Source organism: Arvicanthis niloticus, chromosome 1 (genome assembly GCF_011762505.2).
Source record: "Arvicanthis niloticus isolate mArvNil1 chromosome 1, mArvNil1.pat.X, whole genome shotgun sequence".
NCBI lineage: Eukaryota > Metazoa > Chordata > Mammalia > Rodentia > Muridae > Arvicanthis > Arvicanthis niloticus.
This window is the reverse complement of record NC_047658.1, coordinates 78,850,953-78,923,041: the sequence shown is the minus strand read 5'-3', so window position 1 is coordinate 78,923,041 and position 72,089 is coordinate 78,850,953. Positions and strand designations below refer to the sequence as shown.

At 40.0% G+C, this 72,089-nt stretch overlaps 1 protein-coding gene and 1 non-coding gene across 3 annotated transcripts; both read left to right on the top strand.

Annotated features, from left to right (window-relative positions):
* Nucleotides 1-20,837: 20,837 nt before the first annotated feature.
* Eif4g2 (eukaryotic translation initiation factor 4 gamma 2) lies at nt 20,838-70,163 on the top strand. Of its 2 annotated transcripts, XM_034505400.2 has the most exons (25): nt 20,838-20,971; nt 21,820-21,939; nt 38,247-38,609; nt 58,584-59,319; nt 60,472-60,598; nt 60,993-61,058; nt 61,644-61,784; nt 62,536-62,638; nt 63,216-63,347; nt 63,437-63,503; nt 63,845-63,996; nt 64,306-64,416; nt 64,563-64,646; nt 64,731-64,829; nt 64,991-65,129; nt 65,209-65,369; nt 65,668-65,781; nt 66,341-66,466; nt 66,608-66,712; nt 66,805-67,020; nt 67,108-67,366; nt 67,502-67,706; nt 67,799-68,010; nt 68,101-68,222; nt 69,339-70,163. In XM_034505400.2, the coding sequence occupies exons 11-25, from the start codon at nt 63,913-63,915 to the stop codon at nt 69,402-69,404; spliced, it is 2,103 nt and encodes a 700-aa protein (XP_034361291.1). In that variant the 5' UTR covers nt 20,838-20,971; nt 21,820-21,939; nt 38,247-38,609; nt 58,584-59,319; nt 60,472-60,598; nt 60,993-61,058; nt 61,644-61,784; nt 62,536-62,638; nt 63,216-63,347; nt 63,437-63,503; nt 63,845-63,912; the 3' UTR covers nt 69,405-70,163. The 2 variants fall into 2 exon arrangements, with proteins under 2 accessions (XP_034361291.1, XP_034361302.1); XM_034505411.2 differs by lacking the exons at nt 20,838-20,971; nt 21,820-21,939; nt 38,247-38,609; nt 65,668-65,781 and having other exon boundaries at nt 59,098-59,319.
* Nucleotides 65,834-66,006, top strand: LOC117702006 (small nucleolar RNA SNORD97). Its single transcript, XR_004605924.1, has one exon. It is a non-coding gene; the product is annotated as a small nucleolar RNA SNORD97 (small nucleolar RNA).
* Nucleotides 70,164-72,089: the final 1,926 nt, after the last annotated feature.

Here is a 72,089-nt window from a genome sequence, read left to right as displayed (position 1 = left end):
ATCAGTGAAGGGTTTGGCTTTGGTTAGGGGGGCAGTGTAGTTTCTTTGAAAAACGCTAAAATAAATTCCTTTCCCTATCTCAATTCTGATGTGATTTGAAGTGTTCAAAAACATTCCCTGTGTAGTTATGGGCCTTTGGAGAAATGGAAAATAGCAAACAGTTCTAGTGGATAACATATCTCAGTTTCCTACATAATTGCCTCTGTTTTTTTTTTTGTTTTGGTTTGTTTTGGTTTGTTTTTTGGTTTGTTGTTGTTGTTTGTTTGTTTGGGGGGGGGTTGTTTTGTTCTGTAGTGGGTAGAGCACACTGGGTCCCAGATCTGCTATTTTCTTCAGTAAGCTTTCTTGTCCCCATTCTTATGCATACCTTCATGCCTAGCAGTCCACTAGTCACAGCACTAAAGATTTGCAAAGCAAACATCCACCCTTTCTCTAGCAACTCCCCTCTCCAGGAAAGCAAGAGCACACTAGTGTTTTTGAGAAGGAGCAGAAAGCTGTTGTTTAAAGGCGGCTGGAAGGTGGTATTGTGTCTGTTTCAATGCCAAAATATCTTCCCCCGCTATTTCTGACAGCAGAGGACAAGTACCACAGAGCTTGCCAAAGGCCCCAGTGCCTTCTCCACTGTCACATTTCCTAGAGTTTGGGGAAGAACTCCTCTAGGACTTCCTAGAAGGTGCAGGATGGAAATAGATGTGTGGGTCACATCTGAAATCTGCTTCCAAAATTCCCATTTCCTTAGTCTGCCCATACACCATCAGTGAGTTTTCTGGCATCAAACTCCTCTGAATGTAGGTCTTCCCTAAACTCAAATTTTAGTCTTCTAAGCAAGCCATAAAAGCCCTTACCAGCTTTAAAAGAGTAAAACCAGAATAACTGGTAGATATATTCATATCCTATGCTAATCCTGATATAAAATTATATCCTACTCTTTTTGGCCTACATCCTTAGAATCTATTTCCACACATACTTCTGAGTTTCTACTATATATGGTATCTACTATATATGAGTCATCAAATATTGTGCTTTTAAAGAAGAAGAGAAGAAGAAGAAGAAGAAGAAGAAGAAGAAGAAGAAGAAGAAGAAGAAGAAGAAGAGGAGGAGGAGAAGAAGAAGGGGAGGAGGAGGAGAAGAGGAAGAGGAAGAAGAGGAGGAGGAGAAGAAGAAGGGGAGGAGGAGGAGGAGAAGAGGAAGAGGAAGAAGAGGAGGAGGAGAAGAAGAAGGGGAGGAGGAGGAGGAGAAGAGGAAGAGGAAGAAGAGGAGGAGGAGAAGAAGAAGGGGAGGAGGAGGAGGAGAAGAGGAAGAGGAAGAAGAGGAGGAGGAGAAGAAGAAGGGGAGGAGAAGAGGAAGAGGAAGAACAGGAGGAGGAGAAGAAGAAGGGGAGGAGGAGGAGGAGGAGAAGAGGAAGAGGAAGAAGAGGAGGAGGAGAAGAAGAAGGGGAGGAGGAGGAGGAGGAGAAGAGGAAGAGGAAGAAGAGGAGGAGGAGGAGAAGGGGAGGAGGAGGAGAAGAGGAAGAGAAAGAAGAGGAGGAGGAGAAGAAGAAGGGGAGGAGGAGGAGAAGAAGAAGAAGAAGAGGAGGAGGAGAAGAAGAAGGGGAGGAGGAGGAGGAGAAGGAAGAAGAGGAGGAGGAGAAGAAGAAGGGGAGGAGGAGGAGGAGAAGGAAGAAGAGGAGGAGGAGAAGAAGAAGGGGAGGAGGAGGAGAGGGAGAAGGAGAAGAGGAAGAGGAAGAAGGGGAAGAGGAGAAGAAGAGGAAGAAGAAGAAGAAGAAGAAGAAGAAGAAGAAGAAGAAGAAGAAGAAGAAGAAGAAGAAGAAGAAGAGAAGGAGGAGGAAGAGGAGGAGGAGGAAAAGAAGAAGGGGAGGAGGAGGAGGAGGAGAAGAAGGGGAGGAGGAGAAGAAGAAGAAGGGGAGGAGGAAGGGGAAGGAGAAAGAGGAAGAGAAGGAAGAGGGGAGGAGGAAGGGGAAGGAGGAGAAGGAGAAGAAGAAAACCAAACACTTTCTCTCTAGATCAGAGTCTGCATTTGTCTTGTTGAACCTCCTCATATCTGCCTCTTATTGGGTCTAAACTAGGAAATACCAAACACCAGAAGCAGGTCTTAAGACTAAAGTGTCCCCTTGCAAGACAACTGCCACAATTCAGGTAGAAGGTGACAGGTACTTAAACCCAGCACTGGTTTGGTACAGACACAAAGGATCCCTGGGGCTTGCCAGTCAGCCAACTTAGCCTGCTTAGAAAGCCCCAGACCAGTAAAAGACCTTTTCTCAAAATACAAGGCAGGAATCACCTGAAAAATGACACCAGAGTTGAATTTGGTTCACAGATGCATACAAATGTAAACATACCCAAAAAAAGAGGGGAGAAAGAGACTTCACAAACATGCCAAATACAACAAAAACTCATGGACCAGTACAATGATTTGAAACAACTATTAAACTTTAAGGGAACTCTTAAAGTTTGTTGAGTCTGTTTAAGACAGGGTTCCACCATATAGCTCTGCTGCCTGGAAATTTGTTAATGTAGACCAGGTTGGCCATGAGCTAAAGGGCCAGCTCCTGCCTCCTGCAGTGAGGTGGTGGGAGGAATGAAGAATCACCACACCCAGCTTTAGGGGTATGTTTTCCTTTCAAATGGCTATTTAGAGTAATTGACTCCACAAGGATTGAAAACTTGAGAGCAAATTTTAGCAAAATGGAAGAAAAGAAAAAGTCAACATCTTAAAAGCCAAGAGAAATAGACTTAATACCACATTCAGATTCATATTATTTTAAGAGATTTTGCAAATAGAAAAAATGAAACTTCTGAACAGACAATGCACCATGATAAGCATTTTTAAAAAATCAACCTCATTAGTAACCAAGGGATTGCAAAAGTTAGAAAGACTGATAATATACATATTTTTTAAAAAGTTGGTTTAGATATGGAGGGTAGGTCCTTCTGTGCTAAGTCTAGAAGAGTAAACTGCTGTAGACTTTAAGGGTATAATATGAGCCATTGTTTAACTGAGCCAATGTTTAAGCCATTGGTGCCAGGTTAGGAATCTAACCAATAAAAGGACACACACAGATGCACAGATGATATTTATTGTAGTATTCATTCTAGCCAACCTCAAGGTCTTTCATAAGGGGACAATGAATTCAGTGGAAGATAATGCTTCGCTAGAGAGCTTCATATGCTAGAAATTTCTCACCATGTTAACAAAGTCAAAACGGTGCTGCCAAATCATGTTGTACTCTGGACACTCCCAGAGGACCCTGACTCTGGCTAAGTTCTCCCCAAAACCTACAATAAACCTTCTCCTCCACTATACCTAGGAGCAGTCATATTTCCTTCCCTCTTTCTTTCTTTCTTTTTTTTTTTTTCATTCACTTAAATCAGTTATGTGCATTGGTATATGCACTTATTCTTAGGTTTCAGACTTGGGACAAATGGCTGAAGTGCCTAGTAAACATGCCAAAGAGAACAACACCAGCTGTCACATTTTCCCTGCAACCCCTCAGTCCCTACCTGGCTGGCACACCCCCTACCCTGAACTCCCCAGCTCAGGGAACTGGGCAGCAACTCTCTATATAATCCAACCATTTTGGGTTACCCAATCTCTTTGTACCTTTGGGCCTCCTGGCTGCTGCACCTGATTCCCCTTTCTTCCCTCTCCCCACATGAAACAGTTCAGTGTGATCATGTGTACTCTGGACACTCCCAGAGGACCCTGACTCTGGCTAAGTTCTCCCCAAAACCTACAATAAACCTTCTCCTCCACTATACCTAGGAGCAGTCATATTTCCTTCCCTCTTTCTTTCTTTCTTTTTTTTTTCATTCACTTACATGAATATAAAAAAAAATCTATTGGCTGTGATGAGTGAAGGAGAATGTATTCAGACAGGATGGGATGAGAACGTATTTTTCTCAATCCTGTATTTTACAATTGCAGTAGTAATTATTCCTAGTAAAATGTTTGTGGTGATGGGTGTAGAGAGGATGTGTGTGCCCCTCACCCCCAGCCCAGCCACAGCTGGGTGGAAAGCTCTCAGAGCGCCCGTGCTGCAGCCATTCTGAGCTCTTGTATTATTATTATACTCCTATTGTCAGCACCCTTACCCTTCACAACTGTCAACACTGATATACCTCTCATCAGAGAAATTTAAGCAAGATTTACAACAGAAACACATTTATTCACACAGCATATCTTTGAGGAAAGGCTATAATTCCAAAATCTACAGACATAATAAATGACTTGCCCAGATTCTCAAACAAGTCAGGAAATGATCCAGAGACAGAATTCCACTCCTGTACAAATAAATATACACCCTGGCTCTCAAGACAGTGCTATAAATACTCCATCCCCTGGCATCTTGGTCTCTCTTCAAGTAATTGAGTGTTTAAATGACTTGCAAACCCTCATGTTGGCATCAAAAACTGCCTATGTCTGGGATTCTTTTTTAAAGTAATGGTTTTATAAAGTTTAACATCAACCTTCCCAAGAAAGTCAAGAGAATAAGATTTGTTTTCATCTTCTGTAAAACTCTAGAAGAAATAGTGTTTCCCCCGAATGACAGCTCTGATCATACCATTTCTCCTAAGATCAAAACTTTAGCAGAGGGACTCTGTAACTGCATTGCTCTAATTCTGAAAGCATTCTTAAGGAAGTATGAAGATAAATGAATCAGGAAAACTGATCGAGGAAAACTTGCCTCAATAACTTTATGTGCAACCATGTGCAACTCCATCAAATTCTATGATCCCAAATTCCTCATATATAAGATAATGCTTCCCTGATTAAATACATGGGCTGCCTCAAGTTTCAAATAAGAAAGACTGTGAAGTGTTAGATACCTACCATTATTATTGAATAAAAGATAAATAAAAATGAAAGACATAACTGCTCTTAGGTATAATGGAAGAGAAAGTTTACTGTAAATAAAAGGGTCAGCATAGCCAGAAGCAGAGACATCTGGGAGAGTCCAGAGTGGACATGACCCTGAGTCATGTAAAAGTGGGGGCTGGAAAGAGAAAGGGGAGAAGCAGCAGCCAAGAGGGCCAAAGGTAAAAGGGCTGATAACCAAAATGGCTGGATTATACAGGGAAGAGCCTCTGGGAGAAGAGCAACCCAGCCCCTGGGCTGGAGAGTTCAGAGGAAAGGACAGGGTATACCAGGCATGCCCTGTGACAGATAAGGACTGAAGGATACTGGGAGAACCTGAGGGCCAGGTCCACTTCGGTATGATAAATATGCACCTCAACCATTTGTCCCAGGGCTTGAGATTTAGCAATTATTAATGGAGTTCTTCATATAAGTGTATTTTCTACTCTGTCTTCAAAATACAAAATGTCTGATTTGCTAAGTTTAAGTCTCTCCACTGGTAGCCCAGAAATTGTTTTGTTTTGTTTAGTTCTAGACTGAATTCTCATCTTCAACATCTTGAAAAGGAGCATATAAAACTTGTTAGGTGTGTCAGGTTTAATCGAAGAGCATTGTGGAGAGCTTTGGGGACCATTTCTAGAAACTTGGCAGGAATTTGACATTGGGCCAGGACAAAGAAGTAGACTTCAAGCAGAAATTTGACATTGGGCCAAGACACAGAAGTGAGCTCAGGCAGGAATCTGATTTGGGGCTAGAACAAAGAAGTAGGCTTCAGGCAAGAATTTGACTTTGGACTAGGACAAGGAAGTGGGCTCAGATATGTTGGTCATCCTAATAAGACCCTAGAAACATTGATCACAGAACTTTGTTTATTGCCTTGCTTGTTCCTTGACTATTTGTGTTTATTGCCTTGATTGTTTCTTAACCTGGAACTGACCTTATTACTTGCATGTAATTAAAATGGTATAAAAGCAGACTGGGAAAAAATAAACCTGGTTCAGCCTCAGAACAGGCTGGGGTCCTGCTACAACATTGTCTAATTGCCTTTTTCTTTTTTAATCCTCACTCCCCCACTGGAGAACCCATTGATTGACTGAGCTGGCTTGGTCAGAGCATTATACGAGAGCTACTTCTCACTGCAGTATCTGTTACAGTCCTTTTCAGCACAAAATGCCCCTTTCTTCAGTTTCTGCTTTCATGATCCTACTTCCTAAACCAAAGCCAGAGCTGGATTAAAAGATGGGCATTTGGGCAGTTGCTCACATCACTTATCTATAAGGGGTACTGAAGCATCATTAGAATATGAAGTCACTACATAGGTAATTCAGGCATCCACAGGTAAACTCTTGAATGTTAGTTAGCAGGTGCTTCTCACTGACATGGGGCAGTGGACCATGCCACTAGACAGAAAAACTGGTAAGGTAGTGTCAAAGTTCAGAACCCCAAAAAGGTATTTAATTTCTGGTTTACTCTGAGTAAGTCCTATGAATCCTCATCTGAAGTGGAAACTTTAGGGTTCTTTGGAAAGTTGGTTCGATGATGTTAAGCTGGGCCAAACACGTGAAGGAACATTTTGTTAAAGTAGACACAAGTGTAAAAGGCTAAGGCAGACTCGTAAAGGAACATTTTCCTGAAGCAGACACAGGAGAGAGGATGTTAAAAGATTCTTTGCTAATGACACGCACCTATTGGTCTGCCTTACATTGCTTGGTTGAGCTGCATTTGTCAGGACACCATAGAGAGAAATGCACCAAAAAATTCTGGTGGTGTACTGCAGTTTGTTGCTGTTTCCAAGGACTCATGTTGATTGGATGCACGTGCTGAGGCAAGATGTGTTGAGGCAAGGCACATGGAGGACATGTGATGTTTGGAGGGTATAAATAGGACTCCATAGGGTGATGGAGAGAGAGCTTGGCTTGTCATGTATAAGAATTGCCTTGGTCATGGTGTCTCTTCACAATAGTAAAATCCTAACTAAGACAGACCCCAATCTTAGATTGTATTTTGCCTCCCCTGAGCAGCATATCTAGCACCCCAGCATCGAGGAAATGCAGCCTAGCACCCCTGAGTTTCGCCTCCCTGAGCAGCTTATCAGCCGCATTCTGACACCCCAGTGGTGAGGCAGAAACTCAGACCCACAACTGCTATGACAAATACCTGACAGAGCAACATAAGAGAAAGGCTGATAGGAAAGAATGGTGGATGAAGTGTGAGGCAGGTTGCACTGCTCATGTAGGCACAAAGAGGGAGAAGAGAGAGGTGAATACTGGGATTCAGTTGGCTTCTTCCTCCCCCTTTTCACTCAGATTGGGACTCCAGTTCACAGGATGCTGCTACCCATGTCCAAAGTAGTTTCTTCCTGGTCAGTTAGGCCTCGGGAAATACCCTCACAGACATATCCAGAGATATGTCTCCTAGATGATCTCAAACCCTAGCTGATTCAACAACGAGAACTAACCATCACATAGGGATGTCGATATATATTTGCCTCATTTGAAATACAACCCAAGCAAGTGGAAATAAAACATACTGCTAACTGAACACTTATTGTGTGCTTTTTACATACCAGGCCCTATGTCAAGAGCTTTACATATATTATTTACTTTAAACCCAGCAATTATATATGTGACTAAACCTATTTTCCTGATGAGGAAATTCAGATACCAAAGGCTGTTGCGCAGGTAGCATATGGCCGTGTTATTTGTATGCAATCTTCCTCCAGGAGCTATACTAACCATGCTGTCTAGTCCTTCCCATGTTATTATGTCTGTTATTATGTACAAAGGTAGCACATAGGTTCCTGTGTCTGAACAGTTGGTTCCCAGATGGTGGTTTTGTTTGGAGGAGACTGTGAATCTTTTAGGAAGTAGGGTCTAGCTGGTGGAAATGGATTGCTAAAGGGTGGGCCTTGAGGGCTATAGCCTGGCCCCACACTGGACAGATGGCTCTTCCTGCTTCATGATCTACTGAGATATAAAAGGCTCCTTGAGGAGCTGTGGACAGAATGCCGCTCTACACCTTCCCTGCCATAATGTATCCTATCCTTTTAAAGTATGAGCCAAAATAAATCCTTCCTCCCTTAACTTGTTAAGATAGAAAATTGGTACCAGGAATGTGGCTGCAGTTCTAATAAGCCTATGTAGTTTGTAGGCTTCAAAATTGCAAAAGGAATGAGAGAAGTTCAGAGCTGTCCTCTAGAGAAAGAAACCCCAGAGTGCTACAGGCTGCACTGGCTAAACCAATCTTCGAAGAGCTTGGAAGACCAGGATGCCAACACAGACAGACAGGGAAGGCTGAGCTTGTGAGATCTCAGAGACTACTAGCTTTACCAGGAGCTAGAGCCAAAGCTGCTGGCGTTACATTCTGGAAAAGCATCTTGACTATGTCCTGAAAACCTGAGTGAGGCTGAATTCAGGGCTCATTTTTTTGGTAGAGGAAGTGTCAAGCTAGCTTTGCTTTCAGGTTGCAGTATGATTACTGCTAACTGCTCTTAGCATGTTACTGAGAATAGAGAACAAAGAGTGATGTTATTTCTCCCCTGGTGAAATGAGCCAATTCAAGACAGATTCGATTATATTAGATGCAGGAAGCTGCTCTTGGAAGAGTTCACTGGTCCCAAGGACTGAAGTTAGGGAAGTTGCCAAGGGGAGAGAGAAGGGGGTGGGGGGTGCATGCAGATAGAGGGAGAGAGGGAGGGAGGGAGACAGACAGACAGAGAGGAGAGAAGAGAGAAACCAAAATGTCTGGATTATCTAGGGAAGAGCCTCTGGGGGGAAGGATAGCCCAACCTCTGGGAGAAGGATAGCCCAGCCTCTGGACTGGAACATTTAGGGTTGGGGACAAAGTATGCCAGGTAGGGACTGAGAGACGCTGGGAGTGTTGGACTCTAAGATCCAAACCAGGGGATGCACTCCTGCAGACACACACAGACACACAGACACACACACACGTGGGATTAGCTGCAATGAGGTTTAATGATAATAATAATAACCAGTGCACAGGGGTTCTCTCGCATGCAGACAAGAAGAACCCCTGAGTTGAAGTTAAAAGCTATACAGTTTAAGGGATGGACTAGAGAAACAGTGACTAGGCACAATATGATTGGTGGAGCAGTGTGGCTTTTAAAAACTGAGTTGTCTTTGGGGAATGAGATGGCAAGGACCTCCCTTGTCTGTAAGTGTCTAAGGTTGGTCATCTTGCGGAATGTGTCTCTGGGCCTTCCCTACCAGCAGGTGGGTTCCCTTCCCCGTGGTCTGAGGAATGTTAATCCCTTCTTCCTCTGAATGGTAATCCAGCATGGTAATCTGGCAGGGATCCTCGGAATGTGCTCCTCCCAAGATGTGTCCTGGGGCAGTTAATTTTTAAGTTTAACCGAATTCTTACAGGAGAACCTAGAGGCCAGGTCTGCTGTGGTATGTAAAATATGTGCCTCAGTCCCTTGTCCTGGGTCTGAAACCAAACATAAATTAGAGCAGAAAGACTTTTTTTTTAATATGCATTTTATCAAGGAAAGGGACTAATAATATATATTCAAAATTGCCAACAGGGCAGATAAGGCAGATGGACACAGGCCAAATGACCATTAAAAAGCTTGGTACCATGAAGAAGAAATATCAGACTGTGCACTGACACAATAGGGAAGGTGCTTTGAGAAAAAGACTCCAGTCATCACAGGCTTCAGGGTATAAAATGCATGTAAATATGGAATTATTTCATTTAAAACAAGAGTATCTGAGAAGTTACAGCCCCTAAGGCAACCTGCTGAAACAAGGCAGCCTACTAACATTATTTTCCATGTTCTGCCAGCTGTGCATTCCGGGCAGCTGCACCTATGGTTCAATGGAGCTGCACCTCAAGCTGGTGTAACCTGGCATTATACGTATGATGCTGGCTTTCCAGGCACACATAATGCAAGAGTTACAGCATCATGGAGATCTATGCCAAATGCCCCCAAAACCCAGTGGCCAGGCAACCAACGTGTGGCAGGATCAGATTCCTCCAAAGAGAGGCCTGAGAGACTATCCATGAAGCTTTGAAAGTGAAGCTGTATTGCAATAAAGACTACCGGATATTGAAGATGCTAAAAATGTGGGATGAGGAAAAGCTGCAAGCACTAAGTAGAGCCAGCCCAAGAGAGAATGCAGATGCACAGCAGAGAGTAAGCCTAGAGGAGTGGGTCTACCTAAGCCTATTGTTCAAAAGAGGTCACCTCAAGTTCCAGGTGCCAGACATGGAGCTGCAGGAATTATTTCACTGCTGGATTCTGCTCTTGTTTTGCTCTGGTCTTTCCTTGCTCTTCTCCAGCTCCTCCTTTTGGAATGGGAATGTTTGCTCTGTGCAATCGCACACAGCAAGTGTGTAAATAGTTTCCTTTTTAATTTTTCAGGAGTTTACAGTCAAGAAATTATGAGTGCCAGAAAAGACTTCGGACTATTTTTTTTTAAGTGTTGGAACTGTTACCCTATAGGGACTTAGGGAGGTGGATTTCATTTTGTGTTATGAGATAGCCAAGAGTCTATGAGAGCCAGGGCCAGAATGTTATGATTTGAATATGAAATTTCCCCAGTGGGCCCATGCACTTGAACACTTGGTCTCTAGCTGGTGGCACTATTTTGGGAAGCTGTGGATGTGAGATGTGAGAAGGCTAGGCTGATTCCACAACAGGCTTCAAACTGGCAGTTAAGGAGACTAGTCCTAAATCTGTTTCCAAGAACTGGGCAATTCCAGGCCTCAGAAGCTGCTCTGCCACCTGGCCTGAGGCAAGGCCAATGGGTCACCAGCAGTTTCTAGACTTCTTCAGCTACTTCCTCAGCAACAGTTTCCAGACCTCTCTAGCAAGTTTCCAGATCCCATGGCCCACCCAGTAATGGAATGTCTGTAGAGATGGATCCAACAGATTAAAACATAGAGGTCACCTACCCTGGAATTCCCTAATGTGCTTTAAATCGAGACTGCAAGATAGAGACTTGGTTGTCTATCTTGGTAATGGGAGACCCCAGCATGCTAGACTTCTGCAGAATAAAACACTCTTTACATTTACATACTATTTGAGTTTGGGGTGTCATTCAGTGAATCATGGATCCTTACAGATGGGGTCCAGCTAGCAGAAGTGGGTCTCTAGTGTTTGGGCTTTGAGGATTGTAGCCTGACCCTGCTTCTGGTCCCAGAGCTCTGCTTCCTAATCCATTGAGATATAACACGTTATACCACAAGTTTCCATTGCCATGTGCAGAGTCCCAGATCTATAATTTCCAGCACTGACAGACTATATCCTCTTGAACTGGGAACCAAATAAATTGTTCCTTGTTAAAATTGGTCTGTCAGGTTTTGGCCACCACAATAAAAGAAGTAACTAATCTATCTGCCAAACTTTTTTGTATCTTGCCTCATTATGTAGAAGGTTTTGGTGAAATTCATCAAGTAGACTAAAACTAAAACCACAGAATTATTCATGGCTCAGGCTGTTGACAAGGAACCAGTAACCTATTTAAAAACCTGTTAATATGTTTCAATAAATGTGTTCAGTTCAGAAAAACTGCCAAAGAGGGCACTACAGAAAAGGGTGAAATACATGCCAAATGTTTCAAAATACTTACACCATGTAGGGATGTGTGTAATTTAACTGGTAGAAAATTAGTTTTTCACTGCCTCCATAAAATACGTATTAAACATGTATTTAAAATTTTTTAAAGATGTACCAGGATTCAACGTCATGTAAAACAGATTTCACTCTACCTAGTTAAATATAAAGAGATTTACAAGAAGGAATTGGGTGGTTATAAAAGTAACAGAAGAGTTGAAACAACAGGGTTGAGGCTGGACTTTCAGAGACAACTTCCGGAACACCTTTTCAGAACTAGCCCAACCTGGGCCACCACACTTATGTGACACAGAATTGGGAGTCCGGATGTGAATCAGCAAAATGGGTACCCTTCTTCCTATCTCTCTTCACCCTTGAAATGTAGGAGCTCGATGCTGGGACATCAGCTTGAACTGTCTCAGGAAAAAAAAAACCAAACAAACAAACAGACATACAAAAACATTCCTTTCTAATGGGAGCTACAGATGTGGCAAAAGTGTAGTCTTCACTTGAACATCCACGTTCAACTCCCATACAGTCCTAAGGCACACCTGTTTTACAGGAACTAGGGTTCTAATCCAACCTGTAAGGTCTTCTGGCAAATGTAATCTCTGTGTTTCTAGCTTCAAACAGTAAGACCTGTTATTAGAATTAAATTCTTCAATCTATGATGTAATCAACAATCAGATGCCAAACTATTAATCAGACTAGTGTACCCACCCATCTTGCTCCAGGCCTGACGTAACCATTCTGGCAGGAGTGAAGAAAGACAGTGGTGCCCCTCCCTTTGGCTATCAGACAATTGAAATGATGCTCTCCAAAGAGTGTTGGGAAAAGAAGAGGGCTGAAGCCCGGCGCCAGTCTGAGGAAGAACGTGGTTCCCAGGAAAAGATATAACACAGTTCTGAGAACTTGTCAGACCACCTTGCTGGGCAGACAGGAGCCAGGACAATGATAGGTCATTCATTGATGGGCAGGACAACATCTTCACCAGAAACTTCATGGTTATGCACACAACTAGTGACCACTAGCTAAAGAGGACTCTAGACACGCTGTCCTTATTGTCTTACTTCCTGTCAATTCTGCTGCTATAAACTTGAAGAACATTAAAAATTATTTTGAGGAAGTTGGGCATAATGGTACGAATCTGTATTCCCAGTACTAGGAAGGTAAAGACAGGAGGATTGGGATTTCCTGGTCATCCTCAAGTCCATATTTTCTGAGACTAAGACCAACAAGCTATATGAGACCCAGTCTCAAAAAAAAAAAAAAAAAAAAAAAAAAAAAAAAAAAAAACCCACACACACAAAAATGTTAACACAAAAATTCATTATTATTTCTGAAAACCCTAAATGCTATGCCAAAAGGAGTTCATTACCCAACAACAGTGAATGAAAAAAAAAATGGCTATAATATCTGTATTTTACAGAAAGTCTATAATAATGTCTATATTAATTTTTCCATTGCTATGGTAAAATATCTGACCAAAGCAACTTCAGGAAAGAATTATTTTGGCTCACGGTTGAAGGGTACCATCCACCATGCTGGAGAGATTATAGTGGGAGGAGCTGAGGTACCCAGTCACATTGTATCCAGTAGGGACGCACAGAGGGATGAACACTGATCTTCTGTGTGCTTTCTTTTTATGAAGCACGGACCCTATGCCATGGCATAATGCCATTTAACTCAGGGTGCTTCTTCTCACCTCAATTAACCTAATCTAATAATACCTCATAGGCTTGACCAGAGGCTGTCTCCTAGATGATACTATGTCTTGTCAAGTTGACAATATTAACCATCATAGTACACACACACACACATACACACACATTTGAGATTGCCTAGGAGATAGACTAGAATTAAAATGGTGACAGTAGGGCTAGAGAAAAGGATGGACAGAGTGATCTATTAGTGGAGAGCTTCTTGCCTAGTAAAATGTGAGGAGCAAAAGTAAATTTAGTGTCTTTCACTGTTCGATACATTCCCTCTGAGACTGAAACACTCCAACAAGGAAGCTGACCAGTAAACAACTAAAAATAGCTTCAGGAAGTCCCTGAAACTGATTAGATTCATTAAGCCCCTCTCTGCCAGAAAAGCTGAGCAGTTCCCTCTCAAACAGAAGGAAACTGAACTGCCCAGAAAACTCTCAGACTCTGAGACCAGACAAGCAGCCTGGAAGAAACAGAAACCAACTGAGCTGCCTGGAAGAAGTTAAGGCCACCTGAGGTATCTGGAAAGAACATTCTCCAACCTGTCTAGTTTCCTGCAGGCTGTGCAGTGTGTTCCAGGCCCCTAGTTTTACGAGCTATCACCCATCCTGGGGTGGACTTTGGTCATTTCTCCTCGTATAAGTAACCCTCACCCCTATTCCAGTAACACCATCGGTAACACCAATAGAACTCACTGGTTCACCAAATTGGACTTTGCTGGTCTCCATACTTCTTCAGTCTGCCATGGGTTCCCTGTCTGGAGTAAACAGATGTGTATTTTGCATCTCCCCCAAAAATATTTTTTCACATAATACTCACTTTTTCTTTCCACGACTACTTCCTTTTAGTCACAGCTTCTCATCTATGGGATTTGAGGGTTGATGAGAACAAGTCTGCCCTCAAAACAGGAGAGGGACTTAGACAAGGGCTCAGCAGTTAACACTTGCTGCTCCTTCAGAAGATCCAATTGTGGTTCCTAGCACTCATGTCAGGCAGCTCACAATGAAGAGGCTGGGCAGCCAGCCTCCACACTCTCACCACTCACAAAGCTTCCCCTTGCCTCAGCACTCTCGCTCCAATAAGCTTCCCCTCAACACCCCCCCCCCGCCCCCTTTTCGCTGCCTGACCTTTCAGAGGAGGCACGGCCTGTTGCCGAAATATGGCATATGGTTATCCCCATTTCATAGTGGCACTCCTTAATGAAATCCCCCTCCCAGGATCAGCAAATGCCAACTTGAGAACAGATAAACAGCAACAACTCCCAGCGCCCCCTCCTCGCCCCCCATCACTGAGGCTGGTACCCTCTCTGATGGATGGCTAAGCTCTTCCCAGTGCAGGTGGCCGCTGTCCTAGGGAAAAGCACAAGACCAAACATCCTTGGAGAGATAAGTGCCATAGTTTGCGGCAATTAAGCTTTCTCAGACTGCTGTGGCCAGTTTGTAAAAACACTAGTCCCTGATAGCACCATAAAGACCAAAAGAGCTTCCCTCCCCAGTTGTGCGATCCCACCCTCCGCCTAAACAAATGGTATTGTGTTTGAGAGATGACTTCCCTTATCACCTCCCCTGTCATGGAACCCTGAAGCCCCAGAATCTGCTTGTATAAAAATTCTGAGCTCCTAGACTCATGGTTGTAATCCTGCCCTGCGAGGTGGGAACAAATTGCGATCTGAACCAGGTTCATAGAGTAAAGACTTTTGTCTCACTACATCGGGTTGGCAATTCTTTGAGCACTTCTGAGAATCCCGAGATCTGGGTATAACAACTGCCTCAAAAGTCCAGCTCCAGGGGTTCTGATGCCCATTTCTGGCCTCTGCAAGCACTTATGCACACCCCTCTTCCCCCACCCTAGAAGAAAGGGGAGAAGGGAAGGAGAGAATAGAAATGGATGAAAAAAATAAATCTTTAAGCACACACACGCGCACACACACACATACACACACACAGAGAGAGAGTTTTAAAATGGACATTACAACTGTTTAGTTCACAAACGTAACCTCAAATTAAAGTCATTTCTGGGAGCCTTCTTCTAATGCTGTTGGAAAGAATGTTCTTCTCTCTCCCCAGAAGTTTTGAGATGTCACAGATCGTCATACTATGAAGAGAGAGCTTATCATCAATAGACATAAACATAATATAGAGTCAAGCAGACTTTAAGCCCATACTGATGAACTTATGATGCTGGGTTTTGTTCAGACAGGGTCACAATACATAGCCTAAGAACTTGAGTTTGTCATCCTCCTGCTATAGCCTCTCCTGAGTGCTGGGATTACAGGCATGTGCACCACACCTGGTTTATGTAGTGCAAGGGACTAAACCTAGCACCTGGGAGTGCACTCCAGTATTCAGGCACACACACTGAATAAATGTAACTTTGAAAATTCTTCTTGACCCTGGTGTAGGAGACATGTAAGGTGACAGAAGGAAGAGGATGAGCACTAGGACCACTAATACAGGGCCGAAGACATGGCTCAGTGGTTAAAAGCATTGGCTACTCTTACAGAGGACCCAGGTTTGATTCTCAGTACCCACCTGGTTGTTTTCAACCAGCTATAAGTCCAGTTAGTGAATCCAATACTTTTGGCCTCTACAAGCACTAGGAATGAGAGTGGTACACAGACATACATGCAAGCAAAACACACACAAAATTAAAAACTAACAAAAACACTAATAAAAAGTAATCACTGTATTAAGAAGAGACTGGGCTGGAGAGATGGCTCAGAAGTTAAGAGCACTGATTATTCTTCCAGAAGTCCTGAGTTCAATTCCCAGCGACCACATGGTGGCTCACAACCACCTATAATGGGATCTAATGCCCTCTTCTGGTGTGTCTAAAGACAGTGACAGTATACTCATATAGATTAAATAAATATTTAAAGAAGGAGGAAGAGGAGAAGGAAGAGAAGGAAGAAGAAGAGGAGAAGGAGGAGAAGAAGAGACTACCAACATTCAAATCAAATCTTCTGGGAAGTATTTCCTGAGAACACAAAGAAGCTATGTTCCAGAGATAGACTTCAGTGCTGGCAGCCAGACTCAATAATATGTAAGAATCACACAATTGGTACTGGATTTGAAGGCATGAAGGGGTCATGGAGAGCAGTTGAGGGTTACACTATGAAAGACAGGAAAGGCCATTGGTGAAGGTATGTAGCCTCAGTTGCAGTTGATGGCTGAAGACTTAAGGGGTCATGCAGAGAAGTGGAGGCACCATGAAGAGAGCCTATGAAAAGCAATTGGTGAAGCCTAGTTACAGCAGAACATTGTAGTGTATTGGAGATGCCAGTGCCATGGGATGACCACCAAGAACAGCAACAGTAGTAGAGTGGAGGGAGTCAACCAGAGCCTAGAGTGCTACAGAGGGCAGAGCTAGAGAAGTGACTCAAGCCCGTTGGAGGAGCCCAGAAGATCACACATGATGTGTGGATCTCAGATACTGGAACAAGTAGTAGTAAAGTTGAAGTTGCCTTGGAAACTCTAAGATGTTAGAAATGCCAAAGCCATGGGATACCTACTGAGGAAAGTTGCTAACAAGGAGTGGAACCAGCCCAAGAGAAAGAATTGCGTTGCAGTCAACAAAGCCAAAAGGAGTCAGACATTGTCACAAAGATTCATTTTGGGGTTTGCCCAGCTGGTTTTTTGGTCTTGCTTTGGTCTAGTATTTCCTATCATGTTTTGGAATGGTCATGTATATATCCTGTGATGTTGAAAGTATGTGATCTCCTTTTTTATTTTGATTTTTATAGGGGATCACAGTTGAGAGACTGCATGACTCTCAGAATAGACTTTGAATCATGGTTGAAACTGTGATAGACTATGAGGACTTTGAAGTTGGACTGAATGCATTATGCTATGGTTAGGTATGGCCCCCATGGACTCATGTGTTTGAATAAGCCTGTGGAGATCAGGAAGTGGAATACGATGGTCTGCATATGCTTGGCCCATGGAAAGCAGCACTATTAGGAGGTATAGCCTTATTGGAGGAGGTGTAGCCTTGTTAGGAAAAATGTGTCACTGTGGAGGCAGGGCTTTGAGGTCTCATATATTTGCTCAGGTCTGGACAGTGTGACAGTCTCTTCTGGCTGCCTGCTGGAAGAGTTTTCTCCTGTTGGTCTTTGGATCAAGATGTAGAATTCTCGGCTAAGACAATGCCTATATCTGCAAGAGATGAAGACGAGTCAAGAAAAATTGATGACTCCAAGTTTAATAGTGTAGGGCTTTAAAAGAATATAAAATCCTAAAATATTTTTATTATCAACTTACTGTTTATGTATATGGGTGAATACACATAAATGAATATGAAAGAAATAGTGTAAGTTTCAGGGGTGAATATAAGCTATTTAAAAACCTGATAATTTGACATGATTTGCTTGGTTATTAGTATAATCAAAATGTATTAAATTATACAACAGTTACTTCCCAGATCTTTAAGCTTAATGAATATTATATGTTTTTAAATTTTATAATCATAAAATATGGACAATTCACTTTGCTATGATCTAACTCACAAGCTTAACTAAGTATTTCTTAAATATTTAATGTTACTTATATATTCAACTAATTAACTTTTCTTAGACACTTGAAACTATTATTACAAATGTAATAATATCTTAGGCAGTGAAACCTTTATGAACTTTACATAACTTTTGCAAATCTAATATCAATAAACTAATCTTATACATGAGGTCACTAAACAAGTGACCTTTACGTATAAGTTTCATAGACATCAAAAGCTGAGAGAACATACTATTAATGATAATGTTCACAGAAATAATGAAACTAACTATCATTGTTAAATGATAATTTCTAAAATAGTTTCTGAAAAAAATGGAGGTGCATCACTAGTCTTCCTTTAAGAAAGGATTTGCTAACTGGGCAGTGGTGGTGCATGCCTTTAATCCCAGCACTTGGGAGGCAGAGGCAGGCGGATTTCTGAGTTCGAGGCCAGCCTGGTCTACAGAGTGAGTTCCAGGATAGCCAATGCTATACAGAGAAACCCTGTCTTGAAAAACGAAAAAAAAAAAAAAAAAGAGTCCAAGAAAGGATTTGCTGCATTGTTTAGGAAAGATGGTCTCTAGGTATCAACTCTTTTAGGGTCTGGTGGCAATCATGCCCATCCAGAGCATCTACCAGCTGAGAAAGATAGGGTGGACTGTAAGTCCCAGAGCAGGACACTGATTCACAATACTAGGTTCAGAGCTTTTTGGCTCATCATCTTTTCTAGAGAATTGTGGTGTAATCTAGCCACAACCAAGGTCAACAGAATTGCCACCTCGTTCTTCCAAGTTACTGCTTCACTGATGGTTTTACTTGAGGCCCAGATCACAAATTTTTTTTGTTTGGTGTGTGTGTGTGTCTGCGAGCGACACAAGATGGGTGCTAGCAATCAATCATAGGTCCTCTGCAGGAACAACAAGTGTTCTTGACATCTGATCTATCTCTCCGGCCCTCCTGCCTTATTCTTATGACACTGAGTGAGATCTGGAGCTCTGAGATTACAAATGTGTCACCGTACCTTTCTTTTTACATTGGTGCTGGAGACTAAACTCAGGGCTTCATGCAAAGCAACCAGGTGGTGATGGGATATACCTTTAATTCCAGAACTCAAGGCAGAGGCAGGCGGATTTCTATGAGTTCAAGGCCAGCCTGGTCTAGAGAGCTAGTTCTAGGACAGCCAAGACTACACAAAGAAACCCTGTCTCAAAAATCAAACCAAAACAAATAGTATATAAAACAGCTCCTGGCTCCTACAGTGTACTCAATAATGCTATTATCATTATTTGCTGATTCCTACATTGCCTGTATTTTTCTCTGAACCAACACATATTATAATTATACATGTGTAATAAATTATAATAATTTGACACAGCAATTACAGAAAAAAAATCTGTATGTTTCAAGAACCTTATAGACTCTTCAGCTTAAGTTAAATCCTAGTCTTTAATTACACACTAATATGTTTAATTAATTATTCTTCCCATTGTCTTATTTATGAGTATTTTCCAATTTACAAAGACACAAATATATATAATCTCTGTGATGAGATTAGTGTTGTTATAAAGTCAGTGTATAGTGATACAGGCCTATAATTCAAATACTTCAAAACCAAGGAAGAACGATTGCCACGAGTTTCAGGCTAGACTGGATTACACAGTTGTCAACTTTTACTGACCTGTGCAGATCTGTGTCTGCAAGAATGGAGTAGGTAGTCATATATATATATATATATATATATATATATATATATATATATATATGATAAAAATAAAATCTCATTCCAAAATTATACAGAAGCTAGACAACTGCCATCAGTTCTGATAACTACTATTAAGCTTCACAGGGCATGGTGGTACATGCTTTTTAATCCCTACACACAGGACCTCAAATCTGGCCATGCCCTTTTGGACAAGAGGGAGAACAGAGATGGATGGCTTAAAACACCCAAATGTTACCAGCCCACCCAACAGAGATGAGTTGGTAACTCTGAGGTAAACCTCAGAAAAAGAAAAGAGTTCTAAGGATTTTCCCTTTCGTCCTGCTGGGCCACCCGGGAGGCCTAACTACATCAGGTTTGAACTTGGTAGGGCCTAAACCCCTGGCTGATTAAGGATTCTTATGCACGGTGAGGAAGGTGAGTTTTTTTCCTCCCCGCTTCCAAGCACTGAGTGACCGGGCCACGGGGTAGAGCCTTGGAGAAGAAAAGTCGCTAAGACCCATCAGCCTAGGCTCGCGAGCTCTGGATCCACAGCTGTCTTGCAGGGCGCCAGGGCTGAGGGAAATGCCGACTCGGCCTCCACCTGTCGGACAGCATTAGCCACTGGAATTGGAGGAGCCCCGGAATCCGCTCTCTAAACCAGCGCCTGGCCCACGACAGACTGGGAAACTAAGAGAACAAGCGCTTCGCTCGCCAGCTCCCTATTCCGCAGCCGCTCCCAGGCCACACCGCGTCTCAACCAAACCTGGGCCCTTAGTCCCGCCTCAGCTCAGCGCGGATTGGTGGTAGGAATAAGCTCTGTCGCTGATTGGACAGCGGCGATATCGCTCCTGCAGACCATAGCGTCTGGCGGCAGCGGAGGGCTAAGTGCGCGTTCAGACCCAAAGCCGCGCCTTCCGAGAGTCTGAGCCCTTTGAGGTGGCTTAGGCGGTATCCCTGAGCTGACAGCATCACCCCGTCCCGCACCTTCCTCCCCTCTGTTTTGTTTTCCATCTCTCTCTTCTCCCTCCAGTCCGCGACGACTGGCTCTAGGCCCTCGCTGAAGGTGAGGAGCTGAGCCGCCGGCGAGTGGGCCGCTCCGAAATGGCCGCTGCCTTGAGCTGTCTAAAATGGCGGTCTCGTGCTCGGCTGGGGACCGCGACGCTGCTCTGCAGCCCAGCCGCGGCCGAGACGGTAGGCCAATGGACATGGAGTGGAAAGGTGTCGGGTGTTGACACGACTTTATGTCGACAGCACTGGCGACATCCCGAGGCGAGAGGAATCCGGAGGCAAGGGTAGGCTACGACAGGAAGCGAGCCTCCGGGGGCGTGGTGCTCTGCGGGCAGTACACACCTGTCCCTGAGGGATAGCTGTCTCAGGCCGCAGGGCCAAGTGACCGCGTTGAAATACTTATAGGTCCCAGTGGAGCTGCCCGGCCCCTCCTGCTTCCTATCCTTTATGATGGGCCAGCGCTCCGGTCCGCAAGGGTATTGTCTACACCTAGCACCGCCTAGCAGCAAAAGGCCCCTAAGGGGAGACCCTAGTGTTCCATTTCAGGGAGTTAACTGGAAACTTAGGAGAACAAGATTCTTTGTCCTCTAGAGCTGGTGGGAAGTACCTCTGAAGAGAAAGGAATAAGGTGCCCTTTTAAGAAAACGAGGCTGTGTGTGTGTGTGTGTGTGTGTGTGTGTGTGTGTCTGCCCACTTGACAGCATGGTGAACCAGTGGATCCATGAAGCTCTGTTTTGTTAAATTCAAATCGAGGTTGGAAGGAATACACACACACACACACACACACCAACTTCTAGTACCAGATGCTTGCAGTGCTTGATGAAAGAGAAAACTCACAATTAATGTCTAGGCACGTGGACTGCACAGTCAAACTTTCGGGAGCTCTGTTCTTTATTCTTCACTAACAAATGTGTTAAGCAGGTGACAACTTCTCTTTCTCTAAAATGCAGTCATTGATAATATCAGGTTCTTGACACTTAGATGAATTAACATATATGAGGAATTGGGTACAGGTAGTATCAGGTCACAGAAAATACAAGAGTTACTCAGTAAGCATTAATTGTTAGATTGGGGACAAACTGGTTATAGTAACAGCATATGTCATGTAACACTTGCATATCTAACTCCACTTTAGACTGAGTTTTTAGTTTTAGAAATATTGAAATGGGGCTGTACTTAAAAAAAATAAGCTCAGTTGATTTTTGTCACCCCCGTCATGCCCCCCAAATGTTTCTATGATGTCAATGGGTAAAACAGCATTTCCAAGCAGGGAAATTACCAGAACAGTAAGTGGAATGAAAATATTAGCATGTTTGCTTTACTACATACTAGGCATTCTCTGTTTATATCCCAAGAGTTGCACTGCAGTGAAGAATCATTTGTATTGACTGTATTTCAAATGTGATACATTGTTAGATAGTAGAAGTTTATAGTTCTGCTTGCTGCAGTGTCTGATTTTAACTTTTCTTATTCTAGGCTTCTGGTTACTCCCATTCCCACACTACCCCTTAATTTTATTCTTTTTGAAGAAGAATCTGCAGTTCAAGCTATCAAGGTGGAGAGAGTGATTACAGAAAGAAGTGTTCATTGTTTCAGGTATCTTACCTACTAGCTGTTAACAGGAGAACCATTTTGATTGAAGATCTAAAAGAATAGAATAGAGCTTAATCCTTAATCACATGACATTTAAATCAACAGGAACAATCTGTATACCTTTACAAATTTGATTTAAAACTTAGGAAACAGTATTTATTAGATGGCCTTAAGTTTGTATTACCCTTGTGTTTCTTTTATTACATGAGAGAAAAATCTATTAAAGTGAGCTTATATTTTCTTAAGATTCTGACCTTTGGCACAACAACAGGCAAAGTAACTAGTACAAATGTTCATTGCTTTAACTAAATCTTAGTTCAGATAATGTAAGTACATATTATATGAACTTTTAAGTCTGGAGAAGTAGTGTCTACTTTTTGGTCTGCAGTTTATTTTTCATTGTTAACACACAATGCTTAGAATACACTAGAGTTCTCTGTCTTGGGACAGTGTGCATTTTTATTGTAGCTTATTAGCATTGTTGCAGTTCTGAAAGGAGACTTCTGATATAAAATACTATCAACATTGAGTGCATCTAATGGCAATAGTTAACCAAAAAATGAAACAAATTCTAAGATATTATACACTATGAGATAAGGTTGGTAAAATACAGCCCACAAAGTCTGTTTTGGTACATAAAAGTTTTATTAGAATACCCACCCATTCTTTTATCTGTTGTTATGCTATAACTACAGAGCTGAATAGTTGTAACAGAGCCTGTATGACCAACAAAGCAAGCATTTTTACTATATGGTCCTAAATATTTATCAAGCTTTGCCATGGAAGTGTTCCTAAAGATGTCTCTAACGATCCCTTCCTTAAAAGTGTACATACAAATTCGTTATTATTTTTTACCCTACTAGTTCCCAGATATTTTTTAAATGTTAATATTCTCTGAGTGTTTTGAGAAAAACTTGATACTAGCAATAATAGTTTCTCTTTATAGTTTTAATATAAAACAATTTGAATGTAAGTTTAAGACTACTAAATACATTTCTATAGCTTTTAATTTTTATGTGATAATCTACCTTTAAGAAAGATGTGCGCACGCCTTTAATCCCAGCACTTGGGAGGCAGAGGCAGGCGGATTTCTGAGTTCAAGGCCAGCCTGGTCTACAGAGTGAGTTCCAGGACAGCCAAGGCTATACAGAGAAACCCTGTCTCGGAAAAACCAAAAAAAAAAAAAGAAAGAAAGAAAGATGTGCATACCAGAGAGCCCCAGGAAGTTGCATGATAGATCAGCTAATAAAAGAATGAGGAATGATGTCCATCTTCATAGTAATGTGTAGGTAGCATTTACAGATTAACTTATGTGCTGCTGTAGATCTCTCTCATCTTTATTTCTTGTCTTACAATTTCAAAACATTTGTGATATTCAGTGTTAAATCTAAATTAACCATGTTTTGTACCACAAACTCATTATCCTTGGATCTTTTGCTGAAACAAGGAAATCTTAAATAAAAAGTAGACTTGTTTGTTACCAACTTGTATCTTAATCACAATGGCAAAAGGTTGGCATAGTACAAAGTAAAGATGAACCACTGCAAACTTCAGTTTCTGAAAAAAACAGAAAGGGAACTTTCTAGGGTCAAATTTGTGTCCAATTTCAATAAAATAGCAACATTTTGTAAAAAATAAGAAAATATGATGAAAGTTATTTGTCCTTTGTATTTATTTACTCTGGAAATTGAGATGCACTTCATGCTTAGTATGTACTGTGTAAGAAAATTCTATCCAATGGCTCTTTAGCCCTTAGTAGGCTTTGAAGACATTTAGAAACTAAATAAGCTGCATATAAAGACAAAGACTTCAGCTTTTTCAAGCAGCATCTTGATTTACCTGAAAACCTTCAACACCTAAGATTGTCAATACAGAGAATAAAAGTGCTACTGAAGCATCATACAGTGTAAGTTACAACATAGCCCTGAGTGGAGAGGCTCATACTGTTGGAAAATTGCTTATTAAACATTGTGCAAAGATGTAGTGATGCAGATGTTTGATGAACAGCATAGTAAAAAAATAGATGCAGTACTACTCTTGAACAGTACTGTGCCCTTCTAATTAAAGATCTCAATGCTGATATTGAAGAAGAACTTGTTTGTAGATTGAAAATCTGTGATGGATTGTCACTGTAACTTGATGGATCAGCTGATGTTGCAGGACTTGCTGTGCTGCTTGTGTCTATTCATTATAGATTTAATAAACCTATCAAGGAGGACCTCCTCTTATGTGAGTCTTTACAGAGTAATGCAACTGGTGAAGAAATATCCAACTGTATCAACTGTTTTATGCAGAGACATGAAATTGAATGGAAGAAAAAAAAAGAAATTGAATGGAAGAAATGTGTTGATGTTTGCAGTGATGCCTCTAGGGTAGTGGATGGGAAAATTGCTGAGGCTGTCACCTTAAAACATGTAGCTTCAGAAAGAACCAGTAGTCACTGCCTATTATATTGGCATGCATTAGCAGTTAAAATAATGCCTCCATCTGTAAAAAATGTGCTAGGTCAAGCAGTATACAATATCAGTTACATTAAAGCTCGATCATATCAATCCCAGTTACTAAAAATTTTATGTGAAGAAATGGGTGCTCAGCACACAGCTCTTCTGACTACAAAAGTAAGGTGGCTTTCTTGAGGTAAAGTTCTTATAAGACTTTTTTTGTGGATTCTGCTTTTTGACTATCTGATTCCTTAACAAATTCATCTTGGCTGCTAAGACTTGCATATCTTGCTGTTTTACTAAATTAAGTGATGTTAATATATCAATGCAAGGAAGGAATGTTACAATCTTTTCAGTGTTTGATAAAATGTCTTAATTGTTAAGAAAATTGGAGTTTTGGGCCTCATCTAGAAGAAAACTTTGTTTTCCTACACTTAGTGAAGTTTTGACTGAAATTAATTCTACAGTTGATATAAAGATATCAGTGGTGCAATCATGCAGCATCTAAGGGGTTTATGCTCTACTCTTTTAAATATTTTTCTGTGACAAGTGATAATAATGCCTGAGTTAGAAATCCATTTATGGTAACTGTTAAACTAGCCTCATTAGTAGCTCGGAACCATGAGAGCCTGATGACTTAACATCTGAATCCCAAGTGAAGCAAAATTTCAGTGAACTGACACTGAATGATTTTTGGAGTAGCCTATTTCAAGACTACCCAAACACTGTAAGACGTGCTGTTTATGTACTTCTTCCTTTTACAGCAAAGCACCTGTGTGACACAGGGTTTTCATATTATGCTGCAACAAAAACAAAAATACAGAAAAAGACTTGATGCTACGACTCATATGTGGATCTGACTTAGCAACATTACACCTAATATTAAACCAACATGTGGTAAAAAGACATAGAAACACTGTTCTCATCGAAATTAAAGGGTTTTGCATGTCTGTTGTTAATGTAAGATGAAAATAAAAGATGAATTCATCTCTAGTACTGAGATTTTTAAGAAACTGAGTCAGAAATTCAAACATGTTATTGCTATTATTTCTTACATTGTAAATTTCAAAGGGTTCCATGGTTACAACTAGGAAATGATGTTCTGTGAAACACAATTCTGGTTCTGTCCTTAGTGTAGCACTTTAGGATATGCTCCCTGCTTTCTTTCTATCCATCCTTGCCCCACAAATATCTAGTTCTATGGAATGTCTTTTCAGTCCATAAAAATAGCAGTTTTATGCTTTCAGATCTCAAAAGCCTCAGTCATCCACATAGTCTCTGGTGAGTCCTGCTTTTCAATATGACTTAATTTGTCATAGTGCTTTTTCTATATATTTTAGGTTTTTACCCTAGTTTATTCTGGTGTAGTGTGTGTGTGTGTGTGTGTGTGTGTGTATTTGTGTGTGTGTTATGATTTCAGATGTTACTGTGCTGAACTTTTAGAGGATCTTACTTAGCTCTCTACTTTCATTATCTGACAAAAGTGTTTATTTAAGTTCAGTAAAAAGGAGGGGAATGGGATAGTGAAGGAGAACCAACAAAAAATGGAAATAGAGATCCCACCTCAGTGGTTGGCATGGTGGGATGTGACACATTACACTTTGGGGTTTTTGCTTGTGGCTTAGGTATTCCGCCAGGTAGAAGTCAGTGTGACCCTTCTACAGAAGTCATTTAGGAATGTCCTAACGTTTGATAGAGGCTGAACTACAGAGGGAAAGGAGAAGTATGAAGCATATATAGATATTTTTCAATTTTTTTAGATTATTGCAAATTCCATTGTACTGTGGCCTAAATTAATGAGATTTTTTTGTGTAAAATACTTGGATGGCTTATTTGTTTAATTTATAATACTATTAATTGGCACTATCTTGGAATACTTTTTAAAAATTCCTGTTGATTTGCTGTCTCTGGACTACTTTTTCCATGTCATGTCATATAACCTTGGTAACCAATTCTGTTAGATATTTTGTGTTGCTCCTGTATTTAAGAGCTACCACAGGTAGTCATTATTTAATCTCACTTACTGAAACATCTGTTCTCCTGCTTTGGCAAATTGTGGTAAAATGTCTTGGACTCAAATGTTCATTCTACTACTTAACTAGATGTTTGACTACAGCATTCTGACCTTTCTTAAACTTCAGTTAATTTATTTATAAAATTAGCTTTTCAGGATGATTTTGAAAATTAAGTGAGAATATGTTTAAAGACTGATCCAGAATAGGTGTATGGCATATGTCCTCTACGATATCCAGCATCCCGGATAAATTTGATTCAGCAATTCACAAAGACATTCAGTAGAACACATATTTTGATCTGAGGCAAAATAAAGTACTTTTGTCCAGGTTTTCCCCCTACTCCTGCCTTTGTGAGCTTAGTAAAAATCTTATTTAGCTGTCAGTTGCCTTAGTAAACATATTGTGATTAATGTTTATAACAATAACGTGAAACTTGGGCTTGAGGGAGGCTACACACTGAGTAGCAAAATTTAGTCTTTCTTGAAGATGGTACTTTTCTCTGTCATTGCCTTTCAGACTTTTCAAAGAAAATCAGTGACTTTATAAATTCAGCACAGCAGTGGTGGCGCATGCCTTTAATCCCAGCACTTGGGAGGCAGAGGCAGGCGGATTTCTGAGTTCAAGGCTAGCCTGGTCTAGTGAGTTCCAGGACAGCCAGGGCTACACAGAGAAACCCTGTCTCAAAAAACCAAAAAAAAAAAAAAAAAAAAAAAAAAAAAATTAAAAAAAATAAATAAATTCAGCACAACATTCCCTCCTAAAATCTGAATATCTCTTTGAAATCTATGTTTTCTTCTAAGTCTATCCAAAATGGATCATCTACTTCATAACTTTATTTTTCTATAAAAAATACAATTTTCTATAATATAAACTTAATATTAAAAAATGCATCATAGTTTCCTATACATATAATACATTTTATGTACAAGCCCTGGTATTGAACATACCCCAGTTTAAGAAGCATGTGCAAAGCTATTTCTGCATCTGTCTTGTACTGAATTCTGATAACGAAAAAATTCTTAGGTAATTGAGCTTGATTAAATCTCTCTCTAGGATGTCTCTTCAAAAGTATTGTTTCCCTATCTCTTCCTGAACCACATTTTTAGCAGTCTACTTTGTTCTATTTAAATCCAGACATGTTAACTGGGACCCTGTTACCTGCTATTAAACCTCTTGCCCAACTTGACACCAAGTCAGGTGTTCTGAAACCTATCTGGCCTATTCTATTTTGAAGTACAAAACTGGGGAGAATGGACTTCAGCATGTAAAGGTGGGCCTGATGCCTGCTGGATAATAGACTAACTCCATACCACACTTCTAAGTCATTCTGATCTGTTAGTTACAACCGAGTCCCCAAAGAGAAGATTCTTTTCTTCTGTGTTTAAACATTTTTTGTCCTTTACAATTGGCTGGCTGTTCTGTAAAACCCAGAATTAACAATGCTGCCTGTCTCCCTTTCTTGACTATTTACAAGCCCTTTGCTTATTGTGCCAGACAGCACTTTTAAGAACAGTACAGGAACCTTTCTCTCCAGCCAAAGGGAAGCTATTAACCTGATATATCTTACAAACACACACATACACAAGAAATGTTAAAAGGAGAAATAAATATAATTTCACTTAATAAATAGCTACTTGGGGTCTAAATGATATTTTCAAGGCAATGACAGCTGCCTGACCTGCATATCTCTAAAGCAGTGCCACTTTGATGTGTTCAACCCCAAAGGATTTTCTTATCTTTAATCTCTGTATTTCAAATAGTTAAAATTGCTTAGACTTCTTAATGAGAATTATTCCATTTTAGTCTTGATTTACATCTGCACATAAACACAATGGTAGTCAAGGTCTGTTTCTTCTTCCTCCTCTTTCTCCTCCTCCTGTTCTTATTATTATTCCTCTTCTTCCTCTTCCTCCTCTTCCCTTTCTCCCTCTCCCTGTCTCTCTCCCTCTCCCTCCCCCTCCCCCTCCCCCTCTCACTATTCCCTCTCCTCCCCTCCCTCCCTCTTCCTCCTCCTTCTTCTTCCTCCTCTTCCTCCTCTTCTTCCTCCTCCTCCTCTTCTTCCTCCTCCTCCTCTTCCTCCTCCTCCTCTTCTTCCTCCTCTTCTTCCTCTTCTTCCTCCTCCTCTTCTTCCTCCTCCTCTTGCTCTTCCTCCTTCTCCTCCTCCTCCTTCACCTGTTTCTCTATAGTCCTGCCTGTCCTGGAACTAGCTCTGTTACCAGGTAGCCTCAAACTCAGAGATCTGCCTACCTCTGTCTCCCAAGTGCAGAGATTAAAGGCATGTGTCAGCCAGCCTGGTCTATAGCGCAAGTTCCAGGACAGCCAGGGCTATGCAGAAAAAAACCTGTCTCAACACCCCCCACCCCAATCCTGGCAAAAGGCTTGTGCCACTACTGCCCAGCCAGATTTCTTTCTTCTTCTTCTTCTTCTTTTTTTTTTTTTTTTTTTTTTTTTTTGGTTTTTCGAGACAGGGTTTCTCTGTGTAGCCCTGGCTGTCCTGGAACTCACTCTGTAGACCAGGCTGGCCTCGAACTCAGAAATCCGCCTACCTCTGCCTCCCAAGTGCTGGGATTAAAGGCGTGTGCCACCACTGCCCAGCCCCAGCCAGATTTCTAATGAAAGAAAAGTGGATAGAATTTTCCAGTTAAAAGGTAAAATATAATTCATGAGAGAGTAACTTTATGAAGCCTTCCTTAAACAGGATTAAAAATGAGCCTGTATTTCAAGAGCTTCAAAGGCAGCATTTCTCTAGGGAAATCCCCTATTGCCTTAAGATTTTTTTCCCTAAAATGTAATTTACCTATAATTTGTAAAATGGACTCTCAGCTTTGGAAATCAGTCTGTGTAACTGCTGCATATTTCATTTTAAGTTACTATAACTGACTACTGTTAATTAGCACAATGGAAAGAATTCTAGAGTAAGTATCAAGAGACTTGTATTCTGTAACTAATTAACTGTCTTAAAGTTCATCCCTCTCAAGGCTTTAGTTAATTTTTTTAAATGAAAGGGATTGAGCTGAAGTGAGCTCTAAAATTCTTACCAGATAAGATCAAAATTTAAATTCAAATAAGGATTAGAGTGTAACTTTAATTTTTTTCAAAGCCTATTTTTAATGATGGTTCTTAAATGCTTTAATCTTCCCTCACCAGAGGTAGTGGGAAAGAAAGGATATGGGGAGAAGTGGACCTGTTTAGAAAGGTTCTTTGGAGCAACTCCTGTATGTGTTGTCTGGAAACGAGCAGTTCATTTCACAGGTTAGCAGGCAGCGGCAGCTTGATCCACTTGCAAACACCTCCTGGATACACCAGCAGTCCAGTTTGGTAAAGTCGGGTTAGCAACAATCAGTGACACAACCTATCAGAGACAGCAAGGCCTCAGCCTCAGCACAATTCAGCATGAAAGACCAGGAGGAATGCTAGGAGAAGTTCTTGGCTGTGCCTCTCTCAGGGAAGCAAAAGATCAGCAAAGACATGAAACCCACAAATGTTGCACAGCTAGCTCTATAAGCAAGCCAAGCTCTGCCTCCTGCACTGTCCAAAGAGTCTTATTTATACCCTCCACACATTTCCTGTCCTCTGTGGTCTTGCTTCAGCACATGTGTCTGTCTCTCTGCCATCACTCTGTCAATCAGCCCGAGTCCACAGAAGCAGCAAGAAACTGCAGCACACCACCAGAAGTTTTTTGGCGAGTTTCTCTCTATGGAGTCTTGACAAATGCAGCTCAACTACGCAATGTAAAGCCGACCAATACATGCATGTCATTAGCAAAAAATCCTTCATCATGTGTCCTTTCATGTGCTTGCTTTAACAAAACATCCTTTCTCCCGTGTCTGCTCTAGCAAAGTGTTTCTTCGCGAATCTGCCTTAGTCTTTCACAACTGTGTCCACTTTAATGAAATGTTCCTTCACATGTTTGCTCCAGCAAAACACCAACTTTCCAAAGAACCCTTAATTTCCATTTCATTAGGGACTCAGTTATTTGAAATTTAGATTTGGGCTATTTGTGGAGATACGGCTCAGCTGTTCAGAATACTTGTTATTTGTGCTGAGGACCCAGTTTTGTTGTCAGCACCCACACTGCAGCGCAAAACTTTCTGAAACTCTAGTTCTAGAGGATCCAACTCTTTGGATCTCTGTGTGCACCAGGCACATATGTGGTACACTTACATACTTGCAGGCAAAACACTCAAACACATTTTAACAATCTAAAAAAAAAATTAATTTTTTTTCTTAGAAGCTAACCTTTTTTCAATTACTCTTTTGCCATTTTACTTTCTATCACTCAAATGAAAATTAACAAATTGTCCTTTCATGGATATTGACTGTAAAGAATGAAGTGTTTTGGAGGGAAACATGTTTTGACATTTGGAAAACATTTAAGGGAAGGCTAAAAATGAGAGGAGTTAAGTCAAGTTATCTTTTCTATTTTATAGATGAGCTCAATCAGAACATGTGGTGGTGATCAATATTATTGAATGGCTTTTCTCTCCATGGAATAACTTGATAATTCATGGATTTTTTTTTTAAAGCTTAGGCTAGGTTAGTCCTGACTTGGCTATATAATTGAAATTAGAGATTAGGACCTGTTCAATTTTCTTTAATTTGCTGAAGGTCACTAAAGATGATGAAATCTAAAACACAAACAAACAAAAACACCTTAGTAAGTCATGATTTGTAGAGGAAGTACCAGGCAGAAGTAGTTTGAGTAGTTCTCTACCTTAAAAGTTGCTTTCTGTCAAAAGCTTTAAATAAGCTCCCTAAAGGAATCCTTAATATAAGCTTAGTACCCATACAAGATACTCTTGAACAACTGAGTTTATATGCTAGCTGTACTTTGAAAGATTTCTGAGATCTTTCACTTTAAAAACCATGTTGAGAAATGTACATAGTAGTTGAAAGAGACTCAATCTTCTGTTTTCATTACTTTGAGATAGGGCCTCTGTAACCCAGGATAGCACAAAAATCTCCTTGTAGCCCAAGCTAGCCTAGAATTCTGTCTTACATCCACCTCCCAAGTACTAATAGTACAGGTAATCAACACTATTTCTGTCTTAAGACTATTTTTCAAAGAGTAGGGACTGTACTTTGGGCTTCTTTTCATACTATATAGCACCTTTTATACCAGGCTCTTTGTGTAACTTGAACAATTACCTATTTTATCTTAGAGAAATAGAGTATATTAGTCAGGCCTATAATTTATAAAAATCCTCAAAATTTGCTGTCTTGGTTGGGGTTTCTATTGCTGTAATGAAACACCATGACCCAAAAGCACTGTTCATCATGGAAGGAAGTCAGGTCAGGAATTCAAAACAAGGCAGGAACCTGGAGGCAGGAACTGATGCAGAGGCCATGGAGGAGTACTGCTTACTGGCTTACTCAGCCTGCTTTCTTATAGAACCCAGGGGTGTCACCACCCACAATGGACTGGGCCCTCCCATTGAACACTATTAGGAAAATGCCATACAGCCAGATCTTATGGGGCCATTTTCTCAACTGAGGCTGTCTCCTTGAAGATGACTCTAGCTTGTGTCAAGTTGACATACAACTCCCCAGTACATTTGCTTTTGTTTCTTTCAAGTGAAAGGGATGATTATCACATGAAGGTCTAGACCTTCAACTGCACAGCTGCTGGATCTTTGCTGTTATGCCTCTTCCACACTATTCCTCTCATCCAGAAAATCTTGTTGGGTAGACTTCATTGTTGGAATTTTTAAGCTTAGTTTTTAAATTCTATTCTCCTTGAATCATGATTTTTTAAGACTTATATAAAGAAGTATCCTTTACTCCCTGACCAAAGTATGTAAAGGAGAATGGTGATCTGAATAATAAAGCATGGAATAAACTTGGACAATAGGACTTTATCCCAAGGCTTTTCTCTGCTACCTGAAACTGTTTAAAAATTAGTCCATTCTTATTCAGAGCACTTCATAGGTGTTAGGTTACTCATTCTTCATAAGTTATATAACCAAATCTCATCTGTGTAAGAATTCATTGTTTAACACTTAGGAAATACTTTTTTTTACAGGAATCTTTAAAAGGCAAATGTTAGTTTTAACTATTCCAGATGATAATGAAAGGACACTAGTTAGACTAGTGAAAGGAAATGCTGTAGCATTTTCAAAAACTCAAATGCTCTGGGAGTGCTTGAAGAAACTTACCAGTTTCATTCAGCAATTCTCAGTCACCATTTCTTTTCTCAATGAAACCCATTTCAAGAGACACTGCTAAATACTTCTGGCTAACAGCAACTCACTTGTGAATTGCATATCATTTAAATGTACACATATGTTTATCAGAACACCATAGTTTGATCAGACAGTTGTCATTGGGAATTAAACCATCTTTTTCAGAAAATCATATCTGTGTGTATGTGTTGGGACAATAGGTTCCAACAGGAAATTATATTTATTCTAGAAAACAGGTTACTCTAAAACTTGCAGTATCCAGACAAGTGCAGTATTTTGCTTTGACCTATGAGTAGTTTAGAAATGGAGTTTAGTGACTTCTCACATTTACTTAGTAAGCTGAGTTAAGACATTTTCATATTGTTCTTGAATTCATCATCAAACACTAAATTCTGCAGTACTACTAAGTAGGCTATATCTGTTGTACTTTTGTGTTGGGAGCCGCAGTGATCGTGTCAACATTCGCCATTACAAGATGGCGCGGGCATCCTGTCTTCCCACTAGTAAACAACTGACTGTGCAGGTGCAAAAGGCAAAAAGCGCGCCAAAGTCACTGCCCATCCCGGGGCGTATTATGGGTAATGAGTGAACAGCCAATCAGAAGTGAACACACCACTCTAGGGTGTATATAAGCAGTGTCTTTTCCAGTCTTTCCGTCTTTCCGCTTCTGCTCATACAAGAAGTAAAGCCTCGATCTAGTAACCACCCGAACACTGCCTCACGTGTCTTTTTCAAGGGCGAAGGGGACACGGAGGGGCTCGGAACACTTTTGATTGTTTTTATACTCAAGAGAAAAGATGCTCTTATCAGCTAAACTGTGTGCCAAGAGAAGAATAAAGCTTATGAAGTAAAAGATCTGAAGTTGAGAACTCAAATTATGTTATCAGAATCAATGAATAATTGTTCAGTGCATATATAAAGCTCTATCTGGAATTTAGTCAGTGAAATAAACCAAGCCACTGCCATATGTCGTATAACTGCTCATTAAATAGCCTTAGAGAGGTTATGACAAAGCTAATGATAAACATTGCATTTCCAAGTCAAAATACTTTGAAACACAAGCTTGACTATTTCTTAATAAAAGCCTAAATTGCCTTTTCCAATTTATTATAGTATGTAAAAGGAAATATAAGCTTCAGAAAACAAATTCTTTTGAGTTTATCTTTGTGTTCTAAGCCTAAAATAATACCTGATGCTTAATAGTTAAAGATTAAATGTTACATAGTCGTGATGAAAAGAGATTAGGTGTGACTGTCAGGTCTAATAACTTTCTAACTGTAGAACCATGAACAAGTTACTTAAGTCTTTTGACCCTAAATTTCTTGATCTCTTAAAGGGAGATAATAATTGGCCAGGCATTATTATTATTATTATTATTATTATTATTATTATCTGAGCAAACTCCTATAATTATAGCACTTGAGAGGTTAAGGTAGGGACGTGAGTTCAATACTAGCCCTAGCTATGTGAGACCCCCATCTCAAAACAAAGACTGATATTACGATCTATGCAAAGTCAAATGATTGGATTATGTAAAACCACCATGGAAAATGCTGTAGCCTTATTTAAAGACAATAATTTTATACCAACAGTGTTATAATACAACGTAGACTGCAAGAGTAAACTTGAATTCATAGTAACATTTTTCTTTTCAATAATATACTAGGTGCCAGTTGCTTTATGTAATCTTATTTAATATACATGTAATGTAAAATATTAACTCTGTTTTCTTTTTAAAGAATTGTTTATTTATTGTATACATGTGAGTACACTGCAGCTGTCTTCAGACACACCAGAAGAGGGCATTGGATCCCATTACAGATGGTTGTGAGCCACCATGTGGTTGCTGGGAATTGAACTCAGGACTTCTGGAAGAGCAGTCAATGCTCTTAACCACTGAGTCATCTCTCCAGCCCTATTGACCCTGTTTTAAAGTTATAGAAACTAAATTTGATGCATTTAAAAAAAACTCAAAACTTACTAGCTTTTAGATGTCAACTTTTATGTTTATATATTTATATACTAAAATATTGAACCAAGGGCCTTGTCCATACTTGACAAGCACTCTGCCACTGAGCTACATCTCTAGCCACAGCAGTATTCCTTAATTCAGTTTTTAAGATGTCAGCAATCTGATTCAGCCTAGCTTTAAACTCTGCTTCAGAATCTCTCACAAGCTGGTAGTGCAAGTGTTGGCAAGGACTGTAGTCATTTTGAGACTCCACTAGAGAAAATGCACTTCCAAGCTTATTTGTGTCAGCAGGATGTGGTTTACCTCAGTCTGTTTGAAGTTCTTTGATACATGGACTTCTGTAAGGCAGATCACAGCATACCTAAGCTGGCTCTATTAAGATGAATTAGTGAAAGTGACAGGAATACTAAAGTTAGTCTTTTTGTTGTTGTTGTTGTTGTTGTTGTTGTTGTTGTTATTTGGGAGACAGCCTTGTGCTTGCTAGATAAATCCTACACTACTGAGCTACGTCTCCCAGTCTGAAGTCCATCTATTATACTCTAGTTGTTTTAAAATTTATACCCCTGAATTTCTGCTGTTCTCTACCATTCAAAACAAGTCACATGGATCCTGTTCCTATTGAAGGTGTGAACGTATTACACAAGAGTATAAGTCCAAGGTGGCACAGATGATTGTCAGCCATTTTAGGAGGCATCTCCCACAGCCTGGGAGAGTTGAACTTGCTTTTCCAGTTTCATGAAGGTAATGGGTAGCAAACCTGAGACTCCAAGTCCTATCTGCCCAGGAACAAGGCCAGTGTACCCATCTATTACTGTTTTCCCAGTGAACGCATACTGATATTGGACTAGCATTTATCCCGCTAGAAATTAATCATTCTTCACTTTTTAAAAATATATTTGTTCTGTAAGCTAGAATAAGCTGCTTCCATTCTAATTGTTTTTCCTAGAATTGTTCATCTTAAACATTTTCTTCATACATACAAAGAGGTAAACTATTTTTATTTTTGGTTTGAGATAACTTTCAAATTTTAGAAGTATTTGAATTTTCCGTTTTAAAAAAGGATAGGAAGATGCTTTCAGCAAGGTTAAAGAAAATAATTTAGTGAATATGCTGGTACAACAAATAGACTTTTGGAGAACATATCTTTTATTTGTTAATTTACTCACAGTGTAGTCAGGGAAGGACATAGACATAAATATGTAAATAAATCTAAGCATGTACAAGAAAATGTTAAGCCCAGACAAGAAATATGACCAAAGTTGTATGAATCAAAGAACTTATACAAAGAAAAAGAAAACTTTGAGCCTCCAGGTAACCATGACCCTTTGTTGTTGTTGTTGTAGATTAGATAATGAGTGGATTTACAATTTTAAGGGCATTCTGAGCCAGTTCTCAAAGCAACAACAACAAAAGTAGATCTTTGCCTGGGACAGAGCTATAGCTCATAGTTAAAAGCATTTGCTTCACATGTATAACATCCTAGATTGAATACTCAGTACTGCCAAAAAAAAAAAAAAAAAAAAGACAAGCAAAACAGCATGTGTTCCAGAGAAGAGTAAATTAACAAAACTGGAAGAGTAAATTTGTTTTTAAAAATTACTCCAAAGAAATAATTGAGGGTTGAGGTGTGGCTCAGCTGGTAAAGTGCCTCAAGTCCTTGAAGCCCTGGGCTCCATTCCTAACACTGTATAAAACTGGGTGTAATGGTGCATACCCCACTCTGTATTCTTTCATTCATTGTTCCAGTAGCATGAAAAGCCCAAAATAGGGCCTGGTGTGGTGGTGCATGCCTTTAATCTCTGCACTTGGGGAGGCAGAGTCAGGCCTGGCTTACATAGTGAGTTCTAGGACAGCCAGGCCTATGTAGAGAGACTCTGTCTCAAAAAAGAAAAACAAAACCCACTAAAATAAACTATAGCATAAATTTCCAATTAAGTGAAGGTTAGGCTATTCTTGGGATTTCTGGGGAAAGTATTATTACTTCCATGGATACTAAGATCTCTAGGCAAAACAAAACAAACAAAACCATCAAAGTTGTAGGACTAGAAAGCAACACAATTTATGAGTTGGATCATCAGACATAACAGATGAGAGACAGCACTTGATGCTTGCTGCTGGCTCCCTAAGGATAATGCTATAGGACACGGATTACAGTCTAGAATGAAGAAAATGTAGAGGTTGTATAGCATATCTCTGTGAATTTGAGGCCATAGTCTTTGATTTTGTTTATAGCCCTTTTAAAGCGTAAGAATATTCTCTTTGTTTTGTTTTTCAAGACAGTGTTTCTCTATGTAGTCCTGGCTGTCCTGGAACTCACTCTGTAGACCAGGCTGGCCTCAAACTCAGAAATCCGCCTGCCTCTGCCTCCCAAGTGCTAGGATTAAAGGCGTGTGTCACCACCGCCCAGCATTTAAACATATTTTTAAGATTTATTTATTTATTTATTTATTTTATGTGAGTGCACTATAGTTGTCTTCAGACACACCAGAAGAGGGCATCAGACCCCATTACAGATGGTTGTGAGCCACCATGTGATTGCTGGGAATTGAACTCAGGACCTCTGGAAGAGCAGTCAATACTCTTAACCACTGAGCTATCTCTCCAGCCCCTCATAAAAACATTCTTAAAGTCTGTACAAAAAACAGGATGTAGGCCATATTTGCCCTTAGACTATAATTTGCTAAGCCCTGTGTTAGCACTGTAAATTTTCAAAGTACTCCCTTCCTGATAACATTGAAGCTAAGTTTAGAAAGCCATTCAAGAGCTCCAAAGTCCAGCTACTTGTGGATAATGGAATTGTCTTAGTCAGGGTTTGTGGTCCTGCACAAAAAAAATCATGACCAAGAAGCAAGTTGGGGAGAAAAAGGTTTATTCAGCTTACACTTCCACATTGCTGTTCATCACCAAAGGAAGTCAGGACAGGAACTCACACAGAGCAGGAACTTGGAGGCAGGAGCTGATGCAGAGGCCATGGAGGGGTACTGCTTACTGGATTGCTTCCCCTGGTTTGTTCAGCTTGCTTTCTTTATAAAACCCAGGACTACCAGCCCAGGGATGGCATCACCCACAATGGGCCCTTCCACCCTTGATTACTAATTGAAAGAATTCCTTACAGCTGGATCTCATGAAGGCATTTCCTCAAGGGAGGCTCCTTTCTCTGTGTTAACTCCAGCTTGTGTCAAGTTGACATACAAAACTAGCCAGTACAGGGATATAGTATACAGTAAAACCAGTGAGTCTTGTTGAGTATAGCATTCTGGGCCATCAGGGATTAACACTGCTGTCTAATAATCCCTTTAAAGATGTGATGTATCCCACCCCTGTGCCCATGCATATTCACTTTTATGTCCCTTTTAGGGAAGAGAGAGAGAGAAAGGTTTATGTGTAATACTTTGGATATCCTTTATATGCAAGATATTTTCTCAGAGGTACATAGTATACTCTATACAACAAGGCCTTCTGTCTCTGAATTTCCCAAGACTAAAATTAGTGATAGCTGTTCCTTTACACTGTGCATGGTGTCATCCCTGGGTAGGGAGGCCTAGGTTATATGTGAAAGGTAGGTGAAGGAGAGAATGAAGCAAGCAAACTAGTATGTAGCTTTCCTCTTCTGTTTCTGCTTGATTTCCTGCCCTCAAGTCCCTTAATGATGGACTGTGATCAGGACATGTAAATGAAATAAACTCTTTCCTCCCTGTAGTGCCTATTCCTGGTTGTCAACTTGACTATATCTGGAATGAACTACAATCCAGAATTGGAAGGCTCACCTGTGATCCTGATCTTGAGGAAATCTTGAGGCATAATGCCTATGAATCCCAGGAGATCAAGACAAGGAGATCTCTGAGTTCAAGGGTCATCTGGGACAAAGCAAGTCCCAGATCCAGGCATGGTAGTACACACCTTTAATCTGGGCCATACCTTCTGCTGGATACCTACATAAGGACATTGGAAGAAGGAAGACTCTTCTTCATCTGCTTGCCTTGTGGGACTGAGCAACTGCTAGATCCTTGGACTTCCATTTACAGCTGCTGCTGACCATTATTGGGGAGTTGGACTACAGACTGTAAGTCATCAACAAATTCCCTTACTATATAGAGACTACCATAAGTTCTGCGACTCTAGAGGACCCTGACTAATACACTCCCCAAGTTGATTCTGGTTAACAAAACCCAAACTAATATGCATACTTTTGTTTGGTTGGTTTTGGTTTGAGGGTTGGGAGGAACAGGGTCTCAAACTGTAACCCAGGATGGCTGAAAACTCATTGTATAGTCTTGGCTGGCCTTGAATTGATTGTGGTCTTCCTGCTTCAGCCTCCCAAATGCTAGGATTAAAGGTATGAGTCACTGTGCCCAGCTATAACTTTTGTTACTGCCTTTATAGATTCAGTTGCATAAAAAAAAAAATCAAGGATAGTTTAGGCAAAAAATTAAAAAGAAAGGATTTAATGCAATAGACTGAATGACAACCTACCAAAAAGTCTAAAGGAGCAAGCTGTAGGTCCAACTATTTGGGATCGTCTTCAATACTCATAGCAACTCTTATTTCTGCTGTAATTAGAAAAGTTCCCAGCCTGTGGCTGTAGTTGCCACCAGTGCTGTCACAATACAATCATAGTACCAATGTTGTTGTTACTGTTAGAAAAGGCTGCAGAGTCATATACAGTGCCTCTAACAAGTTCACATAGTGCATTCCAATCCATCCATCTTTTCTCATATTTTAATTTTGAATCTCTTAGTGTAGTTCATTGGACTGAATCTAGAATCCTAAGTGAAGTTGAAGTCCAGGAAATGTCACTTGTTAGCTTTCTAGGTTTTTCAGATCAGAAAGGAGTTGAACTTCCATGATATACTTACTCATAGCATCAGTTCATAGCTCTTGACATTGATTAGATCAAGCACCACTGGGGAGATAGGCCAGCTGGTTAAACGCAGGAGGACATGAGTTCTATCCCCAACATACATGTGAATAGCCAAGTGCAGCTATGCAAACTAGTGATTCCAGTGCTGAGAAGGTGGAGACAGGATTACCGGAGCTCACTGACAAGCATGCACATCCACAAAGAATTGCCATTATACTGTAGGTTTGCTAGTTACATTGGCTATATTTTACACAGTTCTTTAAAAATAAGAATTTTTTACAGATTTAGGTTCTTTGCTTTTATTAGCACCTCCCTAAAACATAATATCATAATTAAACACTGTACTATTTTTATAATTCTTTGAAATTATAATTTTTACAGTATTTACTATGAACCTTTCTGTGTATAAGTACAGAAAATTCAAGGATTTAGGGGTCAGACAAATTTGGATTTGAATGTTGGCTTCTTTGCTTTGTAGCCATGTAACCTTGAGCAAGTTATTAAACCTTTTTAAACCTTAACTGTACCGTGAGACTTATATTTTCCTCAATGAGATGTGCAAATAGAGTAATACATGAAAGTGCCTGAAGCAAACATACAGGTGGTATATAATATCATTAAAATGTTTTTCTCGTCTCATAGAATTCAAGAGTTGGAAAGAACATAAAAGATAACCTAGGCAAACCCCACGATACTAATAAAACCAAAAACAAAGGAAATAAAATTTTACACGCCTTTCTTCCTGCCAGCTCATCAGTGACTCATCTGTGTAGTGAATGATATGATATCTTCTGTATGGTGACACAATTGTACCTCGTATCCCTGACAGATACTTATTGGGAAGATTTTAAAAATATTTCCTTTGAATGAGTCTTAGTATGCTGTTTGACCCCAAAATAGCCATCTTGTCTTAATCACTGGATTTTTATTCTTAAGGGCAAAAATGCTCTGATTCTTCAGTCTAAAAGGAAAGTTTTGTCCTGATCCCTGAAATCTGAAAACCCCTTTCTGGATACCAGAATACACAATCTTGATGCCAATTTATTTCATCATAACTATAGATTGGCTATTGACCCTTAACTATCCCCTATATTGCTAAACTGTCCTCCATCATATCGCCCAAGCCCAACATGTTGGCAGTATCTAAGCAGGGATAGTCAACTGAGAGATAAATTTTTTTGTCTTCCAGAGGGCATTTGGTAATTCTGGCAAGACATCTTTCATTGTCACAGATGAAAGAAATGTTCTAGTAGACAGAGGCTAAGTATGATAAACATACCGCAGTATATTCCACAAAACAGACTCCCACAGCAAAGATGATTTGACCCGTATATGTCGATAGTGTTGGGGTTGAGAAATCCTTAGTTTTAGACCCAATTTCTTTTTTTTTTTTTTTTTTTTTCCTAGACTGGACCTCATTACATAGCCCTGACTGGCTTGTTATTCAACTATGTTGACTACTCTGACTTGTTTGTGATTCTTTCTCCTCTGCCTCCTGAGTGCGAGGGCTATTGGAGCATGCCCAATAGTCCTTAGATTGTCAACTTAGTAGCTGTATAAAATTATGTTATCTCTTATCATTCCTGCCAATAACTTCCCCTGTCTTCATTAATGTGTAGTTGATCCTTTATAATCTAATAGGCTTCTTTAATTTTGTGTTTATACACTCTTTCTCCCAGAAGACTAAGAGCAATTTGGGGGACAACAAACCAGACTTCTCACATTCTCTAGTCTTATTGTACTTAACAGTTTTTATTTTTACTTACTGTTATATGAGTGCAGGTATCCATGTTCTACAACTGGCTTTCAAAAGTCAGTTCTCTTCTACCATGGGTCCTGGGGATGGCACTCGGCTTGTCATACTTGCATAACAAGCACTTTTAGTCAATGAGTCATCATGCTAATTCATGTGTCACAAAATTAATATATAAAGATAATAGGGAAATGGATTCAGACCAACTCCTTCAGAATGTCCCTCTTCTCTAGACAAAAGACCCAGAAAGAAAAAATAGGACCCTTAACTATTCAACCTAGTCAAGCAAATCAAATTTTGGTTCTGTTATGACTCATTCTTAACCCTCCCAACTTTTTATGTTGGCTTTTGATTTCATTGCAAATTACTCATTTATTGTCTTTAGCTGTTCACTCTTCTAATGGCCAGAACACCTGTTTCAAACTTTTCTAGCCACTAATACCCACAGCACTCTGGACTTCTGTTTTATAACACATCAAATGTCAATTTCTTTGTCAGTGTCTTTTTTCCAAAGAGCTTTTAGTTAACTTGAAGGCCAAAATGATGTCTGCTTCCCTTCATTATTCTATCACCAACATTACATAGATCCCAGCACATGGCAGACGTTCAGTAGATATTTATTGGATACATATAGTACTGTTTCAGATTTCTTTCTGACACACACTAGTAAATAACAAAATGTATTTATCTCATTTTTAGTGCAGTTAAACTTCTTTTTTTTTTTTACACACAATGTGTTGTTAAAACATAATGGACTCCTAGCTGGTTAGTGGGGGTGCACACCACCTTTAATCTCAGCACTTGGGAGACATAGGCAGGCAAATTTCTGTGAGTTTGAGGTCAGCCTGCTCTACATAGTAAATTCAAGGACAGCCAGAGCAGAAACAGAAATCCTATCTCGAAAAACAAAACAAAACAAAAACCAAAAAACAAAAAACAACAACAAAAAAAAAAACTCCAGGGAAAGTACAAACAAGAAATTTTAAATCTTGAAAATGTACCTTGTAACTTCCTATTTTAGCACATGACAATGTTTAAAGTCACTAGGTCTGCTCTATAGCCCTCCTGATCATCTGATCATCCTACACTAGCACTTCCGACCCTTTGTTCTCTCAAGTTCCAGTGTATGTCTTGGGGAATCACTAGTGCACGAGAGTCTTTGGGGATGGGGAGATGGCTCAGCAGTTAAGAGGCTGGCTACTCCATCAGAGGACCCAGATTTGATTCCTAGCACCCACAAGCAGTTCACAACTGTCTGAAACTCCAGTTCTAAGGGATCCAATACCTACACACAGACATATATGCAAGCAAAACATTAATGTACATAAAATAAAAATAAATAAATGATACATAAATAAAGAGAAGACTTTCTTTGAATTTCTCCATAGTGATTGAACCAAGAGAATTGGCAAGTCCCTTCAGTTTAATGAGAAAGAAAGAAAAGTCACCTAACCAATGCCATTTCTTCTTGATTGCCTCTATTATAGAGACTTAGGCCAACAGATATTTTAAACTTCATTAAGTTAAACTAAATTTCATATATCACTTCTAATATTTTTTAAATTATTTTATGTCCGCATTGGTGTTTTGCCTGCATACAGGTGTGTATGAGGGTGTCAGATCTTGGATGTACAGTTGTGAGCTGCCTGCCATCTGAGTGCTGGGATTTGAACCCAGGTCCTATGGAAGACCAGCTAGTGCTCTTAACTACTGAGCTATCTCTATAGCCCCCACTTCTAATACTTTTGTTAGAGAAAATGTATTCAAAAGTACCACTCAAGTGGCTATAACATTTCCATTCACTGGGCAATTTTTTGTCTGGAGGTTGGAAAGTCAAAACCAAGGTCCTAGCAGATCCAGTGTTGGGTAAGAGCCCTGCTTCTGATTCATAGGTGGTTTATCTCCTCTCTGTGTCCTCACATAATGAAGAAGCAAAATAAGCTCACCTGGTCCTCTCTCTGTCTCTCTCTCTCTCTCTCTCTCTCTCTCTCTCTCTCTCTCTCTCTCTCTCTCTCTCTCTCTCTCTTTGTTTTTTCAAGACCGGGTTTCTCTGTGTGGCCCTGGCTGTCCTGGAACTCACTCTGTAGACCAGGCTGGCTTCGAACTCAGAAATCCTCCTGTCTCTGCCTCCCAAGTGCTGGGATTAAAGGCGTGTGCCACCACCACCTTTATCTCAAGGTATTTATTTACTGTATTAATAAGGGATCTCCCCTCATGATCTAATCACCTCCCAAAGGCCTTACTTCTTAAACTATCACCTGGGGAGTTAAGATTTCAGCATGTAAATTGGCCCAGGAGAGCACATTTCACACCCCATAGCAGATAGTTTTTCAAGCCATGATCATTACTACTTGTCAGATCTTTAGAGTTAGGGAGAAATATTAAAATTCCAAGTTTAAGCTTACTGCTACCACAAACAATTCAGCTTCTGAGCTTGACCCTCTGGCTCCATCTGTTCCTTACCCCTTGCCAGGTTTCGTCTCTGACTTTACTTTCTGTTTTCCTTTGTCTGTTTCCTCCTTCCACCTGTTTTTCATTTTCCTCCTCATTGTTTTTCTCACTCTGGCTCTCTGCAGTCTCCTTATATCATCCCAGGGACTGATGATTTGAAATCCATTGCTCTATTATTCACTACACAAATTATATGAGGGAATCAATCACTCCACTCTATGGCTAGCAAGCATCCTTGGTTCTTGGGTCAAATAGGTATTCAACTCCTGTTTAATATAGTGAGTTACCACTGGTTTGTTTCGGTTTTTCCTATTTACCTGAGATAGTACATGTGTTAGTATAGTTTATACCTCTTGAAGTTATGCTTTCTAGTCTCAAATCCCACTACTATTTATTTATTTTTGTGTTTCTCACCTTATCTATTTAAAGAAATAATATCTATACATATATGAAATATTTAGAACATAAAGTGAAACATGGTGAACATTTGTGTTTATTATTATGTATTCACCCATGCTTGAATGGGCCTTGTTTGAGAAAAACTCAGGGTACTTATATCACAGTAGCAATTTAGGAAGTGTTTATTAACCATGGATGCCAGACAATATGCTGGGCAGATCACAAAGATTAAAAAAAAAAACAAAAAAAAAACTAATGCTAATTTCCATGAGCAGCATTTGGTCTATTGATAGTCCTAATGGCAAGGAATAACTGTTTTTCTAGATGGTCCTTTATTATTATCTCTACTGCTTTGTTTGTTGGTTTCTTTTGACACAGGGTGTTGCTAAGTAGCATTGACTGGCTTGAACTTGCCACATGGCACAGGCTTTTCTCAAACTTATAGCAACTCTTCTGCATGTCCTGAGTGCTAGAATTACAGATTTGTGTCAACATTCCAGTGTGTGTGTGTGAATACAGGAAAGCATATTTATCTTGACTTCTGATGTTTCATGGTTTTATTTTGTGTTTATTTGTTTGTTTTGAGAAAGTGAGCCTGCCCTGGAATTCTATATATAGACCAGACTGGCCTCGAATTTACAGAGATCCACCTGCCTCTGCCTCCTGAGTGCTGGAATTAAAGGATTTGCCACCATGCCTGGCTGCTAAGCTACCTGATTAGCTATTGTATATATCCTGATATCCCAGGGGAAAATACCTTTTTGTAATGGCCACTACATACTGTTTTCTTCAAAAGAACAGAAGCACATTTTGCATTTATAGGTCTGCATGATTCCCTTTGTCTTGACTAAATTTAACAGAAACTGGCAAAATTAAAACTTTCCCTATTATTAAAAAGAAGTTACCAGATTGTTGCCCCGGCCGCACCATGGCCAAGAATGACTGGGACACCAAGATGGTTCTGCGCAAAAAGGGCCCAGCGGCCACACAGTCCAAGTATAAGCAGGCCATCTTAGCAGCTCAGCTCAGAAGATGTGGAGACATCCAAGAAATGGGCTGCTGGCCAGAACAAGCAGCATTCCATCACTAAAAACACAGCTAAGCTAGACCAGGAGACAGAGGATTTGCATCATGACAGGGTGACCCTGGAGGTGGTGGGCAAAGTGATCCAGCGGGGCCAGCAGGGCAAAGGCCCTGACACAGAAGGACCTGGCCATGAAAAGCAATGAGAAACCACAAGTCATCTCAGACTATGAAAGTGGACAAGGAGGCAGGATTCCCAGAGCAAACTAGTGAACTCTGAATTTGATTTTTTTAAAGGAAGAAGGAAAAAACAAAAAACAAAACTATATGCTGTCATTCCTCATATTCTCAGTTCCCCAAGTTCTCAGAAGTCTTTGCTTTAAACCTTGAACAAGTTCCAGTCTTTTTGGTTTTCTTTTTCTGGCTTTTTGAGTTGGTGGTTTGTTAGGATATACATTTTCCCTTTGGGTATTATAGGATGGGAGGATTAAATTGTAATCAGAAAAGTGTCCTGCTACTATGTCCCAGGTGGTAGTGGACCATGTGGTGGTCTGAATCAGAATGGCCCTCAGAGGCTCATAGGTTTGAATATTTGGTCTCCAAGTAGTTGCACTGTTTGAAAGGATTAGAAGGTGTGTCCTTGTTAGAGGAAGTGTGTCTCTGGGGATGGGCTTTAAGGTTTCAAAAGCCCATGCCAGGCCAAGTGTCTCTTCCTGCTGCCTGCAGATCTGATGTAGAGTTCTCAGCTCCTCGTCCAGCACCATGTCTGTCTATGTGCTGCCATGCCCCCTGCCATGAAGACAATGGACTGAACCTCTGAACTATAAGCCAGCTCCAGTTAAATGCTTTCCTTTATAAGAGCTCTTCACAGCAGCAGAACACTAATTAAATAGTCAACTTTAAGTATGAGAATTTCAAATATCTGTAAAGATTTTAAAGAATTCCAGTACATTTGGACCTGGAGTGTGGTGCTCTTAATGGGTCTTAATTTTAGGTGATAATATTAGTGGATATAAGAAAGATAATGTGAGAACATAAAAAAATGAGAATGTTTACAATGACAGGTGAAACAGTGGATAAATTTAATAGCTTAATCAGCCCTGTCCTTTCTTCTTTTTCGTGTGTGTGTGTGTGTGTGTGTGTGTGTGTGTGTGTGTGTGTGTGTTGTGGGAGAGGTGAGTGCTGAAGACTGAATCCTAGGGCCTTCCACATGCCAGGCAAATATTTTACCATCATCAAATTAAAATTGAAGCCCATTATTTAAATACTTAAATTTTGACATTAAAATTAAAAATATAGAACTTTAATTTTCCTTACCAAATTAAAAAGAAATTAAATGTTGCCCTCATTCAATGTAAAAATTGTCTACAGTATATTATTATACTGATAATTTTGGAAGAATTTTTATCATTTTTAAATTGTTGGGAGATTAATAATTTATTTAAAAATGTGGGGGCAGTTAAATAGCTTGGTGGGTGCAGCAAAGCCTGTTGACCTGAGTTCAATTATCATATGACTTCACAGAGTTGTGCCCTGGCCTCCACATATGTGTTATAGTATAGCCACCCTCCCTCCCCCCGTCCCCCAAAAAAAGGTCATAAAATAAAAGTAAAATCCTTTTATGATGACCAGTTGATTTTGACTTTATAGTCAGAATGGTGGGTCAAATCTAGAAGGGAAAGAACATTTTAAAATAGAAAGGCAAAATTTTGTGAATTCTGGTTGCTATTGAACTAAAAATGCCTACCTTTCCTTAGCTATAATTATTCTGATTTGTTGACAGTTACATGTCAATCTGGCTGATCAGGTAAAGGGTGTGTGACACCAGGGAACTCCACACAGAAGGCCAACCCTGGTGAAAAAAGCAATGTTGTCAGAAGACTAATCTGTCTCTCAGTACTCTATGTTTTCGATGTATCCATTTTCACATTGTGGCTGCTAAGCATCCTCCAGAAGAGGTAGTACTTGTCAATACACAGATAAAGACATTGCTACTTCATAACAGTAACTTTGCAGCTGGTATGAATCATAATGTAATATCTATGTCTTCTGATGATCTTAGGCAACTCCTGTGAAGGGTGGTTTGATACCCAAAGGGATGCTGACCCACAGGTTGAGAACTACTGCCCTAGTGAATGAGTACTTAAAAGTCTTACTAAACTGTACTTATACTTTAAAAAGTATCACAACCAGATGTTTTATATTTACCTGTGACTTCTGGGAGCAGCTTTATGCATCCATAGAGTACCCCCATTCAAACCCTTTTTATTATTATTTGTTTGTTTTGTGTTTTTTGTTTGTTTTGTTTGTCTTGAGAGAGAGTCTGGCTACATAGCCCTGGCTGTCCTGAAATTCACTATATAGACCAAGCTGGCTTCATACTCACAGAGATCTGCCTGCCTCTTCCTTCTAAAGGCTGAGATTAAAGGCTGTGCTACCATGCTTGGGGCTCTCACTCTCTCTGTGTCTATCTGTCCCTCTGTCTCTGTCTGTCTCTGTCTCTGTCTGTCTCTGTCTCTGTCTCTGTCTCTCTCTCTCTCTCTGAAATAACAAGTTTGTTTTTTTTGTTTTTGTTTTGTTTTGTTTTGTTTTTTTCAAGACAGGCTTTCTCTGTATAGCCCTGGCTGTCCTGGAACTAACTCTGTAGACCAGGCTAGCCTTGAACTCAACAATCTGCCTGCCTCTTCCTCCCATGTGCTGGGAATAAAGGCGTGCACCACCACTGCCTGGCTAACAGGTTTCCTTATGGATACTTCTCAAGCAATCTTTGTTTTGGTTGAACCTCCTCTCCCCCATCTCCTTGCTTAATTTTTTTTATTCCCATCATTCACTCCCACTCACTCTTAGGACATCTGTTCTATTATTCTTTCTTAAAGCTTTCTCCCTCTCATGGCCTCCTTCTAGCTTCTTGTCTGCTACATATACTTACTACCACATAAACAGATACACAAAACTCAAAACCTAGGGTCTGCATGAGAAAAAGCATGCATTATTTGTTTATTCTGAGCCAGGGTCACCTCACTTAAATGTATTTTCCAGTTCCATCCTCTTGCCTGAAAAGTTCATTAACTACATTTTTCTTTATGGCTGAATAAAGTTCCATTGTGTATATGTATCACATTTTTTCTTTCCCCAGACAAGGTCTGATATGCCCCCAGGTTAGCTTTGAATTCTTGATCTGTCTGTATTAGCCCTCAAGTACTGGAATTACAAGCATGAATTACCATGCTCAGATAGGCAATCTTTTTTGATTAACAGCTTTTAAAATTATCAATGTTCCAAAGGAATTGAGAAAATATGATTAATTCCAGTTTCTGAAAGACAACATATTGTAATAGTCTTCCAAACAACTGTATTAGAGTTCTCCTGAGTACTAGAACAAGAGTATGTATGTATGTGTAATCTTTATATATGTGTGTGTAAGAAAGACTGAGAGAAAGAGAGACAGAGAGAGAGAGCTAATAAGGAATTAACTTACTTGAGTGTGTGTTGGTGAGGCCAACATAAAATGGGATAAGCCAACAGGCTAGAGGCAGGGAACAATTGTAGATGGGGAAAGAAGGATATTTTTCTTTTTCCATTTATCTATTAATGGGTACTTAGGTTGATTTCATGTCTTGGCTATTCCAAGTAATACTGCAATAAATATGGAAATGTAGCTATATCTTGATAGAGTATATTTCCTGTCCATATATACCCAGTATTAGAACTGCTAAATTATGTCTAGTGTTTTATGGAATCACCATACTGTTTTCCCCAATAGCCAAACCAAGTTTTATTCCCACAAAGAATACAAAAGAACACTTTTTTTTATAGCCCCTCTAACAATTGTGATGGATATTCTAGCAAGTATAGGGCAATATATCTCATTGTGTTTTAAATTTACATTTCCTGTATAAACATTTTTTTAAGTATTACCTATTGGTGGTTTATGTCTTTTGATATATCTGTTTAGGTTCTTTATCTGGTTTTCAATCAGATTATTTGCTTCCTAGCTATGGGGTTGAGTTCTTTGTATATTTTGGACATAAACCTCCTAGCAATGCATAGTTTACAAATAGTTTCTTCTACCCTGCACATCCTTTATTCTGTTTACTGTTTCCTTGGCTATGCTGTTTAAGTTTGGTATAATCCTATTTGTTTTCTTGTTTTGATTGCCTGTGCTCTGGGGACCATATCCAAAGAAATCATTTTTAGAAAAATGCCATGAAGCATATATTTTCTGCTGATAGCTTTATCATTCCTGGACTTACATTTAAATCTTTAATTCATTTTCAGTTGATTTCTATATATGATTATGAAATGAGGGCATTTACAGATATATTGTATGGATACTCTGTTTTCCCAACACTTATTTATTGAAAAGACTATTTATTGGGTATTCTTGGCAACTTTTTGGCTATTAATCAGCTATCAGTTGACTATTAATGTGTGAATTTATTTCTAGGTTCCCTGTTCTGTCCCATTGGTCTGTCTGTTTATATGCTGATAGCATGCTGCTTTGGTAAAAATAGCTTTGAAGTCCTGTAGTATGGGTTGGCTATTCAGGGTCTTTTCTATTTCCACATGAACTTCAGAATTTTTTCTATTTCTATAAAGAATGTTATTGATATGTTGATAGGATTGCATTGATTCTATAGATTAGTATATATAGAATGGACATTTTAACAATATTTTTCCAATCTATGAACATATGATATCTTTCTATTTTTTTCTGATTCCTGCCATTTATTCAATTTCTCTGGTTCCAACTTCTATTACAATGCAGCTATTAAAAGCTTTAATCATTTTTCTGTTGAGTATGATTTTAACTTTGGGTTGTCCTGGTTTTATTATGCTGAGGTGCCCTGCTTCTATACCAACTTCACAGACAGTTTTAGGGAAGAATGAATGTTAAATTTTTTCAAATCCCTTTGCTGTGTCTATTAAAGTGATCATAGAATGTTTTACTTTATTCTGCTAATGTGATATATTACATTTATAGATGTCTGGACATTGAAAGAAATTTGTATCTCTAGGATGAATCCCACCTAACCATAGCAAATCATCTTTACAAAATTTATCACATTTTATGTTTGAGTGCACTTGTGTATGGGTGTGGGTGTGGGGACACACACAACTTGTTAGGCTTGATGGCAAGCACCTTTACCCACTGAGTCATCTCACAGGCCCCAAATCACCTGATTATGCTAACTATGTGCTCTACCACTGAGCCATATTCACAGCCCACAAGAAGTATTAGTTTGTTTATAGAAAAAAATAGGTCAAAAAACTGAAATCTATATCTATTGTCTTAAATTTTTATTCCAGTGGCCTTTCATTAACTTTATATCCAAAGAAGGACTCTATCTGAAGTCTTACTTTCATTCTAAAATCAATAAAGAACACTACCAAAACAAAACAAAAATGAAAAAATAGAAAATCTGAAAAGAGCAATGAGTAAGGAATTTGAGTCAGTAATAGAATCTCTCCCAAGATGGAAATCCTAGAATCTTATATTTGAGGCCTTGAATTCAACCCTTAACAGCAAAAGATTTCTTTCCTTTGTATACAAAAGCATTCTTCAGGGCCTGTAAGACGGCTCAGCAGGTAGAAGTGCTTGCTGCCAGTGAGTTCTGTCTCTAGGACACACATTGTGAAGAGAGATAACTAACTTCCTAATCTGTGTGAATAACATGTACTTTCCTCCAGATAAAAAATTGGCTTATTGCAGTTAAATTTTTTATTGCAATTCAGTAAGTTTTATTTTCTAAGACAATGTTCTTCAGCTGCATTGTTTTAGCAGATTTTGATTACAGATATTGATTATAAAATGGACTATTAATATTGTTGCAAATAAAATATATAAAATATTTCAATATGTAAATGGTTTTATTGAGATATGGTCTATAGCCCAGGCTGATTTAAAACTTACAGCAATCTTCCTTCCTCAGCCTCTCAAGTCCTGTAATTATAGACATGAACCACCAAACTATCTATCAGAGAAACTTCTATTTGCAGTAGACAGTGATTAACTCAAAGACCCTCAAATGGCCAAAGAGGTGCACAGAATAAGACACTGCAGAATGCTCAACCCTAAATGAACTAACTATCTACACTGAACATCCTTCCTCCTCCCCAAACTCATGGATCTCTATGGAAGAGGGAATGGAAAGACTATAAGAGGCAATGGTGTGAATAAGTACAAACAAACAGTAGCTTCCAGACACACAGGACAGCTGTACATATAAATCCACAGCAGTCATTAACATACACAAGCCTCTGCAAACTCAAGCCAGACCAAACCCAGAATAATGAAGGAAGGTAGATATGAAGTCCCACCCCTAGCTGAGAAGCTACTGGCAAATGATAGCTGCTGGGAAGGAGAATCCGTTTTCTTTGAAAGAGTTGTCCCTGTTCGGTTGACTATACTCCAGTGGAAGACTACACATCCATAAATACATATACTGAATGAGTGGGGGAAAGAAGAACACACAAGGTTGGGTGGTCAGGAAAGAAGGGTAATCTGGAAGTAGGGGAGGGAGGGAATATGGTCAGAACTCTTGTATGAAATTCTCAAAGAATTAAAAGATAGGAAAAATGGAGAAAGGATTTGGTATTTCTATAATAATATTCTCAGTAATTTATATTTATATATCTTTTACTACTTTGGAGAGACAAGGAAAGGAATTATACACAACTTAAGGCAGCTTTCCTTTAACTCATTGCCAGTTAATCTTGATCAACTTCCAGGAATACTTCTTGTAATTAGTATCATCCATTCCCCAACTTTATTTTTTCTAAAGGAAATATATTATAAATCATAGTAAGCTAAAAAGCATCAGCTGTCCTCTTCAAAAGGGTCATTTGTGTCTCCTATCTAGTACAGAAAGTTTTGCCTGTTTCTCCCCAGAAACCAGTCATTTTTTAAAAACTCTTAGTGATGTAACATGACAGGCAAGGTTCCTACTGTCATTGAGCTTACATGCTAATGCAATGAGCAGACAATACATAAGAATGAAATTCATTTCAGAAAATAAGGACTTTCAAATGAGAGGAATGTAATAGAGTACTTAGAAAGGGAATATCTACTCCAACCCCTGCAGCTCTATGGACTGATCCCAAGGCCTTGTGCATGCTAGGCAGTCACTGATCTGTGACAGATGTAGATCTGTAACCAGGTGAAGGTTTCTTCAAAGGCATCTGCCCAGGTTGAACCCTAAACTATGGGGTGAAAAAACCAGCTATGTGAGAATCTCAGGTGAAAGCTTTTGTGGTAGTGGTTAGTTTCCCTAAAACCATCCACTCATCAATGAAAAGTTATTAGCCTAAACAAAACTGAGCAGAATTCAGATGTGTTCAAGAACTTTCTTTGCATGCATAGTCAAACCTCAAAGCATTGTTCCATAATGGATAGAGGTCCACAGATATTCTTTATATAAAATACTACAGAATTTTCTTCTTGGTTGTCCACTATAGCATTGGTACAACCCTTCCCTGCCCTTAATTTATAACTGGCATATTTTTTCCTTCCATCCTTTCTTTCTTTTTTTGTTTTGTTTTTTTTGGTTGGTTGGGTTTGTGTGTGTGTGTGTGTGTGTGTGTGTGTGTGTGTGTGTGTGTGTGTGTGAGAGAGAGAGAGAGAGAGAGAGAGAGAGAGAGAGAGAGATTGGTTTTTTTTTTTTTAATTTATTTTTGCAACAGAGTTTCACTATGTAGCCCTGGCTGTCCTGGAACTTTCTATGTAGACCATACTGGCCTCAAACTCAGAGATCTGCCAGCCTCTACCTCCCAAGTGTTAGATCAGCATAATTATTTTTTGCATATACTGTAAAACCCCTTGAAAATAACTATACCTAAACTCCTTGTATAATCATTATTATATTAATTCATTAACTTCTTTCCCAAAATGGACAAAAACTACTGAATTTTAATCATAGAACAATGGTTCTTAATCTTTGGGTTGCAACTTGGGGGGTATGCATTGAACAGCCCTTTCACAGGGGTCACCCTATAACCATTAAAAAGCAATATATTTATATTATGATTCATAACAGTAGAAAAATTGTAGTTATGAAGTAGCAACAAAAAATTTTATGGTTGGGAGTCACCACAACATGAGGAACTCTATCAAAGGGTCACAGCGTTAAGAGAGTTGAAAAACATTGATATACAACATTGTGTAATGGTACAAAACATGAGTACCATAGAACTAGATTAGGTTAACCACAGGAATGAAGGAAGGGTGGACCTAGGAATAGGGGGATAGTGTGAAACCAGAAAAAGTCCTTTATTGCCAAACTAAGGAAACTAAGGAAAGGAATTCAGAAGTTATTCTGTCAGAGGCAAGGTAGTGTGATGGTTTGAATAAGAACAGCCTTTATAGGCTCATTAGATTTAAATGTCTAGTCACTAGAGAATGACACTATTTGAAAGGATTAAAGGGATTAGGAGTTATGGTCTTGTTAGAGGAAGTGTGTCAGTAGGGGTGGACCTTGAGGTTTTCAAAGCCATGTCAAGCCCATACACTTTCTGCTTACAGATCAGAGTGTAGCTCTGCCTGCTACCATGTCCACTGCCATGATGACAATTTAAGTAAGTCTCTGAAACTTTAATCAATCCCGCAACTGAATGCTTTCTGAGAATTGCCTTGGTCATAGTGTCTCTTTACAGCAATAGAACAATGACTAAGATGAGTATGGTACCAGGAGTGGGATATTGCCATGACAAGCTTGACCATGCTGCTTGTTAGTGGAATGTGAGCTTTGGGGCTTTAGATTAGGAAAGAAGTTGTATACTTAAGGCAGGACTTAATGGGCCATACCAGTAGGTGCATGGATGACAATGGATGGAGCTAAGAGCAATGTAAATTATAGTATGGCCTGGCTCAAGAAGTTTCAGAGGGGAATATTAGTAACTTTCCTAGAGACTATTCTTGTGATATTTCAGCAAAGAATGTGGCTGCTTTTTGCCTGAGGCTAAAATGAAGAGTTTTGTACTAATGGCTGGCATTGGCAGGAAGATTTCAATATAGCCCAATATTACACTGTATCTATCATGTGGTTATTAGTAGTCATTCCTATGCATATCTATAATGAAAAGGAGCAAGCTGGACAAAGAGAAATACAAAATGTGTAGTATGAAGAGAAAAGGAGTCCCAGAAGTATAATGGAGCTCAGTGCAGTGCTAGGTGTCGTGATGTGATTGGAGGGGCTATGTCCTACCCCCACGTAACTGCAGAACTTGGCAGTTTTGACTATGTGATTTTGGTATGAAGAGTCAGGGAATACAAGGAAGAGATTATGAAATCTCCCTCCACAACTAAGGGAAGCTACCATGATCAGGCTTGTGTCAGAGGTATACCTGCATGGAGATCTAGGAAGGCCACTCTATAAGAAGCTGTGAAAGTGAAACCTAGATTTTGTTGGAGACCCCAGTAGGTTAGAGATGCCAGAGTTATGGGATACCTGTCAAGAAAAGTTGCAGACTGGGTATGGAACTAGCCAAAGAGAGAGAGAGGTATGTTGTAGTCAACAAAGCTGAAAAGACTTGGAGATCTGAAGAATGTTTTGACATCAGACATAGAGATACAGCATTTGGAGTTTGTCCTCCTGGCTTTTGGTTTTGCTTTGGTCCAGGATTTTCTCACTATGCCCCCTTTCTTTCCTTTTGGAATGGTAATGTATATTCTGTGTCACTGTGTGTTGGAAGTATGTGATCTGCTTTTGATTTTGGTTTTACAGGAATTACAGAGAAGAGAATGTCTTGAGTCTCAGAAGAGACTTTGAACTTTTGGACTTTTAAACATGATAAACTATGGGGACTTTTGAAATTGAAATTAATGTTTTTTTGCATTAAGATATAAGATTATGGGGATGGGGAGTTGAATGTGGTGGTTTGAATAAGAATGGCCCTAATAGGCTCATATATTTAAATGATTAGCAACCAAGGAGTGGCACTATTTGAAAGGATTAGGAGATGTGCCCTTGTTAGAGGAAGTATGGCACTGGTAGAGAGCTTTGAGGTTTCAAAAGCCTATGCCAAGCCCAGACTCTCTTTCTGCTTATAGATCAGGATGTAGCTCTCAGCTGCTCCTCCAAGACCATGCCTGCCTGCTGCCATGCTCTCTGCTGTGATGGATAGAGCTGTAAGCAAGCCCACAATTAAATGCTTTCTTTGATAAGAATTGCCTTGGTCATGGTATCTCATCATAGCAATAGGACAGTAAGGGTTTGTTACTTAATATCTGTTACTTCAGAAAGGAGATGGCAGAGGAAATAAATGCATGCAGCAAAGTATTAGGTGTGAATGTTCCTTAAAATTACTTTTGTGTTTATTTTGTATGTGTGGGGTGAACAGGTCACGAGTGCCTACCACAGTGTACCTGTTTAAGTCAGAGGACAACTTACAGGCATTGGTCCTTGGGATCAAACTCATTGTCAAGCTCAGGGGCAAGCACCTTTACTCACTGGGCCATCTCACTTGCCCAGAGTTGATTTTTAAGGGCAGCAATACCTGTCTAACTGGCTCCCTAAGAGATAGGAGTGGTGAAAAATAAGGCCAACAGAAAGGTAGGCTTAGCAGAATATAAAGGACTTAAAAGCTGAGATCCCTGGGTTTGAGTGTCTGGGTTGCTTTGAAAAAGACAATTTCCATTTTCTAGTTTCCTTTCCTATGGCCTGCAGATGTGATTTCTGTAATGCTCTTCTCTATGGTGGTGGTTGTAAAACTTGATTGCACCTGGAAATAAAATGAGAACATTAAATACTATTGATGTCTGGGTTTCCAAAACCAAATATTCAGAATTATCTGGTCTAGGATCAATATCTGAGACCAAGTGTTCAAATGCAAGAGCCTGTGGATGACATGTCACTTTCAAGCCATAAGCAGCCCCCAGTAGGCTTATGGATATCTGTGTTGATTTTCTCATTGTTGTAACAGTAACAACTAAAGGGAAGAAATATTTTGACTCACAATTAAAGAGATTTCAGTCCATCAAGACAAGGAGAGCACAGTAGCAGGAGTGGCCTTCTTCAAGGTAATGAGAGTGTAAGGTGAAGCTACCAGATCAGGGAGCAGAAAAGAGATTGACAGCACTAGAAATAAGTGTAGCTAACAAAGGCCTGCCTCTGTTACCTATTTCATTAGTCACCATCAGCCTCCAAAAGGCTCCACAACCTTCAAAAAGTGCCACTAACCAGAGAATAAATGCTCAAAAATCATGCCTAAGAGGGACAATTCAGGCTCGTTATATTTCAGTGACTATACTATATCCCTTCCATATATAATCTCATTCAATCATTACAACTCTATAAATGCCATTATTCCATTTACCAGAAGAGAACAAATAAATTACTCCCAAGATCAAGTACTGATGTACTGAATCTAAGAATTCAAAACAACAAACTGGCGGAAAAGGTTAGAGAACGTTACAAAAGATGGAAATCACTGGGCGGAGGTGTTGCACGCCTTTAATCCCAGCACTTGGGAGGCAGAGGCGAGCTGATTTCTGAGTTGGAGGCCAGCCTGGTCTACAGAGTGAGTTCTAGGACAGCCAGGACTACACAGAGAAACCCTGTCTCGAAAAACCAAAAAAACAAAACAACAACAACAACAACAACAAAAACACACAACAAAAGATGGAAATCTTTTCCTTGTATATAATCTCTTAATATTTCAGTGTCAAGTTGCTTAAAACTACTATGGCTCAAACCAAATAAGGCTACAAGTTTGCTTCTCTGATCAAAAAGATGTTAGAAATTCAGAAGTGAGAGCTCTGGTCTTCAGTTACATGATTAGGGAATCCTTAAGCAGAAATGACAGTAGACACATCAGTGTGTGCTTGGAATAGTAACAAATGAAGTGGGTGGTGCAGGAATCCCAGGTATAGATAACACTAACACTTAGAAAGCTGAAGCAGGAAGATACTAAGGTTGAGGTCATCCTGAACTCCACGGGGAGAGGCTCAAAAAAGAAAAGTAATACTGCCAGGATTAAAACAACGTGAAAATACATTAACAAGACTCTTAGTTTTCCAGACTTATTAGAAATGAATAAAATAGACATATAAAGCTGTTTGGTTACACTTCAAATCCAATTATTTGAAATTTTACACATCTAAAATATGATGGAAACTTCAAATTTGTGAATGCTTATTTCTATGACTGAAAAGTTGATTTTTAAATCTATGTTTATTTCCATCTTTGTTTTTATTTGTTCTACCTTGGTTTACTCCGACAGCTCAGCATCCCACATACCTGCATATAAAATTCATAGTTTTGCAATTAACAAAGCTTGAAAAGACCTTTTTAAAATGTGTGTGTGTGTGTGTGTGTGCACTCCCATGCCTTCTTTCTTTATTCCAAGTGGGACCTGGAGATTGAGCTCAGTCATGAGGCTTGGCAGCAAGTGGTGCCTTTACCAGCAGGACCACCTTGCTGTCCCTTTTAAACATTTTTTAATTAAATTCAGGTTCCTGATTTTAGGACTTTATATTTTAGTTTTTATGTTTTATTTATATTATACATATTTATAATTAAATATATTAAGATATATTTATATTTTAGTTCCTTATATTTAGGACATCCATGTTTTAGAACCAAGTGACTGTTCTTTGAACAGTTCTTTGACTGTTCTATATACACTGGTATAGTGAGTATGGCATTTTTGATCACTGTGTTTCTACCACACATATGTCTTTATTTAGTGTATCATAAGGAATGTAAATCACTTGTGAAAAACTAAAATATCACATTATATATTTCTACTAGTTATAAAGCCTTACAGAAGTTATACAAAGTGAAATCTCTTGTATTTCAAAAATTGCCCCTTTCCCAAAAATGTTCTTTTTTACACATAAATAACCCCCCAAATGAAAATCCTTGTATATAAGTTTTTAACAGTTTTTAGTTTAAGTGAAAGTTTATTCAATAGCATTAATTCTAAGGCAAAGATCTAAGGATCATAAACCTTCAAAGCCACACTTATCAGACTTAAATACTAAGGAAAGTACAATTCTCTGCTGAAAATTCTATTTAAGGACTAGGTCTTTTCAACACCAAGACATGTCAAATTACGTTTGGGTCTTTGAAAACCCAGCTCTTGGGAATGAATTTCAAATCATGACTGTTGAAAACACACGTGCTTTAGTTTAGTAACCTATTTTTTCAAAAAAAAAAAAAATGCATTCTTAACAGAGATGGGACAGTTCTCATTTACATACCTTCATTTTTGGAAAGCTAAAATGTCGTGCAAATAGGCATGCATACATAACCCATCTTTCTTTTAAAATACCACCTGGAAGTATAGTTTGAAATGCTTCATTTTCCTATATAGCCCTTAAGTAAAATAAAAACACTGTGCTGTCCGTCTTTAACGTTTTCTAAAAACGGAGGAAAAACTTCAAAATTAGTTTGCAATTTTAAATTTTCCAAATGCCCGCGCTCTGCAAACACTTCTCAAGCCAGACTAGCATATTCTGGTTCAAGCTCAGGCCCAGCATTCTGAGGAAAAGCTGCCTCTAGTCTGGAGTACAAAGCCCTTCCTTTGATCCTTTTCTCGTTACTCTGCAGATGGAGGACTAACAAACAGAACGCTCTCCTATCGATGGGCACACGTCCCTCTCTTCAGCAAAGCTCCCAGACTCCAGACTGAGGCAAGGCCGCGAGGCCATGCCGAGGTCTCGGGGCGCCAGACCCGGGCGGGTCAGGGAGGAGGCGAGGAAGAGGTTCTTCTAGGCAAGCATGAGGCTCGGACTCCGGAACAAAGCGCCGGCCCAGGAAGACCAGGCGGCCGGGCGACGTACACTCACTGGGCTCCCGGCGCTACGCAAGAGTCCCGCAGAGCGCCGGCTGGCCGCCCTTACGCCACTGGCTTGGCCCCAGAGCCTTCGCGAATATGGCTTTGCGCACTGCGGCGGGGCTGCGCCGCAACCGAGCTTGCCCGCTGGCTCCTCCCCGCCGCCCTGCGCGGATTGGTAGCGGACGGAAGCCCGGCTGCTGATTGGATAGCGAAGGAGCCACTCGGGGAGGCTCTGGTGGGTCGGCCGCCGCAGAGTGATAAGTTCGGCTTCAGACACGCCTCAGCGCCAGCAGCGAGCCGGAGCTCTATGGAGGTGGCGGCGGGTACCAGGTGGTGGCTGCAGCAGCTACTCCTCTGAGCTGAGAGTTTCAGGCCGGCCCCGTCTCCTTCCTCCCCCTTCCCTCCCCCTTTTTTGTTTTCCGTTCCCCTTCCCCCTCCCTTCCCCGTCCCCGACGACCGGATCCTGAGGAGGCAGCTGCGGTGGCAGCTGCTGAGTTCTCGGTGAAGGTGAGTGGAGTCGCCGCCGCCGCCGAGCGGAGCCTTCTAAGATGGCCGCCGCCCCTGGCCGCTTCTTGTCGAGTGGAACAAAATGGCGGCCGCAGGCGGAGCCGGGCGGGGCGGCCTTTCCTCTGCCTCTGGGCTACTTAGAAATCTGTGGCCTCTGCGTCCTGCCCGTGCCGACCAAGGAGCTAGGCTACCGTGTGGTCGAGTGGCGGGCGCAGCCGGGATCCTGACGTGGGATCCGGGAACAGCGTGCGAGCGTGGCAGGCCTCGTGCCTCGGCGGGAGGGACGCGGCCCGCGGCAGGGCCCGGCCGTTGGCGCGGGACCAGCGAGGCGGACGAGTCCGGAGCCCGGCCTCCCGGCGGGGAGGAGGTGTGTAGGCCCTATTGCGGGATGCCCCGCTCGGGTGAAGCGGAGAGCGAGTCTCTGTCCCTTTGTGGGCCATGGCAGTCGAGGCGCTGTCAGCCGGGAGATTTATGGTGGAGGCGGCGGGTGGGCAGGAGGCCGCCTTCCTGTGGGAGAACAAAAGGCCGGCCCGGAGGGGGCGCCTCCCGCCCAGCCCTGGGCCCTCGCTAGTCGCCGGTCGGAAGCTGAGCCTGACTGGGCCTGGTGGAGGAACTCGCTGCTCTTTTGTTCGCGCGGAGTGGGGCGGAGGTGCCTGCTGCCATGTTGTGGCCCCGCTCTTCCGGCGGCTTTCCACACGCGCCTTGTGTAAAAAAAAAAAAAAAAAAGGAGGGGGGGATAAGGACGAGCGGAGGAGAAAACTGCCCAGCACCGGGGAATGAGATTCTGGCCGGCCTGTCACCACCCCGGCCACCCGTATTAGTACAGCAGACTTTCCCTTGTAGCACCGCTGGTGTTGATAGCGTTTCTGTAAAATTTTAAAGGCCCCATAATATGACTGCTTCCTAGGCAGTACCCAGATTTTTTTTCCTACAAAAGCTGTTTCTTTGCATCCTTGAATACCAAGGGAATCCACGTGGCTAAACAAGATTTTATGTGTATTTGGTTTTTTTACTTCGTTCTATTTTAGTCTTCTGAGGGCTGCAATGCAGTGAAAGTTCAATTGGCTGCAGTGCTGGGAACCAAAATAAATTATAATTGAAAGTTTATAACTATATGGCAGTACGTAATTTTGGTGTTTTCTCTCTTTACAGGCTTTTCATTTCTACCATCCCCTCCCCTCCCCACCCCATCCATTAATATTATTCTTTTGAAGATTCTTCGTTGTCAAGCCGCCAAAGTGGAGAGTGCGATTGCAGAAGGGGGTGCTTCTCGTTTCAGGTATGGTTTTGGGTGTGGGTAGATACATGGGAGGGGTGTTCTGAAAAGGCCAGTCATAAGAGTCATTGCCAAATCCCACTAATGTGCTGTGGTTCTAGAATAAAGAGTAAATGGAATACATTTGGGGGGGGGGGGGATTCCGCCTGAATGTATGTCTGCACCTCTCTGTACTGTATCAGAAGAGGGCATCAGATCCCTTGGGACTGAAGTTAAAGTTGTGAGCTGCCATGTGGATGTTAGGAACGGGAACTGCTCTCAATGCCTGAGCCATCTCTAGCCTCTGGTTCACTTTCTTTTAGGCCAAAGTTCACTTTGTTGTGCAATTTTTAAAATATAAATAGGTTCCCTTTCAAGTGAGGCATAATTGGTATAGTAAAAATTTTCTTTTGAATAGTGCTTCTTCGGGCGGAGGAGGAAGTAGGGGTGCACCTCAGCACTATCCCAAGACTGCTGGCAACAGGTATGGTAAAACTTATAAAGACAGTTCACTTTTAAAAACTGCCAATTTGATTAAAGACTTCTCCATGCCTAACAGGGTGATTCTTGAGAAGTCATCAGTAATCTTGATGTGGATTCATAAGTTCAAACTGCTTTTTATCCTCTTGGTTTATGTTTGCTGGTATTCTGAGATTACTATCCCTACTATAGGGTATTTGTGAAGTGGTCTGTGTGGAATTCGCTTAAGTTTAGTATTAAGTCTCAAGGTTTGGTGCCTGGGCCAGCAGTTTTGGCTTTGCCTGGGAGGAATGTATATATTCAGAAATGGAAATTGTCCGGTACTACCCCAAACCTACTAGAACAGAAATTGGGAATGAGTTTTTTTCAGTCTGTTTTAAGAAGCCATCTGGACAATTTTGATGCTGTTTGAAAAAGATTTTTAGGACTGTTGTGGAGAAATAGTAAAGCCTACGTAAGGTTTTGGTTTGGTGGCTCTTTTTCCCTCTGTTTAGCAGTTTAGGGTGGTATGGCATTTGTCGTGATTGGATGTTGTGTTTAAAGTTTTTTCTTAATTGTAAGCTACTTCATTGATGTTTTATTAAACTAGCGAGTTCCTGGGGAAAACCCCAGGGCAAAACGCTCAGAAATGGATTCCTGCACGAAGCACTAGACGAGATGACAACTCCGCAGCAAACAACTCCGCAAATGAAAAAGAACGACATGATGCAATCTTCAGGAAAGTAAGAGGGTAAGTGCCAAGTTCTGTTCTGAGGGAAGTAGAGAAGTTGTATTCTAGTATGTGTACTGAACAGACATGATTTTGGCAGGATTCATTGGGCATCCATTACATTGTAGTGGATTCTGGTGTCAGCAATATTTTAAAGAATCTTAAACAGAAGAACAGTAGCCTATTGGTATTTGACAGCAGGGGTTATTTTACAACCCACAAGCTTATTTGTGCTGGCATTTTGTGGGTAATAATACAACCATCTTAATTCATGGTACATTTCATATAATGAAGACCTACTGATACTGGGTTTAAAGCAGTTTCTTGTGAAACAGCAGGAAAGTCCAATACAATTCAGATGTTGTAACTAAGAAGTGATTCCAGCATCTCTGGATGAAAAATGAACACTCCTATAATACCACACTCAAGATTTGCTCAAGCCAGACAAAAGCCCTATTCCTAGCCAAGAAGCTACTAACAAATACGTGCTGCTGGGAGAGGGAATTTTTTTTTTCCCTGCCATGGAGTATCAGTTGATAGATTAGCCACACTCCAAGGCAAGGTCTTACACTCAGGAATAAATTATAGAACATATGGGAGAGTTGGGAGTCAGAAAAGATAATGATTTAAAAATACACTATGGAATTCTCAAAAGTTAGGGGGAAAGGAACATTTTCTTGTTTAGGGAGCTAGTAAAGGGAAAGTCAAAATTTAAATGCTATTTTTTTAGCTCAATTTTTTTTTAAGTTGCACTTTGTGTTTTCCCCCTCAGCATACTAAATAAGCTTACTCCTGAAAAGTTTGACAAGCTATGCCTTGAGCTCCTCAATGTGGGTGTAGAGTCTAAACTCATCCTTAAAGGGGTCATACTGCTGGTAAGTTTAAAATGTTAGCTTAAAAGAGGGGGGGCAGAAATTTAACAGACCCAAGTTAACTGAATTAATTGCATTAAGTAATGAGATACAGTTCCTAGGTATAGATAAATATATGATATATGTACATGTATGATAGATACAATTGCATAATGGTGCTAATAGAAACAAACACACTTAATGGTACCAAGATTCAAGGGGTGAACCATTTGTTTTGGTTGACCATGCTATCCAGAAATAGCTGTTAAGTTGTTCTCCATTTGTGAAAGTGGTTTTGGAAATTTTATGATAATTGATACCAAATTCTGGTATCTTGTTTTGCATAACTACCACAAAGTTGGATCCCAAATCCAGCATCTCTGTAGTTTATGATTTATAGTTCATTTCTAACTGGGGAGGAGATATATAACATGAGATCTATTAGATTGTACCAGACATGTTAAATTTTAAAAGTTTTTTTTTTCCTGAGGTGTCCAAATTAGTTGAGATTGTAATTTGTTGTGAAATGTAAGACTGTTTAAAAGGGGAGCTATTTCAGCTTCCAGTTCATGCTGGTTTGTTTTTTAATGACTTAATGTAGATTGTGGACAAAGCCCTAGAAGAGCCAAAGTATAGCTCGCTGTATGCTCAGCTATGTCTGCGATTGGCAGAAGATGCACCAAACTTTGATGGCCCAGCAGCAGAGGGTCAACCAGGACAGAAGCAAAGCACAGTGAGTGGCTATTTTTGTTTTCTTTGTTTTGAAATTAATTTGAAAGATTTTTTTTTACAAAGCCTATAATACTTTTTGTTTTCAAATAGACATTCAGACGCCTCTTGATTTCCAAATTGCAAGATGAATTTGAAAACCGAACCAGAAATGTTGATGGTAAGATTTTAAATTTGCTATTAACTAGTACTGGGTGTTTTTATTAAATTTGTGTTTGTGTGTCTGTGTGTGCACGTGCACACGCATACATGCATGCTTGCATTCTATGGCCTAAGTGTAGAGGTCAGAACACTTACAAGAATGGTTCTAAGAGCCAGGCAGTGGTGGCACACACCTTTAATCCTAGCACTTGGGTCTTGGGAGGCAGAGGCAGGCAGATTTCTGAGTTCGAGGCCAGCCTGGCCTACAGAGGGAGTTCAGGACAGCCAGGGCTACACAGAGAAACCTTGTCTCCAGTGGTTCTAAGTGTTGTTTAATTTTGTTTGCTTCCCTTCCCTCAGTCTATGATAAGCGTGAAAATCCCCTCCTCCCTGAGGAGGAGGAACAGAGAGCCATTGCTAAGATCAAGATGTTGGGTAACATCAAATTCATTGGAGAACTTGGCAAGCTTGATCTTATTCATGAATCTATCCTTCATAAGTGCATCAAAACAGTAAGTATGACGCGAGATGTAGTGGCTTAGGGGTGAGGCAGTCAATGAGAACATCCTTATTTGGGGAAAATTGGGCAGTTACTCAAATTTTGATAACCAGAGGTAACTTAGTGGGGTTTGTAGTGTGCTTTATAGAGGTAAAACAGATTGCCTGTGTTGAAAATTCTTAGAGGGTTTCTTCAACACAGACCAGTAGGAAAGCATTGTCTTACATGCTTTAGGAATTACAGCTGAGTCAGTCCAAATCTAAGGAGGAAAACCAACATAAAACAAGAATAACTTAGGATTGCAAACATGTTCTTTTGGTAGCTTTTGGAAAAGAAGAAGAGAGTCCAACTCAAAGATATGGGAGAGGATTTGGAGTGCCTCTGTCAGATAATGAGGACAGTGGGACCTCGATTAGACCATGAACGAGCCAAGGTATGTTTTTGTTGAGAATAGTGTGTAAAAGATGTCTTTGTGGGGTGGTGTTTGCTCTAGTCATTGACTTTTATAGCATAATAATCCAAAGCATCTTAGTACACATTTACCTTATATCTAATTGTGTATTTTTGTCTCTTTATCAGTCCTTAATGGATCAGTACTTTGCCAGAATGTGTTCCTTAATGTTAAGTAAGGAATTGCCAGCCAGGATTCGTTTCCTACTGCAGGTAAGATGGTTTTTAAACAGTGTTCAAAGTTTTGAGTTTTTCATTTGGAATGGTAAAATAGAACTTTTATTTTTAAAATTATAGGATACCGTAGAGTTGCGAGAGCACCATTGGGTTCCTCGCAAGGCTTTTCTTGACAATGGACCAAAGACGATCAATCAAATCCGTCAAGATGCGGTAAAAGTAAGAGATTTTTGATTTGTTTTATCTTGGCATAGTCCCTCCCTTTGTTAACTCTTTAAAAATTAGAATTGGTATTGCTTTGTAGTGTCCTTCATCCCACTTATAATGGTAGCATTACATCTTAGTAATAAGGACAGTACTTACCCACTTCCTTCTCTAAGGATCTAGGAGTGTTTATTCCTGCTCCTATGGCTCAAGGGAGGAATGACTTCTTCCTGGAGGGACCGTTCATGCCGCCAAGGATGAAAATGGATAGGGACCCACTTGGGGGACTTGCTGATATGTTTGGACAAATGCCAGGTAATTTTAAACAGCAGTGTTTTGGTAAAACTAAAAGTTAATGTTTTAGTGAATGTCTAAGAATTATTTGTATTTTAAGGTAGTGGAATTGGTACTGGTCCAGGAGTTATCCAGGATAGATTTTCACCCACAATGGGACGTCATCGTTCAAATCAGCTCTTCAATGGCCATGGGGGACACATCATGCCTCCCACACAATCGCAGTTTGGAGAGATGGGGGGCAAGTTTATGAAAAGCCAGGTAAGACATTGATAATGTTAGGGCTAGCCTTAGGTCTAATACCTTTTGCCCTTTATTTTTAGATGAAGCTGAGTTTTGATGCTTTTTTTTCTTAGCATATTTCCATCTGACAGTTGTTTCAAATTGAGTAAGATGCTTATCCTTAAGATTAGTAAAAATCACATCACTTTATTCAACAGATAGGTTAGATATTCTTCCCTGTTTCACCTTTTCTGGGCAAAGCAATGGCTTGGCTCATCCCTTTGGTACTTGATTACCATAATTTTATCTAGACTTTCTTTCTCCCTTTCTGAAATAGGGGCTAAGCCAGCTCTACCATAACCAGAGTCAGGGACTCTTATCCCAGCTACAAGGACAGTCGAAGGATATGCCACCTCGGTTTTCTAAGAAAGGACAGCTTAATGCAGATGAGGTACATTTGCCTACATTACTTCTATGCAGTAGTTTGTCAGTGCAGAAGTCTCTTGCCCGATGATTATAAAAAGACGCGAAAGAGGACTTAAAGCTGGAATTCTTTTCCTTGTATTCTCTCCTCTGCTCTTTGTCTTTAACTTCTCTTCTACTTTTCTTTTCTCTGCTTTTTCTCTCTCTGGATGTCCAGCGTCCTATGAGCGAAGATTATGAGATATGAGGGCAAGTTTCTAAGTTATTTATATAGTTATCATGAGAAAATGGTAAAGATACTAAGTAGAATAAAGGGTTTATCTGCATTGCTGATATTGGGAGACTTGAACGGTACAAACATAAGGTTTGTGAAGTTTTTTAAATTTGAACATCTTAGTCTTTGAATCAGGTATTTTTCCCATAAGTTAAATTTATTATGTGACATGAAATAACTTAGTTTTTGGAGAATTATATCTGCTATAATAGTTAATTTATTAGAATATTAGTTGTGGGGTATTGAAAGTGTTAATGGTTATGTTCATTAACTCTGTTAACTTGGTTGTATGTTGATTTGTTTTCAATTTTAGATTAGTTTGAGGCCTGCTCAGTCGTTTCTAATGAATAAAAATCAGGTGCCAAAACTTCAGCCCCAGATAACTATGATTCCTCCCAGTGCACAGCCACCACGCACTCAAACACCGCCTCTGGGACAGGTATGGTCTCAGTATAGTACACTTCTCAGTGTCCCTGAAGGTGTATGAGGACTCAAGTGTTTCCTTCCCTCTACTTCATGGTAGCGCTCTTATTTTTGGTTTGTTTCATTTTGATTAAACATGTGTTGTTCTTGTCTTTAGACACCTCAACTTGGTCTCAAAACTAATCCACCACTTATCCAAGAAAAGCCTGCCAAGACTAGCAAAAAGCCACCACCATCAAAGGAAGAGCTACTTAAACTGACTGTAAGTTTCAGAAAGCCTCATAAATAAGTTATCTCTGCTTGGAAAACATTTGAGGGTAGGGAATGCTAATGGGAATTGAATTGTGTTTTTAGGAAGCCGTTGTGACTGAATATCTGAACAGTGGAAATGCCAACGATGCTGTCAGTGGTGTGAGAGAAATGAGAGCTCCAAAACACTTTCTTCCTGAGATGTTAAGCAAAGTGATTATCCTATCACTTGATAGAAGTGATGAAGATAAAGAAAAAGCAAGCTCTTTGATCAGTTTACTCAAACAGGAAGGGATAGCCACAAGTGACAACTTCATGCAGGTAGAACATTCTACTGATAGTATGGTAAGGTAACTTCTTTCCAGTTAAGATTGGAAATTAATAAAACTGTTTTGGATATTCTTCAAGGCTTTCCTGAATGTATTGGAGCAGTGCCCCAAACTGGAGGTTGACATCCCCTTGGTGAAATCTTACTTGGCACAGTTTGCAGCTCGTGCTATAATTTCAGAGTTGGTGAGCATTTCAGAACTAGCTCAACCACTGGAGAGTGGCACCCACTTCCCTCTCTTCTTACTTTGTCTTCAGCAATTAGCTAAATTACAAGACCGAGAATGGTTAACCGAACTTTTTCAACAAAGCAAGGTCAATATGCAGAAAATGCTGCCAGGTAAGAGCCAGCTAACTGAACACTGAATGGAGATGTGGGTCCTTGGGTGGATTTTTGTTTGCTAAGAAACCATTTATAAAGTTCTGTCTAGATAAGGCCAACCTGATGAAATGAAAAATTGATTTGTGTTTGCAGAAATTGATCAGAATAAGGATCGAATGTTGGAGATTTTGGAAGGAAAGGGACTGAGTTTCTTATTCCCACTCCTTAAATTGGAGAAGGAATTATTGAAGCAAATTAAGCTGGATCCATCCCCTCAAACTATATATAAATGGATTAAAGATAACATCTCTCCCAAACTTCATGTAGATAAAGGATTTGTGAACATCTTAATGACCAGGTAAGATGATAGTTCATTTGCCAGAAAGAAGTCAATAACAGTTTGTGTTGAGCTAAACAACTGTTGGGTTTCTAACAAAACTTGCTGTTCAGCTTCCTACAGTACATTTCTAGTGAAGTAAGCCCACCCAGCGATGAAACAGATTCTTCCTCTGCTCCTTCCAAAGAACAGTTAGAGCAGGAAAAACAGCTGCTGCTCTCTTTTAAGCCAGTGATGCAGAAATTCCTTCATGATCATGTGGATCTACAGGTCAGTGCCCTGTATGCTCTGCAGGTGCACTGTTACAACAGCAGCTTCCCAAAAGGTGAGGTGACCGCTATTCAGGAGTTGGGATTGAGGGGCAATGTGAATAGCATGTTGAATTATGAATTATATTCTGTGTATTTTTTTAAAGGCATGTTGCTTCGATTTTTCGTTCATTTCTATGACATGGAAATTATTGAAGAGGAAGCTTTCTTAGCTTGGAAGGAAGACATAACTCAAGAGTTTCCAGGAAAAGGCAAGGCTTTGTTCCAGGTAAGTGCTTTGTTGAGATTTGGTCTTCGTTTGTTTTGGTTTTTTGTTTGTTGTGGGGTTTTTGGTTTTTTGGTTTGTTTTTGCTGTCAACTTGGCTTGATTTGTGTTTTTCTTTGTTAGTATTTTAAATGGCCCTCTTTCTAACTTGAATGTGTCCAAAAGTATGCTGCTGGTCAGCACTATTACAAGCTACAATCAAGCAGTTAGCAAACTGAGATAAAAGTTATAGGATGAAATCATAATGGGATATAAAGGTGTTGAATTAGGTGATAATTTTGGTAGTAAAGCTGTTTGCATGGGTGAAAAAAAGCATATTTTTATGATCTAGTTTGCTTTTCTGTTATCAATGGAATTAGAGCCCTAAGTGGAATTTGACATCAAAGTATTATAATGTATATAAATAATGAGTTTAATAGTAGGATCCCAGTTGAGTACTAAAGTTTCTTATTTAGCACAATTCAGATAGTTTTCTACTTGTCTTTTTTCCATGCTTCAGATTTGAGGAAACCCTGGTTTATAGTTTTCTAAGATTTGCAGGCTACTTCATGAAAATCATTAAGGATTAATCCTACTCATACTTTTGAAAGTCTGATAAGTAATTCTGGTATGCATCTTGGCATGCCATCCTTCCTCATCTATATGCTGATAAAATTTGGTTTGAAAGAGTTGCTATCTTTGACTAGATAAAAAAAAGACTACAGTGTTCCTGGCTGAAGTGTAAGACTAGTTAATTGAAGGTAGGTGTGGTGCATGCCTTGAAGTTTACTTCTTTGTAGTTAGAAGGACAGGGACTAGGTTCAGAGTTGTCCTATGTTACATGATTAATTCAAGGAAAGTCTGGACTGAGTCCTTGTCTGGTAGGGAACTGGAGAGACATCTCAGCAATTCAGAGTACTTGTAGTCCTCAGTTTCTAAAGGTCCAGTGGCCCTTTCTGCCTGCTGTGGGCATGATAACACAGGCATATCATACAGGCAAGACACTTGTACAGTATTTTTAGAAGGCTATGGAAAAGACTCAGTAGACAAAAACCAAGGTTCTGATCCCAGAATCCACTTTTGGTATATATCCTGATCCAAAACTTAGAAGTTTTACTAAATCATTAATTTAATTTACAGGTGAATCAGTGGCTAACCTGGCTAGAAACTGCTGAAGAAGAAGAATCAGAGGAAGAAGCTGACTAAAGAACCAGCCAAAGCCTTAAATTGTGCAAAACATACTGTTGCTATGATGTAACTGCATTTGACCTAACCACTGCGAAAATTCATTCCGCTGTAACGTTTTTCACAATATTTAAAGCAGAAGCACGTCAGTAAGGTTCCCTTCTGCATAAGGTTTTTGTAGTGTGATGTCTTAATCATAGTCTACCATCAAATACTTTAGGAGTATCCTTAATGTTTAGATAGAATATTAGCAGCATGCAATAATTACATCCTAAGTTCTCAAGCAGAGGCAGTCTATTGCAAGGACCTTCTTTGCTGCCAGTTACCATAGGCTGTTTTAAGTTAGAAAACTGAATAGCAACACTGAATACTGTAGAGATGCACTTTGCTCAGTAATACTTGAGTTGTTGCAATATTTGATTATCCATTTGGTTGTTACAGAAAAATTCTTAACTGTAATTGATGGTTGTTGCCGTAATAGTATATTGCCTGTATTTCTACCTCTAGTAATGGGCTTTATGTGCTAGATTTTAAAATCCTTGAGCCTGGGCAAGTGCACAAGTCTTTTTAAAAGAAACATGGTTTACTTGCACAAAACTGATCAGTTTGAGAGATCATTAATGCCCTTGAAGTGGTTTTTGTGGGTGTGAAACAAATGGTGAGAATTTGAATTGGTCCCTCTTATTATAGTATTGAAATTAAGTCTACTTAATTTATCAAGTCATGTTCATGCCCTGATTTTATATACTTGTATCTATCAATAAACATTGTGATACTTGATGTAGTTGTACATGACTTCAAATAGTATCTGCAAAGTTATGGAGAATTGTTCACTTTGTTTTGAGGTATGGATTTATCTCAGTTTAAGAACTTGGGAAATTTTTAATTTCATAGTCTTAATCAGTAGTGGTTCAGCCTGTAAAGTAACATCCCTTAATTCAAGCCTTAAGAATTTCACCTTGGAACTGTTCCCTATCAGTCTTGTTCTAATGTGAACTGTCCATTGAATCTGACCTTTACCATTACAGGCCTTTTGTTAACTCTTTGGCCCTGCTTTCTAAGCACCTTAGGAATAAGCTTGTCTCATCCACCAACCTCTTTGCCAAGGTATCTGCTTAGCCCTTAATCTCCATTTATTCTTCACCACAAAACAAGAAACTGAAAAACAAAACTGCATGGTTTTAGAACCAAGCAAACTTTAAGTCATCCTAAAATTGGCTCCCTCCTCTTGCTTTTTTTTTTTTTTTTTTTTTTTTTTTTTTTTTTTGCCTTTGCGTATTCAGTTACTTTACCTGGAATAGTCAGTGTGGTCCCCTCACCCTTTAACCTTCAGGTGTGGTATAAACGTCAAAGAACTAGCCTTTTTCTGCTGGGACAATGAGAAGTTTGTATCAAACTCTGCTGCAAAAGAAAAAAACATTATGCTTTGGCATGGAATTCAGAGAACACTTGGCCACAGAAATAGACTGGGTGGTCAAGTCCTGTGTCCCTTGTCAAACATTATTTCTCAGGTGTCCCCAACTCCTCCTGGTGACCAGAGCCTACTATAGGCGGAGTAGGGACAGATAAGCCCTTGCTGCCTCCCAGCAGAACCATGTTCTGCTTTGGCGGCTCTTATTACCAAGATTTGCAGTAGAGTGGAAGAGAAGTGGACAGCCAAGGAGGCCCATCCCACATCTCAGCCTAGCCTGTGGTCCACTACCCATTCAGCCCATGGTGAAAGCAGAGCTCCAAGGGGATAGTGTAGCTGTGTCTTGAATCATTTCTGAGTGAGATGATGAATTTAGGTTTTGTGAGCTTCAATCTTAGAGAATTGCAGTATTTAAGAGCAATTCAAAATTAGGTTTAGGATCCAAAATGTTCTGGATAAAAGATTGTCTTTGAATCTGAAGCTTGATTGACTGCATGATAACTGAGTTAGGGCTAAAAGAACTAACTGAAACGATCTGTGTATACACCACTCACTAGAAAAACTAGTAATGAATAAATGCTTGGATAGTGATCTGGGTTTTTCTTCATTTGTTACACCACTTGATCCTAGCATTGCACAATGCCTCCAACCTATTATTTGGCCTTCACAGTGGTTACATTTTGTGGATATAGATATAGATATATAATCAGTGTGCATATATATGTATGTATGTGTATGTATGTATGTATATATATATATATACACATTGAAAAATGAGTACTTTGAAAGCAGTCCTAGGACTGCTCATGGTGTGGCAAGAGTCCTTTCACATACCCCCAAAATGAGTAGCCTCTAAATCCTTGAGGTGGGTGTTGTGGATCCGCTGTAATTCTTAAGGTAAACCAGGAGACATTTACAAAGCTCTTCCCCACCTTGTCTCGGTGTCAGAGACAACCTGACAAGAAGAATGTCCTGGTCCAGGAAGACAGTGGAGCAGAATAGCAGAGACTGAACTTGGAGTCACAAGGGCTCTCGCCCCCACATCACTTGGAACTAGGTCAGAAAAGCAGAACAAAAAGCCATCTACCCTCCAAGACTGTTCTTAGAGCCCTCTGCCAGACACCAGAAGGGGACATTGGTAAATAAGATACAAGGATCTTTGTCCTGTATCCAGAAAGACCTGGTGGACACTGAAGGAGTGATAAGTGAGAATTTTGTCCTAACTGAATAATAGGAAACAGCTCAGATGTAGTGACACCTTAAGGGCAGCTGAAACATCTGGAACATTTAAGGGT

Bases quoted from the DNA above. Each gene is read 5' to 3' on its own strand.
- Eif4g2 (XM_034505400.2), top strand. From the start codon at position 63,913: ATGTTGGGTAACATCAAATTCATTGGAGAACTTGGCAAGCTTGATCTT. The intron at 65,370-65,667 runs GTAAGACATTGA...TTTCTGAAATAG, and splicing joins GCAAGTTTATGAAAAGCCAG to GGGCTAAGCCAGCTCTACCA. The intron at 67,367-67,501 runs GTAAGAGCCAGC...TTGTGTTTGCAG, and splicing joins TATGCAGAAAATGCTGCCAG to AAATTGATCAGAATAAGGAT.